Genomic DNA, 72,089 nt, shown 5'->3' with positions numbered 1-72,089 from the left:
AATGCAATTACAATACAATACCACACAACTGAAAGATGCTGCAGTAACTGTAGTAAAACCCACCTATGTAACCCACATGTAACGATCCTAGAGGAGGTGGCATTACCATTCGGCAAATCTACAGATTGGAGAAAGGAAAAATAATTGATTTAACATGTATTGAATATTTGAAAACAATAGGGCTGAGCATTGGAAGAGGTAGAGTCAAATACACACAGCCTATATGAACTTAAACCTCTACATACTTATGGCTGATTCAGAAATTTAACTTACATTTTTGAGTAATTTACATTTTGGTTTAAGTGTTCTACTTTTCGGTATTTACAAACTTCGAGTGTAAATTTACTACAAAAGTATATCCATCCCCTGAGTTTAGCAATTGGCTCTTGAGTGGGTGGGTGATGTCCCTCTCTAAATCCGTCCCTGACTGTCCCTAAACCTCTCTTATTGCTCCATAATCCCATCCCTTTTTGGAATAAGTCTGTCCCTTTTCAAAGGCACTTCTCACTGTCCCACCCACATTTACTACTAAAAGTCAGGGCGAAGAACTCCACACACAAACATAAGTAGAATTGTGGAGACGCAAACTCTGCACATAGTTTGTGAATAGTACTTTGTTGTCCATTTTGTACTATAAATTGCAGGTTTGAATCTGGCCCATGTTATCAGGGTGACTGAATCGGAAGATGCCTACACATAGGACAAAAGAATTAGGGTTAATCAATCAATCATATCATTTGTAAAGCGCTCTACTCACCCGTGAGGGTCTCAAGGCGCTGGGGTGGGGAATGCTGCTACTGCTCGAAAAGCCAGGTCTTGAGGAGTTTTCTGAAGGTCAGCAGGTCTTGGGTCTGCCGTAGGTGGATGGGGAGGGTGTTCCAGGTCTTGGCGGCGAGGTGGGAGACAATCTGCCGCCTGAGGTCGCTCTTTGGAAGCGGGGGACTGTAGCGAGGGTGAGGTCGGCGGAGCGGAGCTGATGGGTGGGGGTGTAGAAGCTGAGTCGTCTGTTGAGGTATGTTGGTCCGGTGTTGTGGAGTGCTTTGTGTGCGTGGGTGAGGAGCTTGAAGGTTATCCTCTTGTTGACCCGGAGCCAGTGCAGGTCTCTTAGGTGGGGTGTGATGTGGCTGCGTCGAGGGATGTCGAGGATCAGGCGTGCAGATGCGTTCTGGAGGAGTTTGGCCGAGGCTCCGGCGTAGAGGGCGTTTCCATAGTCCAACCTGCTGCTGACAAGGGCCTGGGTGACTCTTCTTCTCATTTCAGTGGGGATCCACTTGTAGATTCTACGGAGCATGCGGAGGGTGTTGAAGCAGGAGGAGGAGACGGTGTTGACCTGTTTAGTCATGGAGATGGTGGAGTCGAGGATGACCCCTAGGTTGCGTGCGTGGTCGGTGGCTGTTGGAGCGGTTCCCAGTGCGGGCGGCCACCAGGAGTCGTCCCAGGCCGAAGGGTTGGATCCGAGGATGAGGACCTCCGTCTTGTCCGAGTTCAGCTTTAGTCGGCTGTTCCTCAACCATTCAGCAACGGCTTTCATTCCTTCGTGAAGGTTGGTTTTGGCAGTGTGGGGGTCTTTGGTGAGGGAGAGTATCAGCTGGGTGTCATTGGCGTAGGAGAGGATGTTGCGGTCGGGCTGACTGGCGACTTGGGCGAGCGGGGCCATGTAGATGTTAAACAGAGTTGGGCTGAGGGATGAGCCCTGGGGTACGCCGCAGATGATCTCAGTGGCTTCGGAGCGGAAGGGGGAAGGCGGACACTCTGTGTTCTGCCGGAGAGGAAGGAGGTGGTCCAGTCCAGGGCCTTCTCTTGAATCCCAGCATTGTGGAGGCGTGTTCGTAGTGTGTGGTAACAGACCGTGTCGAAGGTGGCTGACAGGTCCAGGAGGATGATGGCCGCCGTTTCTCCGTTGTGCAGCAGGGATTGATGTCATTGGCGGCGGTGATGAGGGCAGTCTCGGTGCTGTGATTGCTGCGGAACCCGGACTGGGAAGGGTACAGGATGTTGTTCTCCTCGAGGTAGCGGGTCAGTTGTTCGTTGACGGTCTTCTCGATGACCTTTGCCGGGAACGGGAGCAGGGAGATGGGCCGGAAGTTCTTGAGGTCCGCCTTGGGTGATAATAAAGAAATAAGTTTCTTAGTTCTTAATAATTTTCTAACATCAGCATTTTACAGATTGGTGTGCTTGTCTGAGTGTCTCCAGGAAGACTGAGACCAGTCTATAAAAGAGTTTTTCACACAGAAAAAAACACTTCATTTTTTTTTTACAATGGCAGGGGCTTTCCCATTCACCATTTCAGTCCAGCTCAAAAAGTTTGGTTAAATACTTGAATAGGCAGTTATACCACAGAAATTATCTTTGGAGAAGTTGTAAAGGTCGCTGGTGAATTTATAAATGACACCTGTACTGCTGAAATACATCCACAGGCAAGTACTCTATTTTCTCCCCTGCTGGTTGGTTTATAGTTTCACACTCACTGGAAAAGAATAAGCAAAATACACAGGTGGTGGGCAGGTCAAGCAGCTATTCCTCCAGGTAACAAGATTTGCCACAACCACTTGTCCAATTGTGTCTCTGCTTTGGCATTTCCATCCAAACAATAATGTGAGCAGAATTTACAGGGCTTGCAAGGAGTTGCTTTTCAGATTTTTGCTAATAGTGTTTGGGCTAGAAAGGCAGCAATGGTTGCCTTGCTTACTGTGGAATGGGCTGTCAAGTGCTAAGGTGGCTTTTTGTATCAAAGCTGATGCAGTAGAAAATCTAGCTGTGCTCTATTTTGCGAGGGGCTCTCTTGGATGTCCTGAAAACCATAAACAATTGAGGAATGGAGTGGAGCGGAGGGTAATGGAAGAGCATATTGCCTGTGTCTTAATAGTGCTCTATCATGGGCATCTTCATCTCCCAAAATTACACACCATAGAAACTCCTGTACTCCTTGCCCTTCAGCCCTTTAGTCATAGGTTTGCGATGCACACTTCTAAGACCAGCACATCAGCAGGCACCTAGAACTTCAGCAGCTGATAATTTTAAGCACAAAAGACTGAAGGTCTCTCGCTTCACCCACTTCCAGGCTTAATGCAATCATATTCCCAACTAGCTTCTCTTGTTCTCCATCCTTCATTCCCTATCTGCGAGCAGTAGAATATAGAAGGAATTATAGTTAGCAACATGGTTTTAATCTTGCATCCCAGCTCATTTACTCCTACTTTTGAGACAGTTCCAAAGCATTCACATTATAGAAGGTGTTAGAAGGTGCTTCTGACACTATGGGCCGCCTGGATTTTTCGCTTTTTGAGCACTTAATTGTTGAGCTTTTACTGTGGGGGAGCCTCATAATCTGGGACTCAGTCACAGTGAACTCATAATGAAGGAGACTGCATGGAGATTTTACTGGTGTCTGCCTGGCTTGACTAGGCCACTGCGCAGCAGCTGGAGTATGGGACACCGTGCTGGTTACATGCAGACACGAGTGTACATGCGTGTGCACAGGTGTAGGAGCTGCGCAGGGGAGATTCCTAGCGTGCGCAGTCCAGGAGCAGCTACAGAGTGAATGGTGTGGCAGGACTGATGCAGAATTGGGTGGTGACATGGAATAGGCTTTATACCCTGGGAAGGAACATGCCAGGGAAAGTCAGTGCATTTTACTGTGTTTTCACTTCATTATTCCCCTATGGGGATGTGGGGCCCATGGCTAAAATAACTTCCACAAAGCCTACAGATTCCAGACATGCACTAAAGTCCATTGTAGAGTATGTGAAAATAAGTATTCAGCAGAGTCCAAAGTCATATTTGTACTGCTTTTGGGTCATACAGAACTGTCATATTTCTCTGAGCCAGCCATAACCAGACCCAGGCTGAGGATTGACCTCAGCTGGATGGATTGATAACCTTTCTTCCACAAGCTAGGGCCTCCTCTCCACAAAGAAAAAGATGGGTGGGGCTACAGGCTCATCCATTAGCAGCTGTCACTGGGTGCCAGGCACCAGGCTGCACCAAGAAGGAAAGAGTTGCGTTTCAGAGGCCATGTGTGCAGAGACACTGGACGACTCCATTTTTAACAAACCAAGAGGCTGGACAAGAAGGAGGGAGCAGGGGCAGGGAAGTGATGTGTTGCTGTTTGATAGGACCCACAGAGACTTTCTGCCAGCCCCCTACTCCACTTTTAAAAAGTACTTGCACAGGAAGAGAAGCTCTCTCTGGGGTGTGGTCTGCTGAGGTGGAAGGTGCTGGAGCCTGGCAATGGACAGTTTGAAGGAGAGATCCCCTGACTGTCACCCAGGCCCCTAACATCACTGAAGAAGCGCTCAGGACAGTAGGAGATGCTTGGTCAGGGTGATGTATCACCAAGGCAGGTGTATCCCTGGTTAATGCGTGTTGAGGTAATGGGAGGGGGACGCCACTGGGATGGTGCCAGTGACGGGGAGTCTTCGCTCCAGGATAGGTTCAACTAATTGCATTGGGGGCAAGATGATGTGCATACATCGGAGTGGTGGTACTAGACCCCCCCCCCCCCCTGCGGGAGGGGTGGAGATGTTATGCAATGTCACAGAGTAATTCCAACAGCTTTTGTATATTTGTAAATTGTTGCATAGTATTGAGTAGTGTGTGTGTTTAATAAATGTACTGTAACTTTTATAAAGCAAAGTACAGACTGGACAATCAATTATTGAGTGTTATTTTTACGCACCTGCAATTGGCGATTACCAGCCCACACCACCTCCCTTGAGTAAGCCTCAGACTGCTCTGCAACGCTACCCTCTGAGAGTCAGGCGCTACAATTGGGTGTTTGGTTCCCAGTGAAGGATAAATGTAGTCATGTTATTTGTGCAGGCCTCACAGATGCTGCCTCGTTTTCCAACAGAAGGGAGCTGGTTCCTTGATGTCTAGAGGCATATGAGCCTAGAATGAGACCTGCGGTGGCTCTGGATGCAGCCTCGTGACTTCTGACCACCACCGTGGGACCTGCAAAGTCGGCACGGGCGCCCACAAAGGTATTTTGTACATTGTGTGGGTTGGTGTGATGGCCATCTACCAAATGAACAGTTATGCTCTGAAATGTAAGTGTTAACTCTGAATTCTCCCCAGTGTTCTAGCAGTGCATTTATTGTTCAAGGACTCATTGCTCACACTAGTTTTAGTTTTGAAACATGTTTGTGAACCAGTTTGACAATGACTAGTTTTTGGCACTCTGCAGGCAGCTGCTGAGTGGGCAACTGTTTCCCCTCCCCAATCTGGCCTGCCCCTTCCCATACATCCTACCTAACCTCTTCTTGCAGGACATCCAGGCAAAGGACCGAGAGCGTAAAGGCATCTTCCCTGGTTGGTTGCAGAGGGTTGATGGGCAGAACCTCTGACAGGCCCGACCTTGCTAATGCCCCTAGCAATTCCCCTAGTGTCCTATTTCCTTCAGCAACCAAATTCAATCTCACTCACCCCTCAACATCACCCCTGGGTGAACCTATTGACCCTTTCTAAACACTTGACCACCTCCTGAGTGGGAGAATCTTCACATAAATCGCACCTCTGCTCTTCTGTGGAGCCCATGGAAACCATGTACTAATGCTCATTTTACCTGGGTTATAGCATTTCTGCTCCTAAATGGACCCAATGTATTTAGGCATGAATGGTGTCTTCTTTTCCTGTTAATAGCATCCCCGCTCCCTTCCCAAGAGCCCATGATTGTTTGGTGTCTTCTAACTTTCATGATTTATGGCATATCAGCTCCTGAGTGGAACCCAGCGACTTACGTATGAATAGCGACTACTGATTTTTTCCTGGACCTTCAATCCTGGGTGGACCCTCATAGTCCCACGTGTTAATGTCGCCTTGGTACATGCTGATGATAAAGAATTGTGCAGGAGACTTGTGATCTTGCAGAGGCTGTGTATTCAGATCACTTTCATTGTCCAGTGCTCTGCAACAACAGCAAGGATATCGCCCTACTCTTCACGCGGCTCCATTCTCGCTAGCGTCCTTTCCTTTTCTTCAGTACTTCCTGTCTCCAGCTTGAAAAGGTGGTGACCACTGTAGAGTCGCATTCGGATGTCCCCAGGGTCCCTGCGTCCTACTCTTAAGTTATGTGGACATGAAACTCCCCCTCCCTCAGTTTAAGATAGTTTAAGTGGTTCTGCAGCTGGCTGGCTGCACCTCTTTTATCTCAGACTTGTTCTATAAGATGCACTAACTTCCTCCATATCTGTGTTGAACATATGAGGCTGGAGGTCTCGGTCTGCCCTCTACCCACCTCGGAGTGTTCTTCAGGCACTTCAACATCCTCACCACCTGATGATTTGAAGTCGTTCATTTTTTTGATAGTCGTCTGCGAGATCTGCTCGACTGAAAGTACTTTTTGAAATGGGAGCTGTTTCAAGTCACCTTCATCTCTAGGGAACCTGCTGTTATCATGGTTCAGCATTGACTGATCACTTGCAGTGGTTGATTCAGGTACCTGGAGTCCGACTTTCTTTACTGTTTCCACCTGATAAGCACCCAGTTTCCCACAACAAGGGTTAGATCCTTGACTTTCCTTTTTTGGTCAGCATTCCTCTTCATCTTGGGTTTCTGCTGTTGATCGTGATATCATACAGCGCTATTGCTTTGGATCCTCCTGGCTTCTTTTGCTACACCTTCTGCGGGGTCCACTGTGGCCGTGCTCATGCGGCCCCAGCATGAGTGCACATGGGCACTTCACAGTGGTGCTATGTGAGGTATTCCAGTATACTCAGAGGGCAGTGTCAAGAGCTTGCTGAAGTGACACCATGCCAATCTCCGCTTCTTGCGCCGGCTTTTTCTAAGTGGCCGTGAATCTTTCCACAATACCATTTACCTGGGGCCATGGCAGTGTGATCTTCCGGTGATTTAAGTCTCGGCGCGCTGTGAATTCAGCAAAGTTGTTTCCATTAAAAGATGGTCTATTGACTGCCTTGACAGTTTCCGGGATGCCCCACATAGCTAAGATTTGATTAAGAACTGGCACCATCACATGCGTGGTGATTGAAAATATAGGTCTAATTAGTGGAAAACTTGAGTATTCCTCAATGACGACTATGAGTTATTTGTCTGACTTACGAGGTCTGACGAAGTCCTCTGCAGCCTGACTCCAGACACAGTTGTAATTCAGACATTTGTTGTGGAGGTGGAACTCCTTGTTGGCTATTCACTTGACAGGTGTGGCACTCTGTTAGGGTTTCTACCACAACATAGTTAAACATTGGGAACCATATTTATTCTCTTTGAGCTCTCTTGATGAACATGAGACCTCAGTGGCCTTCATGTACAAGATCCACTACTTGCTGATGTACACTCTTTGGATGATGATCTTTCCTCTTCCCAGAAGAACCCCGCAACTGAGTACTGCTAGTTATTCCCTCACATGCTTGCTTGCCGCTAGTTCTCTGGGGTCACTCTTGCCATTACATTCTGGACTTTCTCGCTGCCACCACTTGTGCTGTTTTGCTCTTCATATCACTTTACATAATGTGGGTCTGTTTATGGAGCCTTGATTATGGTGTCAACAGCTACTGTTGGGGGTGAGGCTTACTCCATCACAAAATTGAGATACTGTTCGGCAAGGGAGGGTCGCTTCTTTGTCAGTGTTAAGGGATGCAGAGAAATGTAGTCTTTTGGAATCTGATCATTTTCTGGCTTTTGCTTTATGACGTGTACTTCTACAGTCAGATTCCTTCTTGTTTGATCCACCATGGCATTTATTCTTTGATACTTTTCAAATGTTGTCAACAGCGTTCGGTGAATTTGCACAGGTATGTCCTGCTTGCCCTAGATGAATAGACGGTAGTGTGCTTTTTCATGTCGGCTACACTCTGACTAGCACAGGAAACTATTAACTGCTGATCATCACATTACTCATTTCGAGTAAGAAGGGCGCCCAGCCAATAGGACTGACATCAACTGTGATTTCTGTGCACAGATAAGTATTGAAATATGCCACATTGTCAGCACCACTGCCTCTCTTCTTGATGGTTTGAAATGGTCATTCACATTCTGCCATTCACTTATAGGTTTTGCCTTGTTTTGTGTTGTCCGTGAGAGGAACTCTGAAAGTGGTGTAGTCTTGACAAACCTTGTGCTGTACATGTCCTTTCCTAGCAAACATCTCGCACGCCCAACTGGCCCTGGCCACCAACTCACGGATCCGCAAGACCACTGCTGGAGGAAGATACTTCTCCTACCTTGCTGCTAAGACCTCAAAGTCCTTGCCTCTGCGCCTCAGGCTATCACCATATCTGCTGCAATTCAGGAAGGACCTCAAGACCTGACTCTTGGACTGTCCCTCAGATTAACCCCCCCACCCCCTCCCCCTCACTCAGCACCTTGAGACCCTTACGGGTGAGCAGTCGCGCTTTATAAGAACCCTGATTGATTGATTGATTGAAAGATTGAAGCTCGCTGATGTCCTGGGGTGGTGGGTGCTGATCAGTGCTTTAATCTTCTCCGGATCAGTCCTTATGCCTTTATCCAGATTATGCAGCAGATGATGGATTATGTAGCAAATGCGGAAAATGTATAATTATGCAAAAATTGGTGCAGCCAAACAGTTGCATAATTCCAGTGGCCCTGCTCATACCTCTGACTATATTCAGAAGTGCTCCTCAGTGGTTACTTCTTTTGTTTGTTTTGTTGAGTTTATAGTTTAGCTTCTATGGAAATGAGGAAGACTAAACCTAAGGTTACCACTCCACAACACAGACTACCATACCACATAATTGATCTCCATAACACGTAATCCCACTCTATATAATTCCTATACACTAAATACCACATACTTTCTATCCACATAATTTCACTGCACAACATACCACATAATTGCACTACACACAACGTACAACCACTCCACTCCAAAAAACATTAGTGAAAACTTTTACATTTACAACGCCAATAGCTGTAACTCTTGCAAATGTGAGACCTATTACAATGCAAATTCTTCTTTAACTAGTAGTTGCATTTGCAGGGTGGAGAAAGGGGGCTGGGCCTCCAACCACCGATCAGGAATTCAGCTGCGTTGGACTTACAGGAAGTACCAGGAAGGCTTCTTGGCCCCCAAAGTCCCTCAGGAATAAAGTGAACTTCATCCCCCAACCAGTAGTGTGCCAGGAGGTGCGCTTGCAGAGTGGTGGAGAAAGGGGGGCGTAGCCTCCGAAGACTTCTTAGCAATCCCACTGTGTGGAACTTACTGGAGGTAACAGGAGGGGTAGTTGGCCCCCAAGAACATCCTTGGGGGCCAACTACCCCTCCTATTTTCTCCAGTAAGTCCCACACAGCAGGATTGCTAAGTTCTCATAGCAATCCACACCCCCTTTACACACAACTCTGCAAACACGCTCCCTGGTGCGCTCTTGGATGGGGATTGAAGTCCCCTTCGCTTCTGGGGGCTCTTAGGGGCCAACTAGCCTACCTGTTATTTATTTATTTTATTTATTTCAATTTATATAGCGCATTATCACCCCAGGGTCTCTAAGCGCTTGTACAAAAAGAAACCAACTCTACAGAAGACAAGTAGCAAACTTACAACACTCCCCATGCTTCCCAAAAAAGTATGGTTTTTAACATTCGGCGGAATAGCAGTAGATTTGACTCCTTACGGAGATTGGTTGGTAGTTTATTCCATGCTGCAGGAAGCAAAGTGGAGAAAGCACGCCCGCCCAAGGTGGACAGGCGGAAACGAGGATTAACCAAAAGAGTGGCTTCAGAGGACCCCAGTACCCTACCTCCAGTAAGCCCTACACAGTGGGTTTGCTGAGAGGTGAACACAGGCCATGCCCCCTTTCTCCACCACTCTGCAAACACGTCTCATGGTGCGCTCTTGGTTTGGGGATGAAGCCCCCTTGCCTCCTGAGGGTCCCTGGGGGCCAAGTAGCCCTCTTGTTACCTCCAGTAAGCCCACACAGCTGGAATGCTGAGAGTGGTCAGAGGCCACACTCCCTTTTTACACTACTCTGCAAACGCGCCTCCTGGCGCACTGCTGCTTGGGGGATGAAGTCCACATTAGTCCTGAAGTCCTCAGGACCCAAGGGGACCTCATCGCCCCATCAGCAGTGCACTAAGAGGTGCGTTTGCAGAGTGCTGTCAAAAGGGGCGTGATCTCAGACCACCTCTCAGCAATCCCACCATGTGGGCCTTACTGGAGGTACCCGGTGGGCTAGTTGGCCTCTAAGGACCCTCAGAGTCGAAGGAGACTTAATCCCCCAATGCAGAGCATGCCAGGAGGTGCGTTTGCAGAGTTGTGCAGGGAGGGGGCGGAGTTGCTGGTTTCTTTTTCTTTTTTTTTTTAGGAAGGGGGGCTGTATAGCTCCCCTTTCCTTGTCCCTTTTGGGCTCCGTGGACCCCATCTCCCGGGGCCTGACCTATTTTTCACATTGATCACAAATAAAAAGGAAAAGGGGCAAACGGCCATCTTCCCTGGGCCTCGATTGGCCCCAGAGACCCCATCCCCAGGGGCCTGTCCAAGCCTTTTATTATTTTATTTTTATGGGGGGGTCATGTGGCCTTCCTCCTCAGGCCAATTTTGGCCCAAGGGACCCCAGGGCATAGCCTCTGTGTTGGGGACCATGGGGAAGCTCCAATGCCCCCGCAGTCCCTGCCAGCTCCCTGCCTCCTGCAGGAGACAGCATTGCTTTTGGGCAAAGGGAGCTGCAACATGCAGCTCCCTTTGCCCCAAAGCAATACTGCTTCGCTTCATGGAAGCGAGAGCTGTTTTTCTGTTTTCGCGTCCATGAAGCAAAGCAGATGTTTGCAATGTCCCAGGGTGAGCACCCTGGGACTTTGCTATAGCCGGCCATAGTGGGTGGCAGTCCCCAGGGCCATGAAGGGTTCCACGAGGGGGACCATGCGGCCCCTCTCCATCAGATTTAAAGCACCGGGGAGGTGGAGGTCCCCGGGGGCCACAACGGAGCCCAGCATTTACATAATTAATGCCCTGGGAAGGTGGTGATTCTCGGGGAAGTGTGGGGGGGGGACTCGAGCCCCCCTCACACTATAATTTTAAATTGAGCCCCGGGGAGGTCGTGGTTCTCGGGGCAGTGTGGGGTGGGCTCGAGCCCCCCTCACACTATAATTTTAAATTGAGCCCCGGGGAGGTGGTGGTCCCCGGGGATATGGGGGGCCACATGCCCCCCACATTTAATTATTATCGCCCCAGGGAGGTGGCTGTCCCCGGGGCTGCGATGGTGGGGGGCAGGAGCCCTCCACACATTTTTTAAATACAATAAAGCCCTGGGAGGTGGCAGTCCCCTTGGTTGTGGGGGGCCGCCGGCATTTAAATGTGTATCGCCCCGGGAAGTTGGCAGTCCCTGGGGCCCCGCAAGATAATTAAATATTGCCCCCAGGACCTGGCCCACCCAGTGGCTTAAAACAAACAAAGCGCGGGAGTCTGCGCTTTGTTTAAATAAAAATATTCTGCCGGATTTGCGGACCCTACGCGAATCCCACTGATTTTCTTTTTTTTTAATGCTGTTTTTGGAACCCCTTTTTTCTCAGCCCCTGCTTGACGAATCACCCCAAAACTTTTAAGACTGGAGCTGACCTGAGTGGGCCATTAGTTTTGAAAATTTTGTGAAGATTTGTCAAATGGCGTCAAAGATATTGGCAAATGAAGAAACACTTTTTCTATGGAAACTAGGTCCTAACTATAACACTAAGGGGCGCATTGCGATTTGCAGACACTATGCGAATCCCACTGATTTTCTTTTTTTTTTTTAATGGTGTTTGTGGACCTCGAGGTCCCTGTGGGACACTCTGAGCAGCCCTAGGGGGCAGGGTGTTTCTACACTGCCCCCTTTTCTTGTTTTTTTACTGTTTATCTTGTGACTCGGTTGAACCGAGACACAAGATGGCTGCCAACACTTTATGGTTTGAAGTGTTGGCAGCCAATCAAGAGTCACTCTAGTGATCGGGAGAGTTCGCGGATCCACCGCAGTCATCAGATACTAATATTTTTGTATATATAAATTTCCCAGGAACTGCCAAATGAATTTACACCATTTAAAGCAAAGAGTGCAGTCTGGACCAAGAGTTAACTTTCTGCCAAATTTGGTGTAATTCCATTTAGCAGTTCGGGCTGTATCTGAGACCAAAGTTTCCTACGGAAATTAACATGGAGAAAATGAGTATTTTTAACCCCTTTTTTCTCGGCCCCCGCTTGACGAATCACCCTGAAACTTTTAAGACTGGAGCTGACCTGAGTGGGCCATTAGTTTTGAAAATGTTGTGAAGATTCGTCAAATTGCGCCACAGATATTGGCAAATCAAAAAACACTTTTCCTATGGAAACCAGATCCTAACTATAACAAAAGGAGCTCATTACGATGTCCGTCGGAGTTGCCTCCGACCGACATTGCTGCGGTCTCTGGACCAACCGACCTCTGGTTGGCTGTCCCAAAACTGCAATTACGATGTGACCACACATGGTGCTGTCATATACTTCCATTTCTCTATGGGAGCTTGTTCTGTGGCCGTAATCCGGCTGTAGCACAAGCTCTCATTGAGAAATGGGAGCTTGTGTAAATTCCTGCACCGTGTGTCAGGCACATCAGGGTGCCTGCCACACGGTGCAGGGATTTATAGGGGGCAACAACCGGAGAGCCGAGGGGGAGGGGGCTCTACTGGGGCCCCCAAAGGCAGTTTCTGAACGCAAATCCATGTCAGCAAGGTCGACATGGATTTGCTCTCGGAAAGTGTCAGAAGGTGGAAACGCCTTTGGACCGCCTATGGACCGCCTATGGACTGCAACATTCTCTGCAAGTCTTGAATCCTGAGTGTTGTGTGGGAGTAATGACTGCACTGTACTAGAACATTTTGTTTGAAGGAAAAAAATTCCAGATAGGAATGGGATGAAAATCAAGCTACGGATCTGCATCGAAGGCATGTAAAAAAGGGAACTAATGTGAGCACTGGAATAGGCACTTTAAACCTTTGGTGGCCTCACAATGGCATCACAATGGCATCACTTCTGTTACCCTTTACTGGCATGGAAGAGCTATTGAAAAGTTCCTAGATCCAGTCTAGTGCCTGGGTTATTCAAAAGGTTGTGAATCTGCATGTAGAAAGAAGTATCCATAAGAAGCCTGGTCACCTTTTCTTCTTTGAGGGGATCAACCCTATCTCCCTTGCTTTCTATAGTCATAACTGTAGGACCCATAGCCTTGCCCAGTAAATCTATATGTCAGGGTTGTGGATGTGGTTCAGTCTGACATAACTCTGCCCATCTTTGTCTGTCATAGGTGTTGCCAAGTATACAGCAGATCACTGCGACAGGTAGGGAAAATTGGGAAGCAGGGAAAAACACTGTCGACCCAATGCGGTGTTCTGTCCACAACTGGCCCCCAATAGATTTCAGGATAGAGGGGCTTATAACAGCAAACAATCAGCAACGCAAGGGAACCAAAAGAAAGGAAAAATACAATAAGCATAAGGCATGGAAATGCTGGGTGATGAACCTAGGTGGGAGCGAAGAACCAAAGCTGTATAAAACACAGTTGCCGAATACTGAGGAGATGACTGTTTTCTTCGCTTGTGCTTCTGTTCTACCTCTGACCTAGAAGTCAGGCATCTTCGACACAGGAGTAGTCCCACGGCATTACCTATTGTAAATGCTACAACGCTAACCTCTATGCCCCAACTTCCACCTTCTTGTGTGCCATAATCGCCAACCCTGTATTCAATATCTTCCTGCCCGAAGACAGTCTGCATGTATGTTATATCCTGCTTTTATGTTATTCATGCAATCTCTTGCTCTGCCAGTGGAATGTTCATCCAATGATATCTTACAGAATGTTGGGAGCCAGAGATGTCAGTTGAGAAGAGCTGAGCAGCATGTTGGCTGCTCCTGGTGGGGTCTTGTATTGGATTTAACTGGATGACTTTTAACTATCTACAAATAAACATCTAAAGATCCTCTACACGTCTGGACTTAGTTACTACAATGTGCAAGTCGTATACTACTAGCTTTTGAACACTCCGTGACCCTACAGACCTGACAATATATGGATGCAAATTGCCTCCTTGAAGACGCTGCTGTGATGACTTCAGAGACCCGGCCGTATCAAACTCTGCCCTATTGGTCATCATTGTGTCATCCACAGCCTTTCCACAGACATGTTGACCATTAAATGGGAAATCTATTATTTTATGTTGTATATCCGGTCAGAATGTAATATTATTGACCATCTGTTCCACCTCATTCCTGTGGCATTACTAAATGCCTGAAACCTGCTGTTGCTGAATCCACTGGCAAGTTGATCTGAGAGGCAGTTGCTAATTCGTCTTCCTTGTTTTCATCAGGTAGTTTATGCAGGAATTGTGCAACGTCACATCATAATCGCTGTATCTAGCTACGATGGGCGAAGCAACGTCAATCTTATTGGAGGAAGATTTTAACGCATTTACTCTTTAGCCCATCATGCCCAGCTTCTAACCTCTCCGTCTGTGGCAACAGTGCAGGGCTTTGATGAATTTCCTGACTTTTCTCTGCCGCAGCTGACACAACTGATTCAGTCTTAGCTTGAATTAGCAAGCATGCGTGTGTTAAATCTGGGGCTGTGCACTTCTTTTCAAACTTTGCAACGTGGACAGAAAATGATGTTGGATTTTTCTTGCTGGTCAGACCTTCTTCCCACAGGTGGTCTCAGGTAGGCATAGCTCTGATGGGTTTTCTAGTCTTTTTTTTAAATTTAGAAGCATATGAGAATATTATTTTTCCACTGGTGGCACTCCAAACTACTTTCTGCAAAATAGCGTGATGACAACTTAGGTTATCTGCTGGGGAATCTTTAGGCCCAGGCTCAGAAGTCAGAACATCCGGGACAATATAAGCATCCCACTCTTGTGCATCAGCTGGGCTCTGGCAGTCTGGCTAGAACTTCATCATTCAAGCCAGCCTTATGAGGACCTTCATTCTCTTCTCTATCATCATGTGCCTCCTTACAGACATTATCCTGGCCGACACAGTCCTCCTTTTGATGAGCTGGAAGATTAACAGTCCTAGTCCTTGTAATGTTAGCTTGTTCTCTAACAGGACCACTGGATCTGTTAAAGGCATCTGCAGTAGTGGAGTAGTTGTTAGGCAGTAGTTTGTTGTATCTTATGTTTTCCTGCTGTTCAGCTAGAATGCATGTGATGTGGAATATTGGATGAATGGAATGTTAGAGGTTTGTGAATGTCAGTTGGGTGAGGGCTGAGCAGCAGGACAGCTGCTCCTGATGGGGTTATCATTATATCTTATTATCTAACATCTTAACTTAAATAAAGTAACTTGCTTAATCTACATGAAAGTTCCAGCTTCTTATTGATTACATCATTTGGCGATTGTTGAGAAGAAGAATCTACGCGTGCAACTTTAAAGAAAACTGAGTGAAATGGTGAAGAGAGGTCCAAGTTGAAAGAAGTGAAACTGGACTGTAACTGAAAAATGAAGAAAAGATAACTTGGAGGTAAATGACTTTTAGAATTTATCATATGAATGGCTTAAATGTTGTCTGACACTTAAGGAAAAAACCCCATCAGTGACCCTGCCATCGGTCGCCCTAATACCCAGAGATGCCAGAACAGCGTTGATCAAGGGCTTAAAATCAGCTGATTTATAGTTTAAATGATGTATGGGGGCAAGGATGAGTCGAGCCTCGGTGGAGAGTGAAGGATTAATAACTGTCGCTCTGTTGTTTATTTGTGGTCGGGGGCAAAAATTGGGCCTCACAGAGATGTACGAGCATATGGAGAGTGTAGGATTAATGACTCATGTTCTGCTGTTTATTTGTGTTCGGGGGCCATAAATCGAGCCTCGGTGTGAAATTCTAACAACGTAATGGCAGTTATCTGGTGTACTTTTACAGAGATGTTATTTTTATTGGATTGAACACATCGGTTTGTACAAAGTCGGGGATCGTGCTTTTGTGCTGCCTATTCTTTGTTAAGCAAAAACGGATCTTTTTTGATGTATTGACATTGAACATCGAGAAGGAGTTTGCATGAGTTTTGAGCGTAGGGAAGAAACACCGCTGTGGTTCGTGGCAACATATCGTGAAAGTTAAACGATGGAAATGGAAATAAAAGTACAATTCTTTTGGAAGTCATCGATATATTACAAAAATGTTGTCTTTGTTTGCTTTTTACCGTTACATTAAGCATGGAAAAGTGAACGGTTAGTGTTTGCTTTTAAAATGACCACGAGACTGTCTAAACACTCAGAGTTAACCTCATCACTGGCCTTCAACGTCTTGCTCTGTGACGAATCAACACTCCATGTTCGGCTGACGCTGGCACAGCATTATTTGGTGCATGTGCGTGCTGTGAACCAGCTGAACCTACGTCTATGTGCGTTCCTCCATTTTGGACATTGGAAAATCTAGGCATACATTGTCAAGACAGGTTATTGTCGTTGATGTTGATGCAGTGAGGTTTGCTGTAAATGTCGCTGCTCTATGAAGCGTACCAGGTATTGACTTTGATCTAATATACAGTGAATGTTGCCACGGAGGTCAATTGAAATGTATCTAAAGTTCATGAGCCCAGATGAACATTAAAAAATACTAAGTTTTTGGTATTGTCAAGTTTGTATGTGAGCACTGTGGATGCTGCAATAAGACAAAAGTCCCACTTATGAGAGCACTTTAGATGCTGATATAAGACAAAAAGTCCAACGTATGAGAGCACTTTCGATGCTAAAATAGGACATAAGTTCCATTTACGGAAGTTGGTTTTGAATCCAGAAGAAGCTATAACTGGCAAAAGGAAAGACAGGAAATGCGAAGGAAGCATGAAGACGTGATGGAAGAGCCAACGTCGGCAACAATTGTCCCAGAACTAGAGCACAACAGAGTGTAGCATCCATAAGTGTTGTTTTTGGAGTTGAGTCAAGTTGTTAGTTCATTCTTGTTTGTGTTACGTACGAGATGACTGCAGTATAGTCTCTCAGTTTTAGTGTAGTTTGGTAGCAGGTGAATAAGTCACCAAGAGAAGTCCCACAACAGGTGTTGTGTATGAGTTGGTTCACGTAAGGCCAACCATTGGTTTGTGTGTGTATGAGATGACTGCAGTATAGTCTCTCAGTATTGGTGTGCAGGTGAATAAATCACCAGGAGTTGTTCCACAATAGGTGTTGTGTATGTGTTGGTTCAAGTTAGGCCAACCATTGCTTTGTGTGTGTATGAGATGACTGCAGTATAGTCTCTCAGTATTGGTGAAGCAGGTGAATAAATCACCAGGAGCTGTCGGAGTATGAATGAGTTATGTAAGGTCTTGTTCTGGAGTATGAATGAGTTATGTAAGGGCTTGTTCAGGAGTATGAATGAGTTATGTAAGTGCTTGTTCTGGAGTATGAATGAGTTATGTAAGTGCTTGTTCACTTGTCTGAGTGGTACACGTTGTTTCCAGATATATTTGGTGTTAAGGTTTGCTCCTGTGGGTGCTGCTTGTTGTACTGGTCTGGCATACTGGTATGATTTGTGGCATTTGGGTTTGATGGTGTATGATGAAGGATAGAGCTTTATTTCAGGACGCTTTGTGACGTTCTGCTCAGACTGTAGTGTGCGAGATGAGATGTCATATAGCGTCTCGGGATGTATCCTTTTTTGTTAGTTGGTGAGTTGTGGTATAGCGATTCAGGATGTATCTTCTTTGTTGTTTGATGGGTTGTAGTATGGTGTGACAAGAAGTATCTGTTATGTTGGTTTGGTGTCCAGTTTTGTACCTATTTATTGAATGCATTGTTTAAATTGATTGACATATGTACTAGTCTTTTTGTCTGAATTTATGGATCTTATGTACTAGCCATATTGTCATTGTTTTATTTCCTTCATCTAATTCCCTAACGAAGGGAGATATGTTGTATCTTATGTTTTCCTGCTGCTCAGCTAGAATGCATGTGATGTGGAATGTTGGATGAATGGAATGTTAGAGGTTTGTGAATGTCAGTTGGGTGAGGGCTGAGCAGCAGGACAGCTGCTCCTGATGGGGTTATCACTATATCTTATTATCTAACATCTTAACTTAAATAAAGTAACTTGCTTAATCTACATGGAAGTTCCAGCTTCTTATTGATTACATCATAGTTGTTAGGCGGTAGTCTGGGGAGATGGAGGATAATGTTCTACAAATGCTTTCCTCATGCCTTGCACAGATGTTACAAAGAAGAGGGGGTCCCAGTATAGACGGACAATAATTATCACATTTTGCACAATTTGACGAATTAATCAATAAAAACACGTAAGTTAGATCAGCCAAGTTTTATTCACTGGGGGATCGAATGCAAAAAATACACAAACAACTTAATAGCTGTATTAAAGGTTATAAAGTGCCCCGGGAGGGAGGAGGGAAGTGATATAAGTGAGGATAAGGTAGTGGCGGGATTGTGTGACAGTAAAATCAAACATTCAAGATTGCGTAACTGCAACTCGAACAACATCATTTATGCTATCGTTTGCCCTTGTCAAAAGATCTACATTGGCCAAACGCAACAAAAAGTTAAATCCCGAATCTTACAGCACATGAGCAGAATCCGCTGCGAAACTCTGGGGGCACCACTAGTAGACCATTTCAAATTGAACTGTCATCTCCCCGAAAGTCTACGATGGGTTGTCATCGAAAAAGCAACTTTAGGACCACGTGGTGGGAATATTTCTGATATTCTCAACACCCGCGAACTGAAATGGATCTATTTCTTTGACTCAATCAGCACTGGCCTAAATGAACATGATAGTTCCTTTTCCCAATTGGCCACTTTGCCATGATGCAGCCCCGTCTCCCCGTGTGGCTTGTTCAATCAATGAGATAACGTTGGGCCCATTGATATTGCCTTAACCACACCCCAGATATATGATCAAGGAGCTTACACCATATAGATCAAACTTGACTTTGAAATGTGCTTTACCCTCATGTCTGAGAAATATGCCATACCAACTTAATTGTGTTTTGTCCTAGCCGTGCAGTACAGATTACCGAATGCAATTCAATGTCAATGGTTTTGAACTGTTTTTTCAACCTTCTGTCCCAAATGTAATTACCTAATTGACGTAATGTGCTTTACCCTCATGTTAGAGAGGTACGCCTTGTCAATTTGGCCTTTTTAATTCAGTGTACCTTGAATCGTGAAATGCCTATTGGTAATAAGTATAATAATCGAGCCTTTTAATTTATTGTACCTTGAAACCTTGAATGCCCGATTTATTTGTCTGATGGTCTTTACCCTCATGTCAGAGAGGTACGCCATGCTGTTTGGACTTGTGTAATTTACTGTATTTACAATCATCATATGTATCCTCGCTTGCTATGCGTTCTAACATTTCCAAACAATCATTTAAACTACAATCCACGAACAAACCCTTGACAGAGTCTGTCTACCAGCCTCATTGCTTTCCTCGGGATCATGTGACCTGATCCCCATGGTTACATTAGTATCCAGGAAATCGTGCTCGCGTTACACGTCCGAACCGAGCGGCGTGATCAGCTCCAAATCAGTGAGTATCACTCCGCCCGAGACATCCAGGCTGCGCCGGCTAATCTTGAACTGTAGGTCAATCCCCTGTCTCAATTTGTCATTCACAGATCGACTCTGGATTTATTCCCTATTACGCCTCTCATCTAAATAACTACGAGCGAGGGTGTTGCCTAATGATCGGTAAGCCTCATGTCTTTTCTTCAAAATCCACCATTACCGCTTGGTTATGTCCTAGTTCCTCATGAACCTATATGTTTACCATTCAGGTTCCGCCATATCCTGACGGCGCCACAATCTATTCCTGACCTATTGAAGTACGACTAATACGCGTGGTACGTTTCCTTGCATAACAATGTCGTGACGTACTGATTTCATTAGCAAGCAACCATGCTACGCTAGCTTTGTGCCAATTAGCACCTGATGTACTGTGCCTCTGTGTGTATCTCAAGACCCGTGGTCTCACGACATTCAGTCACCAGCTTGATTATAATGTCCTGCTCACTAATTGCGGTCTATACCTGCTATAAAACAGAATGTGTGTTAGATTTAAGTTCTCGAAATATTATACTTTCAGTGACCATTTTGTCTAGATGACAGACATGATGTTTACCCCTACCAATTGGCTTAACTATACCTTGCTTTAACATTCCCCATTTTCGCTTAATTATGTCCGAGTTCGTCACGAACCAATATGTTTATCATTCAGGTTCCGCCTTATCCTGACGGCGCCACAATCCATTCCTGACCTATTGAAGTACTACCAAGACGTGTGGTATGTTTACCTGTAATACAATGTCGTGTTTTGCTGATTTCATTAAATAGCAACCATGCCACGCTAGCTTTGTGCCAATTATCACCTGTTGTACTGTGCCTCTTTTTGTATCTTGATACTCGAGTTCTCACGACATCTAGTCACTAGTTTGATTATAATGTCCAGCTTAGTAATTGCGGTCTATACCTGCAGTAACAGAATGGATGTTTAGTTTTAAGTTTTCAAAATATTATAATTTCATTAACCATTCTGTCTAGATGACAGACATGGTGTGGTACCTTTATTCCCATTAATTAGGTCAACCATACAGTTCTCTCACACCAACTACCATTGTGACAAATTATGGGGTAGGATTTATACCCTTCAAATTATAATCTAAGTTCATTCTCCTTTATTCATTAGGTTACCTGCCCCTACCCCTTGGTCCTGATGAAGACCCCACAGCAAGGATTTTAATCTCCCCTGCACCAATAAGAGGGTCGAAACGTCGACTGTTGTTCTTCTTGCGGCAATTCCACCCCTGCACGATGTATATTCAATATACCATTTGGAATATGCCTACCTATGATTTTGGTCATTGTTAGCCGTTTTGGCATTTGCTGTTAGATTAATCACAGCTTTACGCAATCTTGAATGTTTGATTTTACTGTCACACAATCCCGCCACTACCTTATCCTCACTTATATCACTTCCCTCCTTCCTCCCGGGGCACTTTATAACCTTTAATACAGCTATTAAGTTGTTTGTGTATTTTTTGCATTCGATCCCCCAGTGAATAAAACTTGGCGGATCTAACTTACGTGTTTTTATTGATTAATTTGTCAAATTGTGCAAAATGTGATAATTATTGTCCGTCTATACTGGGACCCCCTCTTCTTTGTAACTATACAACCCAGGTCCCAGTGACTGTTATTGGGTAACCCCCCTACTTATACACTTGCACAGATGTTAGCCCATCCACTGGCCCTTGAACCAGAGGCATTGGTGGATGTGAAGCATATTTTGCCACACTCTTTTATAAGACATGGAGAGGTAGCAAGGTGTGTTTTGAGTTTATATCAATGTTGACAGAAATATGGGTCTTCATCCTCAGATTTGTGCACCACATTTTCTAAAATGTGCCCCCTTTCTTCATCATGACTGAAAAATGCCCCAACCTGTTCCTTATCCCGATCCTGGTCGTTCTCAGTGACCTGCAGCAGCAAAGCAAGGAAAGCGCGCAGTGGTATTTAGGGAGGGCATCATGAGAGATTGAAGGTTATCGGTTCCTTCCGTGTCATCGAGGATGAAGCAACAGACTGCAAAGTATTTCTGTGCCCTGTCCACGGACCGGATTTCTCTGAAGCTGACGATGACGACACTGCTGATGGAGTTGTCAGAACAGACTGCCATTCTCAGCCAACGAGGTGACTGTTTTAGGGTTTTTACCAACTTTCTGAACCACCGTGTGAAATAGGCCTTTCATTGGTCCTGGCAATGTTTTTTTCAGTGGGGCTGGGGCACACGTAGACTTGGATAGTGCGTCATCAGTGGTCCTGGCAGAGGTGGGAGAGCCCAGGGTCCCCTGGAAACCTCAAGCCCATCACGAGCCCAGTGTTCACGTGGCTTCTGCCTGGCACCCTCACTCTATTCTAGTGCACAAAGAGGTAAACACAAAGCGTTAACATTTTAAGCATGAAAGGGACAGACAGAAACGCTTTTAGTGGCTGATTTGTACAATGTGAGACCAGAAAGCCTGGATTAACTATGGCTTCCCCGCGAACCTAAATTGTGTGATTTTAGGCAAATATTTAATTTTACCGATCCTCCTTCTTTGCTATTTCATATGAAAGCACCTTCAAATACGTGAGTTCCGAAGAGCAGCTGTAGAAAAGCCTACTGTGTTCGATTCAATAGGGTATAATGGTGCTCTGTGTATAAGAATCCGGGGCCCATACAGGGTTCACGTGATAACTGTTTGCCTTTTAGTTCACTAATGGCGGGGGCGGGACAGGAAAGGTCCTAACGTCCTGTGTAAAAACGATCACTTTTAATAAGTAGTTCTGAGTGCAGTGCTATTTATTATGAGACGTATTAATGTCAAAGCTTCCACGTGTTAAGAAATACACTATTTTGAATTTTGAAGATACTTTGTCTTATTTAAAGTGATGTTTATTGTATGATTTACATGGAAAGCATTTTCTGGTCTCGGCTCGTGCCCAGGCTCTATGAGCCAAGCCCGACCATTGGCTTGGCTCGCCCTCTTAAAGTGTTGCATCTCCCACCTCGCGATCCTAGTATTTATTGCACACCTGATGTCTGCACATTGGAGGCTGGCTCTGTAGCTTGTTTAGTTACATGAAAACATTTTAGTAACCTCCACAACCGGCTGCGGTTTTATCCAGACACAGGCCTAGGCGGAGTGGACTTTGTTTTAAAAAGTGCTAGCATCTTCTGAGAGTTTGTAACTGAAATGTTACACGCCTTTTGGTCATAGCTGGACAAGCCATACATGCAAGGAGTATGCTAATCGGCAATGTAAATCATTCTTCTCCTACGCACGTTTTGCAATTTAAAAAGTGAGTGTTTGACGTTTTCTCAGCTATTTTGTAACAGTCAAAATCGAAGAAGGTACAGTTGAGCTACTTTGGTCGAAGAAGGGTTCAACAATCCTCACTCAGTAGCAATTTCATTTAAGAATTGGAGCAGTGCATCATGGGCTTCTCTCACTCTGATGTGCAGTAGCAGGCCTGGCAGTTGGAGCCAATATAGGAGCAGTAGGGCTCATTGCCTACCAGGCGCGCAACGCCCATTGGACTCAAAGGGCTTCAGCCCCCCCCAGCCCCCCCTTCCCCCGTCGAATGTGGCAGGCCGGGATGAGACTGCTTCCCAGGCACACACACAGCCGCACCAGAGTACTTCACAGGTCTTTTAAAGGCCTGTTGCTTGTTAATGAGGCATTCTGCCTATTGCTTAGAGATTCAGCCCCCCCCCGAAATTTTATCTTAACCCCCCCGAAATGTGGCTCTGGTTGCGCCTCTGTTGCCTACCCACCTGATTAGCTAGAGTTTGGGTCATACAAAGAGGTGAATGGCTCTTTGTAATGTTATTGATGTGTTTTACTGAACAATGCTTCCTAAGGTGATCTACTGAAGTATTTCAGCATGACCTCTTGGGATACTCATGCATGTGAACCTATGAAAGATCCAGAACTGGAGAAGCATTGTTTAAATGTGGCTTATGCTGTAGAGCCTCAGACATCACCAACCTTTTTGACTATGGCAGCCATGGTGATATTTAATTTTGCTGCTCCTCTGATCAAGGCAAAGTAAACAATCTTGATGTCAGCCACTAATAAAACCATTGCTAGATGGGAACCAGCCATGGTGGAAGAATATCCACTGACATTAGCGTCTATATCTGAGTAGGGATACTAGTAGTAGTGTCACCGAGGCCCTATACATACTAAAAGGCATACAAGACCTATGTGCGTGATGTCTCACCTTTAATAATATATAGACAAAGGATTTCTCTTTGTAGACGCTTGTTTAGGTGAACGCGATCTGGTATCGATAGTAGCTTTCCAGTGCGGAGTATTCGTACATGGCTCTGAAGAAATTGTAGGGACAGGGTTTTGTTTATGTTGACAGCAGTAGTAGAGTTTTAGACTGCAGAAATGGAATCTCTGCCACAGGTAGTCGCATATTGTGATTGGGGTACAGGTTGTGGAGATCGCAAGCTAGAGGATGTGGCCTAACAGGTAGAGCGCTCATCCTCGAAGCTGGGGAACCGGGTATGCGTGTCAGCAGGGTCGCTTAACATCCTGTGATTCTGGGCAAATCACTTACTCTCACCATGCCTAACAAAATGAAAATGTCCATCTGTAATACAACTGGTGCCCATATAAAGTGCTCTGATACCTTTGGGTCGAGTTCTGACTATATAAAATATCCCCCCCCCAAAAAAGCCAGAGACAGTGGCCTTCAGAATCATCGTGTGTCTCAGCCCGGGCTGCTGTAGCTCGAGCTGCTGTGGGCTCTGCTGGGCAGTGTCTGGAGTCTTATCTTCTGCACGCCCAAGTTTTTCACAGGTCTTTAAAGACCATTTGCCTATTTACATACCTTTATAAACTAGTTACAGAGGCTTAGTTTTTTTCTTCCGGTTCCAGTAACCCCTGGGCCCCCACTCTGCCTATTCCTCACATTTGTATTTTACATTTACTGCCTTAGTGTGAAACTGCATTTTATGAAAAGGAATTTAAAGTATAGCTGCTAAAAGAAAAATGCCAGCCATTTGTTGTTTAAAGAGCCTGCAAAGTCCTGGTCTTGACACTAAATAGGGTTATAAATAAAAAGTATGTATTTATTTGTAATGTGACTTTTCTGTCTTTGTTCTCTTTAATTATCAGACATGGATCATTCAGGCATCCCTAGAACACAATTAAAAGTGCTTTCTATTTATATTTGATGTTCGAAGCATGCACAGATAAGTGCTGAAAATATGGCTTAAGGGGACTATTTTATTTTTATACCGCCTGGGACATCAAAATAGTGAGCTGGCAACCCTAATCATAAGACTGGAAGTTTGTTGCAGGATCAGCACATTATTTATTTCCCCCACCCTCGATCCCTGATTAATGCCATAATAGCAATAGTTTAACTTATATCTGAAACCCTATGCCTCCGTTAATAACATGCTGAGTCATTTCAAATGTCTGGGAATGCATCCTGCCTTCAGACAACTCACTTGTCATTCTTGCCCTTCACTTTCACGCTCACCCTGCACTCACAGCGATCACAATGCACTCACACTGATCACCATGCACTCACATCACTCAGCCGCTCACTCTGCACTCACAGTGATCACTCTGCACTCACAATGCACCTGTGCTGTTCACCCTGAACCTTACTGTGCAGTCACATGAGCACACTACTCACCCTGCACTCATGTGACACTTCACTCACCTGTCCCCCTCACTGCTCAACTACAATCTCACGCAAACAAGCCCATCACTAACCATGCATTTATTCGTCCCACTCTGCACCTACATTCACGCCCAAATTCATACGGTCACCACACTCACCCTGCAATATCTCCTCTTACCCTAATCTCACACTGTTGCATTGCTCACATGCACTCACCTGGGCACTTCTGCCACCCACACAGCGCAGAGGGTTAATGTGCCTGCTACAAAGAATGTGTACCATGCAGATAACAGAACTGAGTGTGAGTCAACTATGAGTAGTGCTATAAAAAAATGAAATGTTTGTCAAAAAGGTGCTATATAGAGATGAGATGCATTGTTGGTGAGTGGTAGTGATGGAATTCATGGAGAAGGTGGAAATGGGGGAGGGGCACCAAAAAAGACTGTTGCACCGTGTGCGACCGGTGCTGGGGCCAGCCCTGGCTGGGAGTGTTAGATAAGTTTGGATCTAGTTGTGCCCTGGGGTGGGACACATCTTGATGTTCTTGGGGGCTTTGATGTTGGGGATTGTTCTGACATCAAATGCCTTGAAGTCAAATATCTTCTCTTCAAAGTTAAATGAGTCCTCAAGAGCAAGCAAGTAGCAGGAATGCCAGGGACCCACAGGTGATTGTAACTGTTTAGCACTTGGAAATACTGATAAAGGTCCCACAAAGATGAGTAATTTGTCAATTTCCTTCTGTCTAACATCCATGAGGTGCAAGCTATGGACCATTGACCAACAAGCGTCCAATTAACTTGTGCTTTCCCATCCACTCAAATCATGTTCCATTATACTGGCACACTATGTTTGGAAATCCCGTAGTTGGGACAGTTAAGGAAAACGTCACTTACTTTTATCAATTGGTTTGTAGCTGCTGTTGTGATAGGATCCCATGCTGTGTACTTTACCACCATCTACTGTTAGCTTTGTAATATTACAAGTTTTTTCTTCCCAGTCTAGGTACAGTTTCAAGCAGGTATGTGTGGGTGTGACTCATGATCATATTTCTAAGCTTAAGATGCACCAGGACACAAAATCCACCTTTGATTGTTATTTTGTATCCCTTCTGGATAGGGGTCTGTTTATATGTGTGGGTATGGGTGCAATAACAATACTCTTCAATGCTGGAAAGTATCTGCGGCTTTCTATTCTTGGCCTAACAAACAAGGTGGAAAGGTTGAATGTGAATCTAGAGCACTACAAGCTGCAGATTCATTATCCACAAGATATGCAATTTCCAGCATGTTGTGATGTACATCAAATATTGTGCAGACTGTAAAGTAATACGCTCTCCCTCTAAATTTGTGGCTGCAGAAAATGAAGTAAATAAGACTGCTACATTTGTGCCTATTTTTTTGTGCACACACACACACACACACCCACATACATTTGTACCTTTTTTGTGCACACACACACACATACACACACACACGCACACACACACACACACATTACAGAATGGCAGTAGCCACTATGTAGTTATAGTTAGGATTCCCAAGTAAAGGAATTCCTTGAATTTTTACTTGCTAATAACTTTGCCCCTGTTTAACAAATCTCCATAAAACCTATAGCTTTTTCTACCTTGGCAGAGGATGGAGAGTTTCGTGTTGATTGGTTAAGGGGGTGCAAAGATAAAAGGGGAGTCCCAAAAAGCGTTTTTCCACTTATGCATTTTTCCTTAGACTTTTATATTGGACGTAGCGCCAAAATGGCTGAATGGGTTTCCAAGAAATTTGGCAAGATTACACATTATGATGTGTATATGATCATTTTTGGTACTACAGGTAAGCAGGGTACGTATTGTTTAAGTTATAAGGCATTTTAATTTAGTGACATCTGTTGTTGCAGTACTTTCATGAAATTTTGTGGTATTTCACAGAAGTACTGTGGTACATAGCCGTGATAAGGCATTATGTTATTTTGGATAATGACTGACTTTATGAAAGTTAACGCCTTAACCGCGGCGGTTTTTCCGCCACGGTGCGGGCGTTCTATTAGGTGGGCGGGAGCACTCAAGGGGTTAAAGGCAACCATGTTGTTTTAAACACTTTGGTTGTGTTCTGCTCTACACCCTTAGATATAGATAAGTATTAGGTTTTATAATTTTTCCCCACCTATTACCACTTTCTTAAAGTGGTAATAGTTAGAGAACATTATCTATAAGTATCTATATATAAAAGAAATAAAAAAAATAAAAATACACTGTTTTACACTATATCTTACAAATATAGTGTACTACAGTGTACTTTCAATTTTTTAAATTTTTAAATCTTGACAAAACGTCTACAGAGTACCACGGTCATACCTACAAATTACTGCGCTACTTAAATCTTTTGTACAAAAAATGTGCAGTTCTCCCTAAACGTCTGTAAAATGTATAGAAAATCATATATAACGTTCTCTATTACCACTTTAATAAAGTGGTAATAGGTAGGGAACAACAGTAAAACCTAATACTTACCCATATATAAGGCCATAACCCAGGACACAGTGAAAGTGTGCTGAAAACTGCATGGCTGACTTTTATGTTTTGTAAAGACAGGCCTTAGCCGATGAGATACTGCCTTTTCATCGGCATATACCACTGTATAACACAAAGTTACCGTGGTATACCGCAAAGTTACTGCGCTATACCACGGCACAATATATCATTAAGTATTTTAACACTCATAACTTTAAAACTACTTACAGCTACTACCAAAAATTTGCATTTACACCTCATAATATATATTCATGCCGCATTACATCAACATCTGTTCTTCCACTTTCATGCTACATCTGTTTCAATACACACCACACACCACTCCACTCTACGCTAATCCATTGTACATCAATCCACTCTATGCTAATCCATGTACATCACTTCACTCTACCCCACTCTACGGCACTTTACTCTACACCACACTGCACCACTCCACTATATGCTATTACACTCTACGCCACTCCATTCGACTCTAAAACACAGTACAGCCTTCCATTGTACACTACTCCACTCTATGCAGCTCTACTTTACAACACTACACTGTACTGTATTCCACTCTATGCCATTCACATGCACCACTCATCTCTATGCCACACCACTCTATGCCTCACCACTATATGCCATTCCATGACATTCCACTGTACGGTATTACGCTGTACACCACTCAACTTCACATCACTCCAGTGTAAGCTACTACACTACGTGATTCCACTGTATGACACTCCAGTCTATGCTATACCACTATATGGCACTCCACTCTGTAAATTTACTGTACGCCATTACACTCAAAACTATTCCACTCTACACTACATTGTACACCAACACTGTATGCCACTCCTCTCTATGCCACTACACTCTATGCTATTCCTCTCTCACCACTACACTCAACACCACTCGTTTCTATGACAATCCAGTCTACGCCACTCCCCTGTACACTACTTCCCTTTATGTCATTCCACTGTACGCAACTCCACAGTATGACACGACAATCTACGCTAGTCAACTGTATGTTACTCCATTCTACGACACTCCACTCTATGCTATTCCACTGTACACCACTACACTGTACTCTATGCCACTCTACTCTACCTCACTCCAGTGTACGCTAATCCACCGTACACCACTTCACTCTAAGCCTCCTTCAGTACACGGCACTTCACTATAGGCCACTACACTCGACCACATTCCACTCTACACCACTCCACTGCATGCTATTCCACTCTATGCCACTCTACTCTCCACTATCCCACTGTATGTAACTCCGTTATTTGCCACTCCACTCTATGCTGATCCACTGTATGGTACTTCACTGTATGCCACTGCACTGTACATCACTCTACTGTATGCTATGCCACTCTGCTATTCCACTGTACTCTACTCCACTCTACACCTCTCCACTCTTTGCTATTCTACTCTTTGCCACTACACTGTATGCCACCCCACTCTATGCTACTCCAGTGAATGCCTCTCCACTGTACGCAAATCCACTGCATGCTATTTCACTGTGTGGCACTCTACTGCACACTACCACACTCCACTCTACATTAGTTCAATGTATACCCCTCCACTTTACGCCACTCCACTCTATGCTATTCTACTGTATGGCACTCCACTCTAGGCCAAACCACTATTCTTTTATTTTACTGCATGGCACTCTACGCCACTCCTGGTTACACCAATTTGCTCCACTCTACTCTATTATATTGTACGCTCCACTCTATACCACTAAACTCTAGGCTATTTCACTCTACGCCACTCCACTCCACAGTTTTACAATTTACACAACTACACTCTACCCCACTCCACTCTACAATGCATGACTCTACTTTATTCCACTCTGCGCCACTGCACTCTACGCCACTCCAGTCTTCACCAATCCAATCCATGCCACTCCAGTGTGCAACACTCCACTCTACTCCACTGTATGCACCTGTACTGTACACCACTCCTGTACGCTATTCTACTTTATGCCACTCCAGTCTATGCCACTCCACTATACCCAACTCAGTGGGCGAAGTTCGCAGGGTTGCATTACCTGGAATTCTGCAAAGTTGCATAAAAACTCAGTGGAATTCCACCAAGTTCAACTCCGCCCTAAAATAAAGCTGTAACCACTGTTGGGCCTACCGCACATGCGGTATGTTTGCCATGTAGCCAAGTCCCACTTCCAAAACAAAAAGCTGCTTGCGCGCACACACACCACACACCACACACACCTACATTGTTAGACAACCAAGAGGCTGCTGCATGCTGTTGTCAGCACAGATTCTTCACTAATTACTCTCAGAATATCATGACCCATACTGAGCGCCCATTATGAGAAGTTCCTGCAGTACTTCGAAATATCTAAAAAATATTAAACCGGCCTTGGTTATACATCTGAATACCAAATACATTCTGGGTGTGGGTGGGCATATTCCACGCTTCCGGCTTAATATATATATATTTTTTTGAGTTTTATATATCGCAATCTAGATTCGAAGACATCAGGTATCAGATCGCTTTACATGAGCACCAGTTTCGTTACAGGTGAACACATTAATTTTTTTGTTAGGCACGGAGAGATTAAGTGATTTTCCCAGAATCACAGGATGTTGAGCGTCGTTGCTGAGACTCGAACTCAGTGCTCTATGCTAATCAATGTACATCACTTCACTCTACCCCACTCTACGGCACTTTACTCTACACCACACTGCACCACTCCACTATATGCTATTACACTCTACGCCACTCCATTCGACTCTAAAACACAGTACAGCCCTCTATTGTACACTACTCCACTCTATGCAACTCTACTTTACAACACTACACTGGTCTGTATTCCACTCTATGCCATTCACATACTCCACTCATCTCTATGCCACACCACTCTATGCCTCACCACTATACGCCATTCCATGGCATTCCACTGTACGGTATTACGCTGTACACCACTCAACTTCACATCACTCCAGTGTAAGCTACTACACTCTACGTTATTCCACTGTATGACACTCCAGTCTATGCTATACCACTATATGGCACTCCACTCTGTAACTTTACTGTACGCCCTGTGATTTCCCCAGAATCACAGGATGTTGAGCGTCGTTGCTGAGACTCGAACTCAGTTTCCCAGCGTCGAGGTTGACCACTCTAGCTGTAAGGCTACATCCTCTCCCCAATTATCATTACCAGCACTTGGCAGGAAGCTGATTAGTAGTGGCATTAGGATAGCTGCTAATTAGCCCTAGGTGGCACGAGGTGTCAGAAGCGTGCTTTCCAGTACGGAGTGACCTCAACAGAAGGCCCACACCAGCTGAGAGCACGGCGGGGTCTGAGCCTCATGTGCTTTGGATCGAGTTTGCGCTATATAAAATTGCAAAGAAATGGCACTTCAAGTAGAACATTTTAAACACAGTGGATAAAATTAAATAAAAAAAGAGCCCCACTTTGTAGAACAAAAATGCAGGAAAAACAAAACAATTTACAAATTAAAAAGGTAAAGGAATTTTGGGTCAATGGGGCTCATGTCCCCTGTACATGGCATTCAGTTGGTGGCTAGTCTGGCTCTGGATTAGGTACGGTGACTCATACAAGAGTAGACTTTGACCTAAGAAACTCTTTAGATTCAGTGTCTAGCCAATTTAGTGTTTCTTCCGCGAACCATTCTCTAGGCCAATCTCTTAGCAAATAATGTTATGTTCGAAGCTATGGAAGCTGAGAAATATATGTCCCATCGATAGAGGTTCGCCGTCCCTCCAGACACCAGCGTACGATTTAGTGGATGGATAGGTTATGCGAGGCAGAAAGAAACACAAATTACCTTCCATCGAAGTGTTCCTGCTTCTGTACTTGCAGCGTTTTCTCTGAGCCGCAACTTTCGTATCAGTCTGCAACCACCTACATCACACACTATGCCGCTGCCCGCGTCCCCCACAGGGGGACATCAGCGGGCAGCCTTTTAGTGCCCATTAGGCAGAGCTTCTACCCCCCCCCCTTTCGGAAGAGCGAGTCCCAGTGGGCTCGCTAGCCCCTCCCCTGGGCGGGTACACCTGTACTCCCAGGGGAGGGCACTCACTTGGGGGCGGCCAAGGTATTTAGGTCACGGCCGCCCCCGGATCATCCTCTTTCACTGCCTGCTGTCCTGATCGACGCGCTGTAGTGGCGCAGCGGCTTCTTTCGGCTGTTCCTCCTGACAACATCGCTCTCGTCCTGTACCACTACCCTCACACATCACCAACAACGTACCACATTCTGAACCCAACAGAGGTTCTTCTTACATAGTGTTTCTAGCGCTCGGAGCAGGAAGCGGGACCAGTAGAGCTCTGCACACCAGTTTAGAAGAGGCGACTAGAAAAGGGCCTTTTTACAGGGCCTGGTGGTGGCATTGCAGCGCCAAACAATTCTCCCGCTCCATTACGTAGACGTTCGCTGCTCTTTTTACAACATACAGACAGGGCTTTAAGTGGGAAATAAAAACTGGGGGTGCTCTAAAAGGGGCGGGGCAAACCTCAAAGAGGTGTGGCCATCTAAGTAGGGGCTGGTCTCAATCCGTACCCCGACCACCCCCCCTTCCCCCCGCGTCGTGTGTCGCAGCCCGGGCTGAGACAGTTTCCCTGGCACACACACAGCCGCCCCCGAGTACTTCTCAGTTCTTTAAAAGACCCTGTGCATGTTAATGATTCTTTGTCGTTGTTTCACCCCTTCTTACATCAATTGCACAGGTCAGCAACAGGATATACATTTAGAGGTCGGAAGGGGCAAAGGCTTCTAATGGGAAAAAAGAGCAGTGTAAAACCAAATGAGCTTCTGTGCCAGAAATCAAAGACTACAAATTCAATCCCTAAAAAATAATTATGCACCACTGAGCGCCAATACATATTTGTTGCAAAGTACCTACACCCATGAAAGGGACTGCCAGTAAATGGGTGGAGAGCCTCACACAATCAAGGAGTCAGCCTGTGGTTCAAGAATCAATCCAAAGCCATCTCTCTCCCGCTTTGAAGCACCATCAGAAGATGGTGGTTGCGGGAGGGACAGAGAGACTACGTCAGGTAGGAGGGTCGAGAGGGAATTCCAAGTTTAGTAATTTTCAGGGGCCATGAAACCTGCAAGTGAAAGAGTGAGAACGGAGAAAATGAAATAATCACTCTCCCGAGTCATAATTAGCCCCCAAAAATGTAATCGCTTAAAATAAAAATACACAAACGATCACTAACAGTTGTTGAAAAGTCCCTGATTAGATACACGTTGCTGCTGCAATGAGGTTACAGCCTCGCCCACTATGGTATTTAGGCTAGGGTTCAGGATTCATACACAGGTCACAGATCATTTTTCTCCCACTCGGCAGCAACTTTAAAAGATGTTGCTGTGCCAAAAAAAGAATGCGAGTCTTTGCTAGCTTTAGGTGCAAAATAATGAAGTATAATTCCTCCTATTAGTTGTCAAACAATGTAAGGAGTAACTCAAAGCATATTTGTTCCTAAGTGGTTAACCTTGAAGTGCTCAGGCCTGCCGATCTGCAAGCACCTTGATACTTATGTATGTGTGTAACAATAGTCGTGGAAAAAAGAAAAAGAAAACGGACTACCTCTGCCTGGCCCAAAAATAGAGCCCGATAGAGACCCGTTTCAAGGGCCCCTAAAAATAACTGCCGGTGCTCAGACCCGGACAGACCCTGCCCACTTAAAACCCTGCATACAGAGGCAACAATACAGCGCTACATATAACATACAGAGGCAACAATACAGGGCTACATAACCCTCGACAACACCGAGTCCACTCATTCAGCTTTCTTTCTCACAGCGCAGAGTGATGGCTTCACAGGACTGCCCAAACCCACCCTGTCCACTAATTGTGATTCTCTGTCATACAGTGCCTACAAGAAGCGTTGCAGCACTAAAGCAACCCCCACTCCTTTATGTCATTTCATTCTTTTGATCTCTGTTGCAGCGCCTAGCATCGGCATACCAGCGCTATATAACCAGCCGCAGCATCCCCTCGAACCATCGATAAGACACACATGCGCCCCCATGAATGCTGCAGGCAGACCTACTTAAGTAAGTTCAGTGCCCATCAGGATGAGGAGGAAGAGAGAGGCTCACGATCCTGCTTGCAGATTGCATTGCCCACTGCCAGACTCAGCCCTGGTCCCCTCTAAGGCTTCTCTCTTCTCTTCTTCTTCGTCCTCTTCCCTCCTCCAGCCGGCGTCCTCTTTTTCCTGCCTCCCCTGACGCCCTCAGTAGCCCGAGGAGGCAAGGTGAGTAACTGGCTTCGCAATGCCTCCCCTTAGCATACTTATTGTGTCCCAGTTTCGTGTTACAGAAGAGCGCCAAACACAGGTAGAAGGATAATGCTGCAATGAATGGCGGACACTAACCACAAGAGGGACAAGTGAGGAATAATATTGCGATACATAGCGCACAATCTAACATAAAGACAAGCGTTATGTAAGACAATGAAGCCACTCGCGCAAGGCACGAAACAAACACAATGTAAGAGGCAACAAACAGCGTATTAACAGGGAAAAGGGACGGATGCACGTCACAATTGAGTATCAACCTCAGGGTGAGGGATATCACTGCAAAATGGGAAGCTCCCAAACCACAGTAACACGCTGGAAGGGCACTTCCAGAGTCAAGGAGAATATAATGTCTGTTTGAAAGGTCTTTCTCTAGAGAATAGATAGGACTTGTGTGAAATTTGGGAAGTGTGAAGGTGATGGGGACACACGAGTTATTATAACTCCAAACATGCTTGGCCTGGGTAGCGTGTGGGGCATTGTTGGCCCCTGTCGCATTGCATGAATTCCGGATTGGTATATGATGGGTGGGCAGGGCTTCTAATGAATGTCTTCTGTCTCTAATGCAGGAACCGCGCTGGAGAACGGCCGTACTTACATGGGGGGGCCAACAGAACTATCAACAGGTATAAGTGTCATAGCACACTAGGGGCTGGGTGCTAGGGCTGGGGAGACCCAAATACCCCCCCCCCCCAGTTGTCAACACTATCCCTGGGGTGGGGCGCGCAGGTTACACTCAGTGAAGTGATGCATTGGTAGTTTACTAGTGAGTTGGGACATATTAGGTAGCCCCGGGGCAATATGGCGAGATTCTCTCTTCAAAGAGCATCTGTTGAGCCTGGACAATGGGTTGTTTTACTGGGCAATAATTAGGGTGTTGCCTCTGGAAGCAGTGGCAGAGCGAGGGTGAATCATGCATAATAATTGAAAAAGGCGTTGTCTTTTGAACAACTGGGGGATCTCGGGATATTATGCATCCCAGTTGCATTATGGAATGTGTTAGGTGGGCCCGAATGCTGTTCCTGGTTAGGGGCTCTAAGGGGGCAAGGCCACTACCAGGTTATGACTGCTGGCATGGGAGTTGCAGCAGTGTTAAGCGTAGCAGTTGCACAAATTACCAGGACATTTGCCCCAAGTGTGCCCAAGTACTTAGGCAGCTGCTGGCATCCGCTCACAGGTGACATCGCAGTTGACAGGAGGTGTAACCATAAGGGTAGACTGTCTCCCAAACTGCGTATATATGTCTGTCCCATGCATGCACACTCCAAGATCGGGTTTATCTCACATAGGATGCGTCAAACCATTGCCTTTTTAGACTGCCTGGCTGGTCAAAGGTGAGTATCACGATAATGGGTCTCCCTAGCCTCATTGTTTAGTGCCAGCAATACAGTGCCATTCTTAGTCTTAGTGTCACTCGCAGTGCATCGGAAGGAGGGGAATGTCACACGGGGCAGTTGAGATCTGGGCAGACATGGACGTGGGCGGTTAGCCCCCAGTTGGCTAGGCAAGGAAGCCATATGATAGCTTATTGTGGTTATGCAAAGAGGAAGCAGGGATTAAGCCAACAGCTGGCCGGGTTGAAGATGTAGAGCTCCTTTTGTAAATATGGGCAGGTAATATAACAGTCTTAATTCGGACCGCAGGGTCCACACGCAGTGGGGGCCCTGGGCTAGGTGCACTAGTAAGCGTCCGACCTGAGTCAGATTTATTTAGTGGTTATTCAAGTTTAAGGGGGGAGATCCTAGGCAGTATTCCAGTGCCGAAAGTGCATAGGGAGATAGTAACAGGGTTCCAAGTTGACCATCCTGATTGTCATATGGACAAAGGTGTTTGTTAAGTAGCCACCAGGGGTCCGTCGAATGCCCAACAGGGATGACTGGTCATGAGACAGAGGTAACAGTTACTTTGCATGGGCTACTAGAAGGGGATTGTCTAAGTAGGTCTCAAAATAGGGTAAGCGCATGAATGAGACAATCGGTGACAGGCCTATAGGAGTAAGCCTGCGTTGGGGTCAGGACGCCTAGTTAGATAACTTGGTCAGCATACACAGGCAGGTGATTTCAGCAAGGTCTTAGCTACGTGTGCGACAGGCAGGGGCTGGCACAACTAGGGTGATTCACTAAGGTTGCAAGCATGCACCAAGAGATGGGGGCTCGAACTCACCTAAGACAGACAATAACATCTGCGCTGAGCCAGGAGCCAGGCAGTGGTGGTAGCTGCCAACAATTGTGGGTTGTGGCACAATGATTAAGGAAGGTTGTTTTGGTGCCGACCGCCCAAAAGGGACGAGTGTTTGCTTCAGGTGCTTCCCCCCCCCCTTTTTTCATATTACAAGGACACAAGGACACCCGTGTCTAAGTCACTCATCCCGGGCAGGATAGACCCCCGATAGCCCCCCCAGGTGGGGGAATGGCCACTGTTGTGCCCCGCCAGGGTAGGGATAGCCGCCCACACCAGCTGGAGTTGGTAAGGGTGATAGAGGTTGGAAACATAGACTGGAGGTGCTGGGCCCGTAACCCCCTGCCCCACAAAGCAGGGTAAGGGGTCTTAAAAGGACGGGCTAGGGCATTGTAGGGCTGAAGCGGGTGAAACAGCTTTGGCAGGGACACAGATGGGTCCCCAGCGAATACGCCAACAAGGACTATACTCAACAGGTGACCCACTAGCGTGTAGTTCGGCACCATCACTGGTATAAATATCAAGGGTTACAGGTGGATAACAGGGCCGGCCACGGTAGGTTGGCACCTCGCGATAGGTGCAGTGGCAGGGGGGACACCTCACACTTATTCCCTCATACCGGACGTGACACCATTTCTAAGGGCACAGACCTATGAAGTTGTTTGGTCAATGTGGCGAAGCCGGGATGGATAAAGTTCCTCCTTGAGGTGCGGGTGGCACTGGAAGCTGCGGAATGGAAGCAGGGAACTCTGAGGTGGGGGGGCTCTGTCATCGAAGGCAGCCTCCTCCAGAGCTGTGGCGGAGTTACAGGGCGATCTGGAGGCAGACGGGTACAGTAAGGGTACCTCTGCGGCAGACTGGTACAGTAAGGGTACCTCTGCCCGGCACAGTAAGGGTGCCTGAGCCAAAGACCTGGAGCCGCAGGGAGGTTCCGGGAAAACCGCGACGGCGCCCCGTTAGTCCTTCAGGCGGTTGGGGGGCCTGACCAACCGGGGGTGTGCCATACCACGCTCCGCCCTGAAAGGGGCGGGAGTGTAAGACATGATCACGTGATCCGGAAGGGGATCAGCAAAGGTTGCACTGTACGGGCGTCGACCCACCGTGCTGGCTGGCTCATAAGGCGGGCGGGGCAGCGAGGGGCTGCCTGCCCTGGATCGTCCGTAAGATAACCCACTATACGTCATACTTTTGTTGTATGCAAATAAACCAGCAGCAGTTCTTTACCCATAATACAATGTGTCTGGTGTTATCATTATATGGGCAAATGTATTATGGTAGGGGGGAAGCGAATGACGGTGTGGGCACTAAGATGGCGGCGCAGAATGATATGATGGTGGGGGAGGGGCGAGGTCATAGGTCATGAATGATGCAGCACAGACGCACCAGCAAGAGCAGAGTGAGTGGCCACGCAGAGTGCATGTGGAAAGAAGAGAGGCAACTACACCAGTCGACCAGTTATGCAACCTGCACGCTTCTGGCCCTAAATTAACGTCATGAACAGCAAGGAAGGTAACATTTATTAAGCATAAAAAGGAAACATGCATAAACATTTGCAGTGGAATGTTACTGAGTGGGATGCTCTGCATAGCGTTACATATGATTTAACATTAATCTACAGTTTTGGCACAATATGAGCTCAAGAATCTTGGAACATGGGCCTACTTGAACCATAGGTTCCAAAAGTTTTTTTATCCGGCAGTTAAAACATTACCAGAGGAAAAGCTGATAGAATGCACTAGCGTCTTAATATAAACCAATTTGCTAATGGAAAGCCACATAACTCGAGCAGGCATTTCCAGGATTTTGTAACAAGTGAATGTTTACATACACCCGTAGGTAAAAAAAAAATAGTTTCATGGCAAATACAATCCGCAGGCCTTTGGCTGTGATGTGCCCAGGAAATGAATTTAAAAAAGGCAAATAAGTAAGCAAACTCACTGGCTCTCTTTACTAGAGGACAAAAGGGGCCTAGCAAGGCAAGCTGATTCCTGGCAATTATAAACAATGCTCTGTCTGTGGGCCCATAGTCCTAAGAAAGTTACTTCTGTATTGTATCGATGCCATGCCGACACTGGTCAGCGTACCATAATCGCTCCACTAATGCACGGAGGATGTGTGCAAGGCAAAAGAATTTCTAATACATGTAACATGCATTTGTCGGAAGCGCCCATCCGATTGAAGATTTGGGGTGGGCGGCGGGGGCAAACTTCGCCGCGCTGCGGAATCATAGTTTTTTGTTGAACTCCGTGTTCCCAGTGGAGCTGCAAAAACTCTGCAAACTCCGCTGCTGGAGCAGAGTTGACAGTCCACCCCTACTCTGTATGCTGTTCCACTGCATGCCATTCCAGTGTATGGTACTTCACTCTACGCCACTGCCCCGTTTGCCACTCCACTCTACACCACTCCACTGTATGCCATTGCACTGTACGCCACTCCACTCTAGGCTACTTCACTGTACACCACTACACTTTACCTAATTCCTCTCTATGCCACTCCATTCCATTCTACTCCACTCTATGCCATTCTACTCTACGCTATTTCACTGTACGGTATAGCACTTTATGCCACTCTACCGTACACCACTCCACTGTATGCTTTTTTTTTGCTGAAAAAACTTTATTCACAGCTGCAGAATCTTACATTGCACATTACAATACATTGCATCAATTATCAGCTGGTGTTTTGTATTTTCACCCCATGCAGGTCCCCAACTTTTCGGTACAACATCACAACCAAGAGACATCAGCATCAGTACTATACATTACTGTCGTATGTCAGCCTCACGAGATTATACAGGGATAATATCTAAACATCCATCTCCCACCCACCTCCCCCCACCCTCTGTTGTACACACTCCACTGTATGCTATTTGACTGTACGCCACTTAACTGTACCACACGCCACTCCACTCTACACCTCTCCACTATATGCTATTCCACTTTACGCTACTCTACTGTACCATGCTCTACTCCACTCTACAACACTACAGTCTATGACACTACAATGTACAACACTGTCATCCACTCTACTGCACGACATTCCAATTAACAACACTCCACTTGACTACACAAAACTGTATGAGTTGAAATACATTTTCATTAAAATAAGAAAACGTTAAAATTCACTTAAAAAACAGAGGTTAATTCTTTAATATAGTTAGGAACACTTTATTTATTCTTTCTTTATAAACAGAACCTAAACTATACACACATTAGCACCAGGATACCAGTCTGGTCACAGCTCACTTTATAAATACGTCATACAATACAATACAATAGACATTACAAATTCTAAAGTTATATTTATATCTTATGAACCACCTTTCATTATTAGAACTTTATTTATTCTTTATGTACAAACCAAATGTAAACTACACCAAAATTCTAAATTCTAAATGTATACCTTTCATTTATATATTACGAAACACCTTAACATTTCTTTAACACACGCCCCTCCATACAGTGAAATTGAACTTGGTAGCCACACTACATTAACTACAACTCGCCACTCTACAATGCACTGTGTTCTCATAAATAATGTTGTTTACGATGTCATAAGTGTTATTGTAAATGCTATTATTTTAGATGTCATAAGTAATATAATATAAAATGGTACAAGCAGTGCATAGAGAAGGCAGAGTTGATCCGATGTTCGCTCATCCTGAGCAGGTACCTGTGACCCATCGTTTTCCGATTTTGTGGATTGAACTCTTTGCTGTTTCACTTATCTGGTTTCTCCATGCCTCTGTTTATGCAACCAATTGCACTATCTCTCACTCTGCTTCCAGACATACCTGGTATAAATTAGCTTCCTGTAATTAATAGAACTCCTTTTTTCTTCCTTTCCCTCAATGGCTGCTCACCTCCACAGTGGAGTGCTTGACTATCAATTCATGGATTTCCTTTTGCCTTGATGAAACTGTTCCTTTTTAACAGTCTCTAAAAGCAATCACCACCTTCTCACCATTCCTGTAACAGACTCTAAAGGTAATCACCGTCTCCCCATGGCACCCTTGTTCAACCAGGATCTGAAAGCTGAAACATTTCTATGCGAAAAGGCAGAAAGAGCTCGTAATTCCTCTTATGCTTCTTCCACTCACATCCTCTATCAAACAGTATTATGCACCTATAAAGATTCCATACTTCTTTCTATGTAGATAAGACTGTCAATTCTTCTAACTCCTGCAAAGAAATCTTTAAGATTGTTAACTCCTTCGCAAACCATGTCTGATGCAACATTTCAGAACAGCATATGCAAACATTGTGCCTCATTTTTCCATCAGAAAGTTAAAAAATATCATGACTCACTTCCATCAGACTGGAGGTGCTACATGTATGCTTTTCACCAGTTAATGGGTAGGGAGTCACTTCTGGACCCCTGTTAACTAATGCGATAAAACTTTCCTGGCTCTGAACTATCTACTTTAGCAGTAGTTCCTGTTTTCCTTACTGCACTTTGGTCCAAAATACAATGTGTCTGGTCATTTTCAAGCTTGTGAAAGTCTTTCCCCGCACTAAACTTCGGCTCTGAGGGCTGGGTGTGTTTGTGGGGAGTGTACTTTGGTAATCCTATTGCCCTCCCACATCTAACACTAAAATCCAGTTTGAAGCAGGCATGTACCCACAGTAAACCTAGAGACAGGTGTCTTGTAGGACAAAAGTAGGGTCCTTCAACAACCAAACAGGGGATCAACAAGAATTGTCTTGACATCTTGTTCTTCCTCTTTTAAGTGCACACCAAGTGTTACATATGACTCAACAAACCCGTGAAGCAGGATTTTGATACTGCAAATGCAGTAGTGTGCAGTGTGTGCGTGTTAAATGCATGTGCTGGATACATGTGTCCCTGTGAGTGGTACAATACATGAAGGATGTAGTGCTCTGCAGTGCCTGCATGTTAAATGCATGTGCTGGATGTTTGTGTGCCTGTGAGTGGTACACTACATGGAGGGTGTAATGATGTGCAGTACGTATATGGTAAATACATGTGCTGGGTCTATGTGTGCATGTGATTGGTACCATACACGAAGGGTGTAGTGCTGTGAGGTACATGTATGTTTAATAAATGTGCTGGGTGTATGTGTGCCTGTGAGTGTTGCAGTACATGAAGTATACAGTGCTGTGCATTGCATGTTTGTTGAACACATATGTTCGATGTAGGTGTGCCTGTAAACGGTACAGCACATGGAGTACTCGGGTTACATTTTGGGAGACCCAGGAGACCGGTCCCTGGATAACCTTTTTGATACTCATATCACTTAGGCTGACATTCAGGTGTGAACTCTAGTCACTCTCATGGCCTGTGTTGTGGAGCTATCAGCTTTGGAGTCGGTAAAGCTGTGACAGACTGCTTTCAAGAGGAAGAGAAGGCAGAGGAGTGGGCATTTCAAAAGGTAGTAGACTCCCAACATAAACTTCAAAGGCACAGACTCTAAATCACATTTGGCGTCTGGAAATGGACTGTAAGAAGGGGAGCTTGAGACCCTACAAATTATCAACTGTCAAGCAGCCAGTCAGGCTGCACAAGGATTAGAAGGTCTGCAAGACTTCTGCCTGTGACCAGGATTGGGGGCTAAGGCCTGCTAATCTCCCATCTGAGTAAACGATGTTACCCAAGGAATCCATGACCACCTGCCCAGGAGCCTAGAGCACCATCCCCTGCCTCCTCGCCAAGACCAATATCCCTGTGACATAGAGGAGGACATTAGAGGGGGATGTACAGTGGGGAAATCCTGTTGAGTGGACTCCCTTTGCGAGGTGTGAGGAGATGGCTGCTGTACCGATTGGGCCTTTACACGTGCAGGTAGCCCTCATATGCCAGATGAGGGCCGCCGTGAAGTGAGCAATGGAAAATGCTGTGCTGAACGGGTCATCGCCTGTGTGCAGTGAGGAGTCGGAGAACCCATATGCCAGGAGTGTCAGCCATGAAGTTACCTGTGATCATCACTGTACCAAACGGACCAGAGCCATGTACAGTGAGGGACCGGCAGCACCGTAAACTAGGAGAGACTGCCATTGAGAGATTGCCATTCATAGTGGGCTGTAGTTCTTGTGCGGTGGTGAGCTGGCAACTCTGTGTTTCAATAGGGACACCCTAAAGGAATTAGCTATACCAATCGTGTCAGAGCAGGTGCAGTAGAGATAGGGTGACCCCGTATGGGACCAGCAGAGAGTTGAGAACTGGTCAGGATCATCACTGGAAGAGTGAGGCTGCCAGGGGGACCCCTACACACCTACACCAGGATGCAGCCTAAGCATCAGGACCTTCGCACTACTGCCCCCTGTAATGTAATGTAATGGACATTTCTACCGCGCTACTATCACTCCAAGGAGTATCTTGGCGCTTACACAACCCAGATGGAGGAGTTGGATAGGGAAAAGATGTCCTAATTTCTACACATCCACTACACTAGGGTCCTACACAAAGCGTCAGGCAGAGAGAAGATCCAGGTTTTCAATGCCTTCCTGAAGGAAGCTTCTTGGGAGAAGGACCGCAAGGGGAGGGGAAGTTTGTTCCAGGCCTTAGTGCCCAGCACAAAGATGGATTTGCCACCCTTTGTGGCCAGTTTGAAACGAGGAGTAGTAAGTAAATTATGGCTTGCGGATCTCAGACAGCGCGCTGGGTAGTATCTTTTAAACCCCTTTCGTAGGTAGGTTGGGCCACGTTGGTGGAATGCCCTGAAGGTGATTAGGAGAAGTTTAAATAAAATTCTCTTCCCTATTGGCAGCCAATGTAGAGTGTTTAGGGCTGTTGAAGCTGACGATCTACGGGGCAAACGCAGTACGAGGCGGGCTGCCGCATTTTGGACCATCTGCAATTTGTGGAGAACGATTTTGTTTGCTCCAACATAGAGTCCATTGCAGTAGTCCAGCCTAGAATTTATTAAGGCTACTGCGACTGTTTTCCTCGCCGAAAGAGGGAGAAAATCAAAGAACTTCCTAAGTGCTTTAATGATTTGGAAGCACATGCCTGCCACTGCTACAGCCTGGGGTTTGAAGGATAAATGGTTGTCTAAATTCCGGGCGGATGCAATTGTGTTGGGTGGGACTTCAGCATCTAATGGCCAGCATGCTATAGGGGAGAAAGGATTATTGGTCCCTATAGGTAAAATTTCCGTTTTACCGGTGTTGCACTTTAAATGGTTGTTGTGAGACTGACCAAAGACATACTCTCAAAAATCAGTGAAGAGGGAAAAATAAATTATAGTCCATTCTGCTTCCTTGGCTTAGGCTAGAGCGAAAAATCAATGAGGGAGAATGAACCCTGTGTTTCCAGGGTCTATGATAACGTGGGGCGGGCCATGGTTGTAAAAAACCCTCATATGCGAACACGGGCGTAAGGCGGTATATCTTGGTTCTCCGCCATTCAGTGTTGCAACAGCATTATCATTGGGTCTTTTCCTTAGTATGTTATGCTGACCTCCACAGGGAGGAAGACCAACTGGTGTGACAGTCGTTGCCAGAAATAAACAAGCATTTACAATGCAATGGTTTCGCCTTTGGAAAAGTTAGAGCTATTGGCATTGTAAATGACAAAATTTGTATTTATGTGTTGGTTTTGAAAACAGATACATAAATGGCATTGTCATTTACATTGCCATTAGCTTAATCTCTCGCAAATGTGAGACCTATTGTACCCTACGGACGAGCTCAGCAGACAGCAATTACTACCACACACACACACCCAGAGCCACACACACACACCCAGAGCCAGCCACACACACCCAGAGCCAGCCACACACACACACCCAGAGCCACACACACACACCCAGAGCCACACACACACACACACCCAGAGCCACACACACACCCAGAGCCACACACACCCAGAGCCACACACACACACACACAAACACCCAGAGCCACACACACACACACCCAGAGACACACACACACCCAGAGCCAGCCACACACACACACCCAGAGCCACACACACACACCCAGAGCCACACACACACACACACCCAGAGCCACACACACACCCAGAGCCACACACACACACACCCAGAGCCACACACACACACACACCCAGAGCCACACACACACCCAGAGACACACACACACCCAGAGCTACACACACACCCAGAGACACACACACACACACACACCCAGAGCCACACACACCCAGAGCCACACACACACACACACACACACACCCAGAGCCACACAAACACCCAGAGCCACACACACACACACCCACCCAGAGCCACACACACACTCAGGAGAGCAAGCACAGCGAGGGGGCAAGGGAAGCAAGCACAGCGAGGGGGCAAGGGAAGCAAGCACAGCGAGGGGGCAGGGAAGCAAGCACAGCGAGGGGGCAGGGAAGGAAGCACAGCGAGGGGGCAGGGAAGGAAGCACAGCGAGGAGGCAGGGAAGCAAGCACAGCGAGGGGGCAGGGAAGCAAGCACAGCGAGGGGGCAGGGAAGCAAGCACAGCCAGGTTGCAGGGGAGCAAGCACAGCCAGGGGAAGGGGAACCAGGGGGCGGGGGAGCAAGCACAGCCAGGGGGCGGGGAAGCAAGCACAGCCAGGGAAGCAAGCACGGGCAGGGAAGCAAGCACAGCCAGGGGGCAGGGAAGCAAGCACGGCCAGGGGGCAGGGAAGCAAGCACAGCCAGGGGGCAGGGAAGCAAGCACAGCCAGGGGGAAGGGAAGCAAGCACAGCCATGTTTCCAGTGTTTGGCTATTCTGAACAAACCATTGGTATCCGGCCTGCCACTCAAACGAAAATAACTCCCAGAATACCTTAAATAGCTAAATGAAACCTCAGAAGTAGAAACATTATGTCCTGACTACTCGAGAGAGGCTGCAATTGTAACTGCGAGGGACAAATACCACAGAACTGGGAAGAAGACGGCGTACAACTATAGTGGAGGAATAACAACCTCGTACACTACTGCATACCACTGTGCTTTGGATCCAGGAACACCACAGGCCCAGGTTTGGACGCTACTTCAGAAATGCCACAGCACAGAAAGAATAACATTACCTAATGTACTTGTGTAATGTAGTTGGTGCTCATGTAAAGCACTCCAATACCTACTTTCGCGTTATTTAAAACTGCCCAAAAATAGAAGCGGGTTGAAGTGCTGGCAACGTGTTACAAATGCAGTTCATTAAAAAACGTTTTTTCTTGTTATTGAGGCCGCAGAAACAGCCAGCCTCGAGGAGCAGCTTTAAGCATGGGGAGTAACTGTGACGGTGAGTAAGCTGTTTTCTGGGCTAATTCTTTAGATGCTTACCATGCCGCGAGAGCGGGGACGGGGCTTCGTGATAGGAGAATAAAGACTCTGCAATGGACAGAGGCTGGTAATCTATAAGAGCGGTATACGTGGCATTGTGTGAGCCTCGGCCATGCTGAATCACGGTAAAATATCTAATCCACGTCTCTGTACAGGGACAATCAAATAATGTAATGTGTTTCAATTCCATCACTTTCAGGGACTTATATCAACAAACCACTAAACCATGTCATTTTCAACAACTCTATACGACAATGCTTAATCTTATACATTGTAGCACTGCCAAAGCTGTTTCTACCAAAGTTAATATAAAGCATCTGAAAAATGACCTGGCATGCATGGCCGTGGGGCCAGGGAATAAAACCCTCATATGCGAACACGGGCGTAAGGCGGTATATCTTGGTTCTCCGCCATTCAGTGTTGCAACAGCATTATCATTGGGTCTTTTCCTTAGTATGCTATGCTGACCTCCACAGGGAGGAAGACCAACTGGTGTGACAGTCGTTGCCAGAAATAAACAAGCATTTACAATGCAATGGTTTCGCCTTTGGAAAAGTTGGAGCTATTGGCATTGTAAATGACAACATTTGTATTTATGTGTTGGTTTTGAAAACAGATAAATAAATGGCATTGTCATTTACATTGCCATTAGCTTAATCTCTCACAAATGTGAGACCTATTGTACCCTACGGACGAGCTCAGCAGACAGCAATTACAACCACACACACACACCCAGAGCCACACACACACACCCAGAGCCAGCCACACACACCCAGAGCCAGCCACACACACACACCCAGAGCCACACACACACACCCAGAGCCACACACACACACACACCCAGAGCCACACACACACACCCAGTGCCACACACACATACACACACACACACACCCAGAGCCACACACACCCAGAGCCACACACACACACACACAAACACCCAGAGCCACACACACACACACCCAGAGACACACACACACCCAGAGCCAGCCACACACACACACCCAGAGCCACACACACACACCCAGAGCCACACACACACACACACCCAGAGCCACACACACACCCAGAGCCACACACACACACACCCAGAGCCACACACACACACACACCCAGAGCCACACACACACCCAGAGACACACACACACCCAGAGCTACACACACACCCAGAGACACACACACACACACACACACACCCAGAGCCACACACACCCAGAGCCACACACACACACACACACACACCCAGAGCCACACAAACACCCAGAGCCACACACACACACACCCACCCAGAGCCACACACACACTCAGGAGAGCAAGCACAGCGAGGGGGCAAGGGAAGCAAGCACAGCGAGGGGGCAAGGGAAGCAAGCACAGCGAGGGGGCAGGGAAGCAAGCACAGCGAGGGGGCAGGGAAGGAAGCACAGCGAGGGGGCAGGGAAGGAAGCACAGCGAGGAGGCAGGGAAGCAAGCACAGCGAGGGGGCAGGGAAGCAAGCACAGCGAGGGGGCAGGGAAGCAAGCACAGCCAGGTTGCAGGGGAGCAAGCACAGCCAGGGGAAGGGGAACCAGGGGGCGGGGGAGCAAGCACAGCCAGGGGGCGGGGAAGCAAGCACAGCCAGGGAAGCAAGCACGGGCAGGGAAGCAAGCACAGCCAGGGGGCAGGGAAGCAAGCACGGCCAGGGGGCAGGGAAGCAAGCACAGCCAGGGGGCAGGGAAGCAAGCACAGCCAGGGGGCAGGGAAGCAAGCACAGCCATGTTTCCAGTGTTTGGCTATTCTGAACAAACCATTGGTATCCGGCCTGCCACTCAAACGAAAATAACTCCCAGAATACCTTAAATAGCTAAATGAAACCTCAGAAGTAGAAACATTATGTCCTGACTACTCGAGAGAGGCTGCAATTGTAACTGCGAGGGACAAATACCACAGAACTGGGAAGAAGACGGCGTACAACTATAGTGGAGGAATAACAACCTCGTACACTACTGCATACCACTGTGCTTTGGATCCAGGAACACCACAGGCCCAGGTTTGGACGCTACTTCAGAAATGCCACAGCACAGAAAGAATAACATTACCTAATGTACTTGTGTAATGTAGTTGGTGCTCATGTAAAGCACTCCAATACCTACTTTCGCGTTATTTAAAACTGCCCAAAAATAGAAGCGGGTTGAAGTGCTGGCAACGTGTTACAAATGCAGTTCATTAAAAAACGTTTTTTCTTGTTATTGAGGCCGCAGAAACAGCCAGCCTCGAGGAGCAGCTTTAAGCATGGGGAGTAACTGTGACGGTGAGTAAGCTGTTTTCTGGGCTAATTCTTTAGATGCTTACCATGCCGCGAGAGCGGGGACGGGGCTTCGTGATAGGAGAATAAAGACTCTGCAATGGACAGAGGCTGGTAATCTATAAGAGCGGTATACGTGGCATTGTGTGAGCCTCGGCCATGCTGAATCACGGTAAAATATCTAATCCACGTCTCTGTACAGGGACAATCAAATAATGTAATGTGTTTCAATTCCATCACTTTCAGGGACTTATATCAACAAACCACTAAACCATGTCATTTTCAACAACTCTATACGACAATGCTTAATCTTATACATTGTAGCACTGCCAAAGCTGTTTCTACCAAAGTTAATATAAAGCATCTGAAAAATGACCTGGCATGCATGGCCGTGGGGCCAGGGAATAAAACCCTCATATGCGAACACGGGCGTAAGGCGGTATATCTTGGTTCTCCGCCATTCAGTGTTGCAACAGCATTATCATTGGGTCTTTTCCTTAGTATGCTATGCTGACCTCCACAGGGAGGAAGACCAACTGGTGTGACAGTCGTTGCCAGAAATAAACAAGCATTTACAATGCAATGGTTTCGCCTTTGGAAAAGTTGGAGCTATTGGCATTGTAAATGACAACATTTGTATTTATGTGTTGGTTTTGAAAACAGATAAATAAATGGCATTGTCATTTACATTGCCATTAGCTTAATCTCTCACAAATGTGAGACCTATTGTACCCTACGGACGAGCTCAGCAGACAGCAATTACAACCACACACACACACCCAGAGCCACACACACACACCCAGAGCCAGCCACACACACCCAGAGCCAGCCACACACACACACCCAGAGCCACACACACACACCCAGAGCCACACACACACACACACCCAGAGCCACACACACACACCCAGTGCCACACACACATACACACACACACACACCCAGAGCCACACACACACACACCCAGAGCCACACACACACACCCAGAGCCACACACACACACCCAGAGACACACACACACACACCCAGAGCCACACACACACCCAGAGCCACACACACACACACACCCAGAGCCATCCACACCCAGAGCCACACACACACACACCCAGAGCCACACACACACCCAGAGCCACACACACACACACCCACCAAGAGCCACACACACACTCAGGAGAGCAAGCACAGCGAGGGGGCAAGGGAAGCAAGCATGGCCAGGGGGCAGGGAAGCAAGCACAACCAGGGGGCAGGGAAGCAAGCACAGCCAGGGGGCAGGGAAGCAAGCACAGCCATGTTTCCAGTGTTTGGCTATTCTGAACAAACCATTGGTATCCGGCCTGCTACTCAAACGAAAATAACACGCTACTTCAGAAATGCCACAGCACAGAAAGAATAACATTACCTAATGTACTTGTGTAATGTAGTTGGTGCTCATGTAAAGCACTCCAATACCTACTTTCGCGGTATTTAAAACTGCCCAAAAATAGAAGCGGGGTTGAAGTCCTGGCAACGTGATACAAATGCAGTTCATTAAAAAACGTTTTTTCTTGTTATTGAGGCCGCAGAAACAGCCAGCCTCGAGGAGCAGCTTTCAGCATGGGGAGTAACTGTGACGGTGAGTAAGCTGTTTTCTGGGCTAATTCTTTAGATGCTTACCGTGCCGCGAGAGCGGGGACGGGGCTTCCTGATATGAGAATAAAGACTCTGCAATGGACAGAGGCTGGTAATCTATAAGAGCGGCATACGTGGCATTGTGTGAGCCTCTGCCATGCTGAATCACGGTAAAATATCTAATCCATGTCTCTGTACAGGGACAATCAAATAATGTAATGTGTTTCAGTTCCATCACTTTCAGGGACTTATATCAACAAACCGCTAAACCATGTCATTTTCAACAACTCTATACGACAATGCTTAATCTTATACATTGTAGCACTGCCAAAGCTGTTTCTACCAAAGTTAATAAAAAGCATCTGAAAAATGGCCTGGCATGCATGGCCGTGGGGCCAGGGAATATGACTCGCTGGGTAATTTACACAAAACGAGGCAGAGTAGTCGGGCCGTCTGTATGGACTAAATGAATGTTTAGAAGTTTGCGGTGAATAATCCTCGGCAAACGGTCTGCAAAGAAAGACGCCCGCATAAATATCTCATTAAAAGACGGAGATTCGGTCTAAAGTATCAGATACGCACTTTCTACGTGCATCAGGGCTTACCTCTAAATTGGCTTAATACTGCGCTGAAACGCTATCACTGCGAGTTCAGAACGCCGTGCCAATACTTCCGGGCATCGCTACGTATGAAGTTCCCTCCCATGGTGGACACTGAGAACAGACTATGGCGACTTTCTCTGTAGTTCCCATTACGCCTCATCTATCGATATTTACGAGTGACTCAGGGTAACGAAATGAGTACTTAATAAATAAAATCATACTGTCGCGACAAACGTTTACTCTAAATACCGGGGCAAAACCCAAGTGACCTCAGCCCAGCGTGCATGGCTCCAACAAGAAAACTGCCTTCACCGGTAAAAGATGCCCGCAGCTCCACCGCAGCCCCTGCTCGGTCACCGCTTGGAGCTCCCTGCAATCTCTGATCACTTGTAAACAGGGACACGGACAGCGCGTGGGGTGGGGGGGGCGGAACAAAGACACGGACAGCGGGAGGGGGGACGGACAGCGGGATACAACCATGCGGGACCAGGACGATCTTAGCAATGAGGAAAAACATCCATGTTAAAAAAAAAAAAGTACACGCCCACAGTGGCCCACGTCTTCATGACGTTCTAAAAAATAAATCACCGGAACGCCCACGAATCTGCTCCCAGAAAGAGTGACGCATCTCTCTTCCAATGGCTAGCCTCCATTTATGGAGCTAGCCAATGGAAGAGAGAGGCGGGACAAAGCCCCGTACTGCTAAACAAAAGATTTCGCCTGCGTGAACACTGCTGCGCAATTGTCGCCAGGCGAAACCTAAAAAGAGGGCGTGCTGGTGCTCAGGTGAGTGTGAAATAAAATTCCTTATACCATGTCTCTCGTGTTTTATTCTGCAGATCGCTGGTATATGAAGCTAAAAAACAGAAACGTGCGTCTTCAGGCCTAGTTACTAGCCTTACGCACTGGTGAAAACGGTCAACATGTTTCAGCCTCCTGGTATCTCTAGAGGCTTTCGTCAGGACCAATCTTTTAAGAACCTATTGTGGCTCCTAATTGTATAAAAATGGTCTACTCTCCACCTTTACAGTTTGTGCGAAGATACATTTTATCTGTACCTAAAAGGAAAAGAGAGGTGTGCAGTAATATCAACAATTGTTAACATAGCTGTTGCGGTTTCATTTATACTGACATCAAGTCACATTGTTCATTCTGCGAACATGGTGCGTGTGTTAACGCTGCTTAGCTGCAAGGGAGAAGAAATAGGGTTTTTTTGTTGTCTAAAGGCAGATTAGAAAGTATAAAAGACCTGATGAAGTCGGGTGGTTTGCTCAACAGGGAATGTATACTGATTCCGAGGATAAGGAAATTTTAAAATCCATAAATTTATTCAGAGCCGTGTGTATGCGGTGTTTGCAAAGAGATAACTGCGCGCCTCAATTCTGATGGTCGTTAAGTCTATCCATGAGCTCATGCTTCAAAAAAAGGTTGTTTGTAAAGATAGACAGCCGTGTGAGAGATGGCGGCATATGTTATAGTTGTTGTGCCGTCTGTGCAGGATAATTAAAAAATGACGCGCTTGTGCTGGCCTCATGGTATTAAACAATTGGACTGTGTCTTAAGTCAGTAGTTTGGAAGAAGTGATTATAACAACAGGTCAACAGACTTCAGAGAGCTCAGAACGCCGCAGCTCAAACCCTTTTTGCCCTCCCCAAACACTGTCATGTTTCCCATCTTCTTTACCGGCTTCACTGGCTTCCGGTGAAACAGAGAATTGAATTTAAAACCCTCTGCCTCAGCCACAACATTCTGCATGGCCAGGGACCTCATATACTCCAGGATCTCTGCACACCCTATGTTCCCACCCGAACCCTACGCTCTGCTGATCTCCATCTTGCTCGCACCATTAGAGTGCGCAAAAGCAGAGCGGGTGGCCGCTCCTTCAGGTCCCTCGCCCCGGCCCTCTGGAATTCTATCCCTATTGAGGCATGCGCCACTCAAAACCACTGGCATTTCCGTAAATGCATTAAAACCTGGCTGTTTGCTTCTACCCTCGGGTCAATTTCTTAGGCTGCTTTGCCTTACTTTATCGCTCTTTCTGGCCGGTTGTCTGCAAGCGCTGGGACGCCCCGTTGTTGGGGCAGCCATGCGCTATACAAGCTTACCTAACATAACATAACATAACATAACATAACATAACATATGTTAGGGAAAAGCATCGTTAAGTTTATGCGATAGGTGGCGGCTATCTTACAATGACTAACTTGCACGTTCTATGTAAATCATAGCACATTGTGTTTCTGAGTTGTAGAGGCTCATAAGCCTAAGACCGCATTTACTAGGTCGAGATAACAGTATATAAACAGTATATTTTTTTTTTGTACGTTTTCAAATTCTAAAACATGTTTTCTTCGACCTAGGTCATACAACAAAGTTTCTTTTTCCAACTAAAACATCGTTTCTTCGACCTAGTCAACTAACAAGATTTCTTCGACCTAGTCAATTAATCTTTCAATTACAGGTGGACATATTATAAAGGACTGCCTTGATGACTTATTTTTCTGATTTGTTTTGACCATTCTCATTTGTTTTCTTCTTTTTAACACTTCAATTTTTCCTGCTCTTTAACTTATACATTGAACCGCTTGCAAACAATTTAAGGAAAGCTAAAGAAATCACTCTATTTAAATATCAAACATGGGAGAAGAAGATTGCATTATATGCGGATGATCTAATGATTTTCACGAACAATTACCCTAAAGCTAAGGTCACGATTGAAGAAACCATCAGTGCATTTGGGAAGGTCTCAGGCTATATGGTAAATCACACAAAAACGGAAATCATGACCTGGAACACCCAATTTAAAAGTTCCAACATTCAGAAAGAAATAAGATATCTGGGAATCTTAGTAAATCATGATCTAAATAAAATCCTGCAACGCAACATAAACAAGGTAGCAGGAGAGGTGAGAAAACTGCTTAAGGTATGGTCCACCTTACCACTTAGCTTGATAGGAAGATCCAATATCATCAAGATGTCAATTGTACCAAAATATACATTTCTATTTAACTCAATCCCTTTGGAATTCGGGAAATCATTGTTGAAAAAACCACAAAGCGAAATTGCAAGTTTCATATGGGCCTCGAAAGGCACAAGGATTTCATTAAAAAAACTTCGAAGAGGAAAGCAAGACGGAGGACTGGCTAGCCCAGATTTGGTGGAATACCATAGGGCGTTCTACTACAAAAACATCCGAGTGCTACTAAAAAGCCACCAAAACTACCCGAGACATCTACAAGTAACGACAGAATCAGTTGACCACTTCTTATTTAAATTTGGACACCCCAAGTACTTCAAAAAGATAAAATTGAAGATCTTAAGGGAGGCAGCAAAAGTGTGGACACAAATAAGAGGAATTTTAAACATCCCGTATTATAGCGAAATGGCCCCTATTTGGTGTTCACCAGGTACTCCAGAATGCCTAAAAGACACACTGGCAACTCCTTTAAAACTTGCGAACATCAACTACTGGGGACAGTTATTGAACGGTTCAACTTTGAAAACATGGTCAGAACTCCAAAAGAATACTAATAGTTCAATTTCCAAATTTAAATACTACCAAATCCTAAGTTGGTCTAAAACAATACCTACATATAACAAAGAAAATGAAAAATTAGAAAAAGAAATGGTAAAGATCACACCGATATCAAAAGAAGTGGCAAAGTGGTACTGGGCGTTAATAACGGCTGGAGATAGGAACATAAATATCGAAGGTCAAATTTGGGGGAAAGACCTATTGCCAGCAGACTTGGATTTAATTTGGGAAAAATCAGTGGGGAAATGCTGGTCAACTCTTAAATCTGCGGCGCTGAAAAGGAATCATCTATATACCATACACCGAGCATATTGGACCCCAAAAAAGCTGTCCAAATTTAAAAATGCAGGAATAAAGAAATGCCCGAAATGCGGGGAAGAAAAGGCAGACGATATCCACATGTTTAGAAACTGCCCCATACTAAAGGATTTCTGGAATGAAGACCCTGAGCATAATCATGAACAAAGAAATAACTGTAAGTACTACTCTTACTCTTTTTGGGATCGAAAATACAGTTAATGGAGGGGGTTTAAACAAATGTCAAGAAAATTTACTCTTTGTACTAATTGTTCTTGCAAGAAGGGAGGTTTGCACTAAATGGGTTGGTGCCTCCCCACCAACACATGGAGAGTGGATGAACTCGGCTGTAAGAACAAACAAATTAGATAGAAAGGGAAACAACTGTAAGAGATTTAAGTACTGGGAAAGCTTTGAAAACCATCTAAATCCCAACACAGAGTAGAAACATCACTCCTATGATTAATGCGAAACAACTTCTGGTGAACAAGTATGGTACTTGTTGAGTAGCCATAATGGCTAGCTCCCCCTCGTTTCGAAACCGAAGTTTAAATTATGTGACGGTTTAAGGGTACTCCTCTAAAAAATCATCGGGAAGATGATAAACTCCCCAGACAAGAGAGACCAAGGGGCAGAAACGGAACAGAACAATAAAAACTAGAGGTAGACACCTGAAACTCCGAGCACATAGAGCTTCGCAATATGAGGACAAAAAAAAAAACTTCCATTTTTCCTTCTATTTGGAATTTTTCATTTAGCTCTTCTTTGCTTTGACTTGAAATTTCATTCACTTGTTCTTCATTTTTATTCACCAACTTGTATTCTAGACTTTTAACTCCTATTGTTTGACTATCTTGTTTATTTACCAGTTTGCATATCATATTCTCATCTCTTTTACTAATTATTTTTCTCTTGTGTTCTGTCAAATTACACTCAATTTTCCAAGTTCTCTTTTTCGGCTTATTTACATAATCATCATTGTCACTAGTTTTAGATTCTGTGTCTTCAGCTGATTTTCTTTTTCTGCTGAATAATTTCATTATTTCAGTTTTCTTCTTTGATTCAGGACCTTCTCTAATCAGCAGTTTTACTTCTCTGTTTGGAACATCATCCTTATAGCTGGTACTTGGTAATTGCTCTTCCTCTTCTGGAATTACTTTTAACTTCCCAGTTTCAGAATTTTTGTTCTTGTTTCCAGAGTCTTCAATCTGCTTTTCGATACTCTCCTGATCTTGTTCTTGAATTTCTTGAATCTCTTGATCAGATTCTTCATTTTGTTCTTGAATTTCTTGAATCTCTTGATCAGATTCTTCTTTTTCTTCTGCTACTTGATCTAGCAAATTTTCAGTTTTCTCATCTTCAGAATCTTCTATTACTATTTTCTCATTTGATGTTTCATTCACATCAGCATTTTCCCGATGTCGACTTTCTTGTCGATCTTCAAGTTTTGGATTTTTTCATAATCTTCTTCAGAGTCTGAATCATCTGTGGTATCCTCTTCGTCTTGATTTTCTAGTTGTGGTACACGCAAAGTATGACTGACATGTATCCATCTTTTCATACCTTTGCACTTTACAGTATTTGTTGTTACCATAATTATTTGTTTTGGCTTCCGCCATTTAGGTATTAGACAATTTCTTCTTCTGTACACTTTTGTTTTGACCTAATCACCTGGGATCAGATCATGTCCTTGTTCTCTCTCCTTTGTGATCACTTCAGTTCCCACTTGATTGAATACAGTAGTTACCACATCAGATAAGTTTTTGCAATAGTCTAAGATAATACTGTCATTTATACTTAATAACTTGTTTGCTGGAACAAAAGCTTGCCTCATGATCCTTCCCATCAATTTTTCTTGAGGGCTCAAACCTGTCTTGTCAGGTATGTTTCTTAGAGTACTCAACACAAGTGGCAAGGCTTCTGTCCACTTCATACCTGTTGTTTCACAAATTTTTGTAAGTCTATTCTTAATAGAGCTACTTACTTGCTCAACATCTCCTAATGCTTCCGATCTGTATGCACAATGTAGTTTTTGTTCAATACCAAATGCTTCACAAACCATCTGCATTAATTCATTTTCAATTCGTGTTCCATTGTTTGTTTCTACAGTCACTGGAAAGCCATAACGTGGAATGAATTCGCACAAAAGCAACTTTGCCACAGTAATTGTGTCATTCTTTCTTGTTGGAAAAGCTTCTACCCAATTTGAAAATAAACAAATAATGACTAGGACATATTTCAGTTTGTTATGTTGGGGCATTTCAATGAAATCTATTTGAATACTTGTAAATGGACCACCCTCCCGGCCTATGGTTTCCAAACTCTCAATTGTCTTTTGACCTGGATTGTATTTCTGGCATGTCAGACATCTTTGACAAAGTGACTCCGCAACTAATCTGAACTTTGGATTGTACCATGTATTTCTGAACATTTTCATTATGTCATCACGATCTACATGATCCTCCCCATGATACATTCGAGCCATATCTGAAATGATGCTGTTTGGCATGACCAATTGGTCATCTTTGTAAACCAAAATCGTATCACCTTCTCTTTGTTTACCGCCCTGTCTCAGCCATCCAATTTTCTCCTCATCATCTGCCTTATCTTGTAATTGTTTTAATTCTTGCCATGTCTGAATTACAAAGATTAATATGAGAATGCTTGAAACATGTTCATTAAATTTTTCCCGATTGATTGCAACCCTCTCCCGAGCACAGAACTTAGCAATGATACCTGCGTACGCATTGCCTTTTGAGACATAATCATTTTTCTCTCCATTTACAGCACATTTCACCACTGCTATTTGGTCAAGAAGCTCAATTCCATCTATCAACCTCTTAATCAAAATAGCATTTCTTATAGGCGATTCTATAGGGTTTAAACAATCTCTTTGTAACCATAGTTGATCATAGGCATGCATTATATTATATCCATATTCACTATCAGTTATTATGGTAATTTTCAGTCCTTCACCCATCTCACATGCACAAATCAAAGCAATTAATTCCGCTACTTGAGCTGAACGAACTCCTTTGAGACAAGAGGCTTCAATTACTTCTGCAATCGTACATATTGAATAACCTGCACTCAGTATACCATCATCTGTTCTCAAACATGAACCATTCACAAATAGCACATAGTCAGATTCTGGTAAAGGAACATCCTTAATGTCTTGTCTGGGCTTTGTGTAAAATTCTAATACATCCTGACACTCATGGTCATTTGTCAAGTTTGTTTTAATCTGTCGATCAGTTATATCTATTACTTGGATATTTTCACTTGAAAGATTATCAGATTCATTCCAAGATACTGGGAGTACATTTATTCTTTGTGGTCTGTTTTCCTGGTCTCCATTGAATCCTGTATCTGTATTGTATTTCTGCTCATTAACATAATTTGGAAATGGCGGCAGAGGTATCTCATTCTGTTGAATCACCACCTGTCGCTGTATTTGTAGCTATTGATTCAAAAGTTAAATTTGCTTTTTCCTTCTCCTTTTTCTTCGTCCATTTTGTTTTCCATTTATTCAGATTACCCCATTTTCTCAAAATCCAAATTAAATCTTTTATATGGGCAATTCTACCTGTATTGTTTAAGCTTTCAATGTCCCTTTCAGTGAAATTCATTCTGTAATTTTTCTGAAACAGTTTTTGATTACTCAAATCAATTTCTAAATCAAAAGTCATTTCTTCAACAGCATCATACTTATTTTTTGTTTTCCAAGTAATGCTTTTGCAAAGAAACAACAATTCATCATCCTGATATGTTTTTAATCTATCTGTACTGATTGTACCATTTATTAATTCTTCTAAAACAACCTTTAATTTTGCAACATCCAGTAATTTGTACTCATCAGGCTGTGTCAGGTCAATCAGGTCAACATCAGAGTCCTCACTAGCTGGAGCTGGAGTCATCACTCTCTCTTGCTGAGTTGGAATCATTACTGGCTGACTTTCAGATACATTAGAATAAAGTTTTTCAGCAAAATTTTGAATTCTAGAATTTAATGGGACCGTTAAAGCTGTGAAACTAGTTTCATCTTTTCTAAGCACTGGGAGAACAGGTCCGATTGTCACAGGAACTGTCACTGCTTCCATATTTCTGGTTAACTGTTCAATTAAATCATTTGTAGAATTTACATGACCAGGAATATTAATTCCAGAAGTACTAGGCATCTCATCATACCTTTCTGTTATAGATATCTGGGCTGGGGCTCTATTAATTTGAACTGAAACTCTTGGGGTTACATTAATCTGTTCTAGGGTTTTGCTCGAACTTGAACTTCTGCGTTGGTCTGTAGACACATTACCATTTCTACACTGATCAATAATTTCTACTCTCTCATGTTTATAATTTACATTTGTTAATTTGGGAATCGAATTTTCATTAAAAATTATTTCTTTTGGGGGAGATGGTGTTCTTTCAAAATATATGTCCTTTAAAACTGTATCTTTATTATCAGTATCTTCATTATGCTTACTAGTTACTTCATTATTCGCCTGTTTATTCATTAATTTGCTCTCACATGTAGTAACAACCTTTTCATCATGTTTAAATACATCTTTCATTTTCTTGTACCAGGAAAACATTTTCTCTTTCTTTAGATAATAATTATCCATGTTTTTAAATATTCACCTTTATTAAATTAATCACAATAAAAAATAAGTTCTCTTTATTGGCCTTACAGTATCTGCTAACCACTACACGTTATTATTTATTCAACAAAGTCAGGTGATGTTGGATTTTGCACTATTTAACAGATGTTCCTGCCCTAATCAACAGAACTTCTCTCTTGCTTAAATGCTCGATTTTTATTTTAAAAGGCAGAAAAAGTGAGCTGGCTAAAAGCACCAAATGAAAACAATTTAATAAACAGAGGCAGAAACACCTAAAAGTAACGGGGCGCCTATAAGGTTATTTTGCGCACTTTCAATGGAAGGTCAACTAAGGCAAAGGCTTGAATTCCTCTATTCAATTATACCGCAGCATCTGAACTCGATGCAAAAATCAACAAATCGCAGAATCCTCCGTCTTCTTGCAAGAGTCAATCAGCCATGAGTTTCATCTCATCACACAAATCAACCTTTTTAATGCTGCAACGCTCGTCTTGTTAAACACAGAGCAGAGCAGCTACCAGGACACACACAATGATGGAAATTTATTCACTTCATTGACTCGTGGCAACAGCTAACCAGCGCATATTTTTTTCCAACAATTCCACTAGATTTATGATAGCAAAACCCGTCCGATCAAAGACCCTCTGTCCTCCCGCGCGTTGCTGTAACACTATCAACCATTCACAGCGCGGCTGCAGTGACGTACACTGCCGCTGCAGTCTCTCTTTCTCCCCATGCGCTCCAAAACAGCCCCTCCTTTGCAAAATGAGCTCTCTACACTTGTTTATACAATTTTAATAGCGCGTACTTTACCCGAAGGCTTCAGAACGCCTTATAATTACTTTTTAACAATTAGTAACTACATAAAACAAACCATTTGCCTGCTTCCCTAATAAAAGGACAGTAATTTTCATACATTCAGAATTACATTCATTTGAAATAGAAGACGCTACTTCCCCAGGATATTTTCTATCGCATTTACACATATATATACTGTAGAAATCCCTATTCATGCATACTTATTTTCTTCCTTAGGACTCTAACCTTAGAAGAAACCCTCTTTTGCCAGTAAGAAAACGACGTTTCTTACCCTTCACACAAGCTCAGATAAATTCTATTACTCTTTTCACAGAGAGTTTTAGAACGGGCTCTTAGTCCCTATACTCAAAGTTCAAATTTCTTAGACAATCCTCACTATACATTTTACTCAACACACCTAGAATCCTAAACTTGTGTTGTAAGTCCACAACACTAGTGATATGCGACGATATCACCTTTTGAAGCAAAACAAATGAACTGTGTAACCTGAAACCAGCGTCACACTACTCTTGCCATGGCAAACCAGGAATTTTTCACACTGCTGGAAAAACCCTTACAACTACATATAACAATTTGACAGAATCAAAAACTCAACATATGTTAAACATTGATCCTATGAATATACCAACATATATGTATCATGTATGTAGCATGTATGTCAAAAACAACATATAAATCGTACGCTGCTACCAAGGAATCTGATCCAGCGCTCCTACTAAAATTCTGCATAAATGATTCTACCTACTACCACCAAACTTACCATATAATACCAGGCCCATATCAACAACAGAGCGACTGAATCATGAGGCAATTAGATCTATATATGTTGTTTAAACAATCCACAATAAACAAGACCAGCTTGTCATTTTGTAAGTTTATTCAAAAATATTTATGAAAACTTAGGTTTTGGAACTTTATTAAACAATTATTAGAAAATATCATAAAGAAAGGTTTATTCAGCATTTATAAAGAGAGTTTGATTCAAGAAATATTATTCATTAACAGAAATAAGTGAAAATTAGCATTTCCAAACCCTAACTAATTCCCTGTTTCTACCCTCATCGCCGTAAAACAAAGTCTTTATTAAAGTCTCCTGTCCTTACGTGCGTTCGTCGATCAGCAGAACACAAACCTCTTGAATCAAGAAGCGTAGGCAAATATCTGCTCTTTGAGCCGATTCTTATACCCTAAAACTAAGGCTAAACTAACTATTTTCACATTCCAACAGCTGAATTCTGGCTCCCCATTGGCTGAACCACCTCATGCCACAGTAAATTGTGACATCTTCCACCTCAGGTCCGGGCTTTTTCACTAACCCATTGTTCATGCACAGAGTCTTGGCGACACTTCCTTAGGCTGCTACATTTTGTAGCAAAGATGTTCATGTAATGCACAAAAATGCCGCGGCTCTTCCTCCCAACCTTGAGCCTGTCCGTTCTGAGCTTCCCGCACAGACGGCACAACAACTATAACATATGCCGCCATCTCTCACACGGCTGTCTATCTTTACAAACAACCTTTTTTTGAAGCATGAGCTCATGGTTAGACTTAACGACCATCAGAATTGAGGCACGCAGTTATCTCTTTGCAAACACCGCATACACACGGCTCTGAATAGATTTATGGATTTTTACATTTATTTCCTTATCCTCGGAATCAGTATACATTCCCTGTTGAGCAAACCACCCAACTTCATCAGGCCTTTTATACTTTCTAATCTGCCTTTAGACAATAAAAAAAACCTATTACTTCTCCCTCGCAGCTAAGCAGCGTTAAAACACGCACCATGTTCGCAGAATGAACAATGTGACTTGATGTCAGTATAAATGAAACCGCAACAGCTATGTTAACAATTATTGATATTACTGCACACCTCTCTTTTCCTTTTAGGTACAGATAAAATGTATCTTCGTACAAACTATAAAGGTGGTGAGTAGACAATTTTTATACAATTAGGAGCCACAACAGGCTCTTAAAAGATTGGTCCTGACGAAAGCCTCTAGAGATACCAGGAGGCTGAAACATGTTGACCGTTTTCACCCGTGCGTAAGGCTAGTAACTAGGCCTGAAGACGCACGTTTCTGTTTTTAGCTTCCTCTACCAGCGATCTGCAGAACAAAACACGAGAGACATGGTATAAGGAATTTTATTTCACACTCACCTGAGCACCAGCACGCCCTCTTTTTTATTTCTGGCCACGACTGTCACACCAGTTGGTCTTCCTCCCGGTGGAGGTCAGTATAACATACTAAGGAAAAGACCCAATGATAATGCTGTTGCGACACTGAATGGCGGAGAACCAAGATATACCACCTTACGCCCATGTTCGCATAGGAGGGTTTTTTACAACCATGGCTCACCCCACGTTATCATAAACCCTGGAAACACAGGACAAGTGGTTCATTCTCCCTCATTGATTTTTTGCCAAAGACATACTCTGCCAGGAGGATCTGCAAAGTACCTCTGATCGCTACTATTGCACGACTGCGTATTAGGAACTTGAGGACCACCAAGAGGAGCCCGCCTGGTCCGTGTGTAGCGAGCTCAACTGAACCAGCTGGTCATGTGCCTCCAGAGGGGGCGCACTCAGGATGTCCAGTTGCTCTGATCCTACAGGTGCAGTTAAGACTGATTCGGGTGAATTGGCCACGGAGGGACTTAGTTGGTAGATAGCTCTTTGTCATTAGCAACATTTTTAATTTTAATACAGAGTCAGAGTGGACTCTTGAGACTTGGACTACTAGCGGTGCTTACCTTGGATGTGGCCTACAGTTAATGGGGAATAACCACTATCACTAGAGTGAGGAGGGACTGGGACATGGGTAACTTCCTACGAAACACCACAGCCCGACTGAAGAAGAACTGTGCAGTTGTTTGCGAATGGTGTATTTGCATTTGTATTTTTAACGATAAAAACAAATACTTCTGTTGGGATAGAAAAGTCATCTGCATGGTAATGGACATGCACCCCTGCATTGAGTGCTCAATTGTACTGATGTCTGGATTCCTAATGCTGACTTTTGTTGTCATTGGCAAACAGGAATCATACGTATGCGCCATGACATAGATTTGTCTCACAGATTGCGGTCTTGTTGGACCACGAGGGGTATTCAAAAAGCTACCCTCATGGTGGTGGAAGGCTAATGCCTTCACAAGGTGTTAAGCAGCTTGAGCGAGGTGGTGGCAGCATTCTGAGTAGTTATCAGTAGGAGTGAACAGGTCCTTTTTTAACCTGTGTCAATCGAGTGAGGCCTACAGGCTCACTCACCTTTTAAAGTTCCGCTGCTATGTAGCCTTGGCCTGCATCACATTGTTGTGAAGTGCTGCACGGCACAGAAGTGGGTCTACATTGGGTGTATGTGTGCCTGAGGAGGTTCCATACAGGGACAAGGTAGTACTTAGTATTGCGTGCATGGTGTATGCATGTGCTGGAGGTGCATGTGCCTGAGGGTGGTACAGTACCTGAAAGATGCAATGCTGAACAGTGCATGCACGAGAAGTGCATGTGCTGGGTGTATGGGTACCTGTGAGTGATACAATACAAAAAGAGTACAGTGCATACAGAATAAATGCATGTCCTGGGTGTATGTGTACCTTTGTGTGGTACAGTATATAAAGGAGGCAGTGCTGGCAGTGCACTACATTGAATGCAAATGCTTGATGCATGTGTGTCTCTGAATTGTAGAGTACATGGAGGAAACAGTACTGTGCAGTGAGTGTATGCTGCACACATGCAATGGGCGCATGTGTGCCTGTTGGTGGTACAATACATGGAGGGTCCTGTGTTCTATTTTGGGAGATCGAGGACTACATGGGGACAAATGGAGAGGAGGTAGAGAGATTCCCCTAGACAGATTTGTGAATTGCTGCATTCCTGTAAACTGAGTTGGACACACATTGGAGAGGGGAAGACCAGGCCTCCCCTGTACTGCGCTCTATGATTCAGAGAGAGGTCACAAAAAACGTGGCCCGGGCACATCTCAGGAAGGAGATGGGCAGACAAGAGAATCATAAAGATTAGGACTAGAAGCCCTCGGCTAACTTTTTGAAACACATATCACTGTGGCTGACACCCAGGTCTGAAATCTAGTCACTCCCATGGCCTGTGGTCTGGGACTATCAGCTTCGGAGACATCCCTGCTGTGACATACTGCTTTCTTAGAGGAAAAGGGAGCTGAGGAGCATGCTCTGCAAAAGAAGCAGAACCACTGCATTAAACTTCAAAGACCATAAATCACATTTGGTGCCTGGAAATGGACTATATGAAGGAGAAGTTGAGACCCCAAATATTGTCATCTTCCAAGCAGCTAGACAGGCTGTGTGAGAAGGGAAAGCTTTGCAAGGCTTTTGCCTGTGACTAGGACAAGGGGTCAAGGCCTTCTAGCATCTGTGCTGGGTGAGGGGACATCACCCAGAAAATCCAAGACCACCTGCCCTGGAACCAGGAGCACCAGCGCCTGCCTGCTTGCCAAGACCAGTGTGCCTATGAGGAAGAGGAGAGTGTTCAAGAGAGCAAGGTCCTACAGGGAACCCTGTCGAATGGACTCCCTGTGCGAGGTGTGAGGAAATGGCTGCTGCACCAACTGGGCTGTTGCCCATGTGCAGGACTGAGCCAGCGGTCACCGTGTAACAGGAGAGGGCTAATGTGAAGATAGCCATGGCAAAGACTGCCATGTGGTAAGGGCCAAAGCCTTGCGCTGGAATGGTGCAGCGACCCCATATGCCAGGAGGGGCCATCCTAGTAAAGACTGCTGTGTGATAATGGCCAAAGCCTTGTGTGGCAGTGGAGTAGTGACCCTGTATGCCAGGAGGGGCCTTTGTGGTGAAAGACTGCCATGCGGTAAGGGCCAAAACCTTGTACAGAAGTGGCGCTGCAACCCTGTTTGCCAGGAGGGTTGCCATGGATAATTTTGCTGTATTTAACTAGCCAGAACATGTGGGCAGAGAGCAGTGGTGAACCTGTGTAACGGAGGAGCTCTCCAGAAGCACAAAGGATTGCGACTGGTTTCACAACGTTGGATAAGTGAGGACGCAGTGGGAGCACCATCACCCAAGTGTGGGCCCAAAAAAAGGATTGTCATAGCCAACCTCCCCTAATGAGAGTGTGTGAACACTTAATCTGAAGTGGAAGCCACAGGAAATATCTGATTTCAGGAACAGGGCGACTACGGGGGAGAAAGCCTGCACTTGCTGAGTCCACCTGCTGAGTCCGTGTGCGGCTGACTTGTCTGACTTTTATTGGAGCCCCGGTGAGCACCTGCCGACGGGGTGCACTCCAAGACTCTGAGTGTTTCCCTCCTACTGCTGCAGGTAAGACTTGAATGGGCCTGATGGCCCCAGGGGAATTTGTTAAATCAAGCACTTGTGCACTGGAACACTATTAACTTTAAATCAGAGTCTTACTGGACTCTTCAAACTCGGACTACTAGTGGGCCTGAGAGACACTAAAGCCATGACCTCATGGAGGACTGTGTAATTGTTTGTGAATGCCGTATTCTTCCTTTGTGTAGTTAGTGGCAGAAATAAAATACTTATCTTTCGTTAAAAAAATTAGAATTTGGCTGGATCATGATTTATTGCTGCTGCAGCGCACATTTTGAGCTGTGAACCCATGTTAACTAATCTGTATGCACAACTATCTCCCCAATGGGATGATTGGGCTGCTCAACCACGTTTACCATTGAAAGTCAAGTGCAGAGGGGTTAACTGGGCCAGTTGCTCAGCCGTGGTCCGTGCAGGTAACAGCGGTCGGACAGTGGGCCTGTGTAAGGGGGGATTTCGATGGACGATGCAGAGGGGAAATTAAATAAATACATAATTTCCCCTCTGCATCGTCACTTGAAATCCCCCCTTACACGGCCCCACCGCTGTTACCTGCACGGCCCTTGGCTGCAGTTGCTCAGAATCCCTAGTAGGCTGCGCCTTTCAGGAGTAAAAGGCCTCAACCACCATGGTTGGGCCCAGTAGCCCCTGTGTGCCCCGTGGCCATTTGAAAGGGATTCTGACAACTTCTTTTATCATAAAAGTAAGCAGGCCCGGGCAATAATTTATTTCTGCTACTGTGTGTATTTCGAGTTGTGAACCTATGCCCCCCCCCCCCCCTTTATTCACCTCCCCCGAGGAAACCTTAGGCTGTTCAGGCCACGCTAGTCCTGAGAGTCATGTGCTCAAGGGGGACTTGACGCAGTTGCTCTGATCCAAAGTGGGTCGGTCCGCAGGACATCAGGAGCAAAAGGCCTCAACTCTCACAGTTGGGTCCAGTAGCTAATGCTTGGTCATGGCCCTCTGAATGGGATTCTGAAAGGTGCACAAATAAATTATACCTTGGCCAGGCTCTGCACTATACAATTGTGAGATTACTGATCCAATGTGCTAGAGATACAGTGTTGAAGCTGGTAAGGGAACAGGGAATTCTGCAAAACAAAGTCAAAAATCCCCAACTCACTGTGGGTATTCAAGTTGCCAAATGCACCATACTGACAGTGAAGAAGCCTGGAAATTAAATACGAAAAGCTCTGCCCTGCTAGGCTCTCTGTTAACAAAATTATAGAATGTTCCTTTTTGATGCCAGACGTGGTGACTTTCTGGATACATAGTGCATAGGATCAAAAAGTAAATAGTGGAAGGGGGTAACAGATCAAACTGAGAATGGAGAACCAACAGGATGAGCTGTTCTGTGTGGTGATTACCAACTGTCCACACTTCTGTATAAAGTTGTAGATTATTGGGCACTGTCAGGTGGGTGAGGTGTAAGAGGGAACAGTTACCTGTAATCCTCGTTTGCCTTCAGGGTAATCTTCATTAGTTATTAACACTGAATTATCCCATTCATTCACAGTATCCTGATGCATTTTTTTTTGTTGCAAAATATACAACATTAATAAAAGAGAGTTGGTCTTGGTGCTTGTAAGAGGGGACTTGAGAGCTAGATGGACAGCTATTACCTACAGCAGGTTGAAGTGATTTACCTTCTCTTTCTCTGACCATGTACCTTTTTTTTTCAGATGACCCATAAGCGCTTCCCATCCCAGCAAGGAGGCACTCGTCACAATAGCTTAAGTCTGAATGTTTTAATGACTGAGGACTCTTTTCATAAGACTACTGGATCAGCAGCAACTGGGAAGCTATTCAATGCACCATGTGAGTGACAATGTCTTCCCAACTGTTAGAATATTGGCATCACTGATTTTACAGGCAAGGTTGCAATGGCACATCTGTAGTTATTTATTTATTAATAGGTTTTATATAGAGCTAGCTAGACCCAAAGGTATCAGAGCGCTTTCATTTTAATGCAGGATCGTTCTATAGAAGTACATACATATATATAGAGATAGTTCCATAGAGGTACATACATAAATACAGATCATTCCATAGAAGTACATACATATACACACCAAGAAAAACGTTGTGCAGTCAAGGTAGTTACAATATGAGGACATTAGAACAGCACAAGTTAATGGTGAGTATGACAAAGAAGAAGCTTACCAGTCAAATACCCACCTTAAAGGGTCTAAAAGGATTGGGTGTGATCATTGGGAACATAACTTAGTCTGTAAGAGTATTAAAGTATTTGTTGAGTAGTAGATATTTAATGTCCCGTTTGAAGCATGGGATGGATGGGTTACAGCGGAGATGTCTAGGGAGTGAGTTCCAGATCCTAGGAGCATTTCCAGAGAATGAGTGAATCTGTGAGAATTTATTTTTCAGTTTGGGAGGGATGAGAAGAATTGAGTTGGAGCTTCTCAGAGCCCTGGCTCTTCCTGCTTTGTAGTTTGGAACCTAGGTATTTTGGGCTATGAGTGTGAAGTGGACACATGTGAGTTAGATGCTTTTGCTCAGCGCTAGCTGCTAGACGCTTTTTGATGTTCCAGCTACTTTTTTAATGTTTTATTTTAATTTCACACTGAGCACTTTTTAATCGTGTTGCTGGAACTAAAACTTGCGCCTAACGCTTGTGATTTAATCAGGTGCTAGGTTATAATTAACAGGCAAATACCTCATTGTACTTCTGTGGCCATCACATTTGGTTGTTCTCCCCGGTCCACCACGGGGCTCTGTCCCGTTTGGTTGAGGGAGGCAACTTCTGGTGGATTGAGGGTTGGTGGTGTAGTCCCCACTCTCCTCCATAAAAACCGATGCAGAGCAGAGAGCACAGCAGACGCGCGTGAGTTAGATGCTTTTGCTTAGTGCTAGCTGCTAGACGCTGTTTGATGTTGCCGCTACTATTTTAATGTTTTATTTTAATTTCGCACTAAACACTTTTTAATCGTGTTGCTGGAACTAAAACTTTTGCCTAACGCTTGTGATTTAATCAGGTGGGAGGATATAATTAACGGGCAAATACCTCATTGAACTTCTGTGGCCATCACATTTGGTTGTTCTCCCCGGTCCACCGCGGGTCTCTGTCCCGTTTGCATGGAGGGAGGCAACTTTGGGTGGTTTGAGGGTTGGCGTTCTAGTCCCCACTCTCCTCCATAAAAACCGATGCAGAACGGAGCGCGCAGCGGGCACGCCAAAGGCAAGCCTGTCTGCGCCTATCCGCCACTGGACGTTGCCAGGAGCCAGGGACCCTGGTCAATTCATCTTTAAACAGGGCCCTACTCACCAAAGACATTGTTCTAGACAGGAGCTAATGGATTTAAGGATTGACCCATCTTCCCATTGTCGGACAGAGACATGGCCAGCCTGTCAAGGCCCTTTTTCTTGTCGAGTTTACCGGTTCCAAGCTTACTTCGCGGAGATGATATTGATTCATAAGGGACTTTCCAGGTTCCCCTCAGTGTTGTTTCCCATACCGTTGAACCTGCCACCTCTCCTGGCCATACTATAGGCACATCCTTAGATAAGTCTTGGAAAGGAGGGAAAAGTCTGCTTTGTAACATCTGATCCCTGCCTAAACATTCCACTGAGGTTTGGGATTTACTGTCCTCAGCACAGCCTGAGCTGGGATTTCTGACAGAAACCTGGCTTAAGCCCCATTCTGTTCCCTCCACAGTATTAGGTATACCCGAAGGATATAAGTTTATCAGATTGGACAGACCATTAAAGATGGGGGGTGGAATCGCCATTGTGCAAAAAGACAGCATTAAGGTTACCACAGTGGATCAGCGCTGTAATACTGCTATGGAAATTCTAATTTTTAGGATAGACATCTCCTCTCAAGTTAGCTAGAAGGGGGCCCTAGTCTATCGACCTCCAGGACCCCTAGCGGAATTTTCTTTACAACTTACCGAACTATTAGCTCCTCACGTGATTTCATGCAGCACCTGCCCACTATTAGGTGACTTCAACATTCATAACGAATGCCCCTCCAATGCTGATGCACAAATACTTCTGGCAGACCTAGCTCTCTTGGGCTTATCTAAGCTCAATGAAGGACCGACCCACATAGTTGGTCACACATTAGACATATTTTTTTCTAATTCTCCCAAGGTCCTGTGTGAAACCCCCAACAAATAACCTGGTCCGATCATTTGTCAATTGAATTTGTTATCCAGGGCCCAATAGAATTGAAGAAAACCTAATCGGTCACAATCCACACTCGTAGGCAGTGGCAGAAAGTCTCCCCGGAGAGGTTTCAGGCCTCCTTTTTAAGGCCTCGGAATACTGCATCTGACAATATAGAGGAAGCCTTGGCTAAATATAACTCCGCTGTTTCTACGGCTATTGACCACATTGCACCAATTAAATCACTCCCAAGCCATCCCAAACGCCCACAGGCAGCCTGGTTCTCTCCTCAGCTGCGAGTACAGAAACAACTTTGCAGGAAATATGAGATAAGTTGGTGCATTACTCATGACGAAAAGGACAAAGATCAGTTTCTTACCACCCTGTCCATCTATCATAAAAACATAAACACTGCACGGAAAACTCATACAGCATCGCAGTTAGCCCAGGCTGGTAATGCCCCATAACCTCTGCATCAGATCCTCCAGTCCTTTATTAACCCTAAGGCCTGAGAAAAATTCGAGGCACCCACTCAAACGCTATGTAACAACATTGCTCTATACTTTTCGGAGAAAATAGAGCTTATCTATGAAAAAATCGTCTCACCAGGAAACCAACCTCTGATCCCAATTGCATTTGACCAATTAGAACAGACAACTCCTCAGTTGCTAGAGTGTTTCCCCACGCTGACATCAGCAGAGGTTGAATTATTGATTTATAAGATAAACTCAGGGTCCCCTCTGAACCTTATCACGGCCAAAGTTGTCACTTCCTTGGCCAATCAATTGTCTCTCTCGATTGAATCTCTCATTAATCTCTCCCTGAGAGAAGGCCATGTACTGTCAGAATGGAAAGCAGCACAGGTCAGGCAGATCCGTAAGAACATTAAAGTCCCTTGGACGGATCTTCCCAATCTCCGCCCCATTTTGCTCCTCCCTTTTCTGAGCAAACTATTGGAGAAACATATCAACAATCATCTCTCCAACCATGTTGAACTTACTGGTTGTTTAGACTCTTCCTAGTCCGGCTTTAGGCCCAAATACAGCACCAGATCAGCTCTGCTAGCAGTCACGGATAACATCAGGCTGACCCTAGATAAGGGCCACTCTACGATTTTGGTGCTGTTGACTTATCTGCCGCGTTCTCATTGGATATTGCTCAGAAGAGTAAAGGAAATCGGTCTACGAAATTCGGCCTTGCGGTGGATGACGAGCTTTCTAACTGCCCGCTCCCAGACCATCAACTTAGGCCCATATCGTTCAGCACCTATGGAACTGTCCAAGGGAGTACCTCAGGGCTCATGACTGAACCCTACACTGTTTAACATCTATGTTGCTCCCTTGGCCAATCTCCTGAGGACGCATGGGTTTATTCCCATATCCTATGCCGACAATACTCAGCTGCTCTTTCCATTTGACAAATTTACTCCATCTGTACAGTCGGCCTTCTCCTCTGGTAAGAGAGCTATTTCACACTGGCTGAAGAGTAATTTCCTCCAGTGCAATGTGGGGAAATCAGAGATTCTGCTCTTTGGAGAAGCCCCTTCTCTATGGACGCCTGAATGGTGGCCGATCGATTTGGGTTCCCATCCTGCCCCCAAATCTATTGTTAAGAACTTAGGTATCCGTTTGGATCAAGCCCTTACTCTGAAGGAGCATGCTGCTCGGACAGCTGGCTCCTGTTTCCACACAATGGGCCTGCTCCGTCGAGTCTTCCCTCTGCTTCCTGACTCAACCCGGAAAACTCTGACTCAGGCACTTGTATTAAGCCGTCTGGACTACTGTAACGTTCTGCTGATCTCCGCCAATGAGGCCTCGCTCAGCAGACTGCAGGTAGTCCAGAACACGCCGGTGCGAATGGTCCTCAATGCTCCCCCTAGGACTGCTTCACACCCTCTTCTCGTGCAACTTCATTGGCTTCCTATCCGCCAACGGGTAAGATTCAAAGTTTGTTGCATTATCCATAAGGCATTGTTTAATCTAGGCCCCACCTACCTCTCGGAGAAATTTACACCGTACCTACCGTCCAGATCCCTTTGCTCGGGCTCCAAGCATCTTCTTGTGGTTCCTCGAGTGAGGAAGGCTAGATTAGGAGGAAGGGCCCTCTCTCATCTTGGCCCCCGTTATTGGAACGAGATCCCCATACTTTTGAGACAATGCACTGGTCATTTGCAATTCAGGAAGTTGCTCAAGACTACTCTTTTCTGTTCCTGATCCAGCTGTAGCTGCAACATATTCTCGCGATCCATCCCAAGCGCAGAGATACCCCTTTGGGGGTCGATTCAGGCTCTATACAAGTAAATAAATACATAAAGGGCTTTGTGGGTGAAGCAAGCAGTCTTGTAGATACATCTTCCTTAGATGGGAAGCCAATTGAGGTTCTTGAGGGCCAGTGAGATGTGCTCAAATCATTTAACTCCTGATAGTAGCTGGGCAACCATATTCAGAACTGTTGTAAGGGGGACAAGGTGGGTTTTTGGAGTTCCTGTGCGGATGGCGTTGCCATAATCCATTTTTGAGAGGACTAGAGACTGCACTACCTTCTTAAAATCATCAGGTGGAATAAAAGGTTTGATTTTCTTGATAGTTTTAAGAGTGTACAGCGCTCCTCTGGCTGAGTTGTTGTTGTGGCCTTTCATTGACAAGTTTTTGCCCAGACTGACGCCCACGGACTTTAAGGAGTTGGATAGTGTAAGAGAACAGTTTGAGGCGTCCAAGTTCATGAGCCAATCTTGGATTGGAGAGGGTTATTTTTCAGGGACAAAAGTAGTATTTCAGTTTTGTAGAGGTTCAACTTTAAGTGGTTGGTGTTAAGCCAAGTTTGTGTCTTGATTAGTGTTTCGTTTAGATGTATGATGTCATTCAGTAATTTAATATTGTAGTAAAGTTGAGTGTTATCGGCATAAAGGTGATATTTTACCCCTGATTGGATCAGGATAACAGTAAGGGGTTCCATGACGAGATTGAAAAGAGATGGGGAGAGAATTGTGCCTTGGGGTACGCCATGAGGAACTAGTGTTCGTTTTTAGAGACAGTTGTTGATTTTTATTTGGTGCGAGTGATGACGCAAGTACGATATGAACCAACTAAAGACTGTGCCATTGATACCACTGCGATTCTTGAGTGTCACAATTATTGCTAGGTGATTTACAGTATCAGAAGCTGCAGATAAGTCAAGTAGGATTAGGAGGCATGCATCACCTTCATCCAAGGATCTGTGAATGTCATCCGCGATATTGAGCATAGCAGTCTCTGTGCTACAGCCTTTCCTAAACCCTGGCTAGAAGGTGTCATAGAGATGGAATTGCTCTATATGTTTGTTGAGTTATAGAAGGATGCATTTCTCCATTGTTTTGGCTAGGAACGAGGGGTTGGTGATAGGTCTAAGGTTACTGAAGTCATTAGGATCAGCCCCAGGTTTTTTGAGTATGGGTGTGATTTGGTCTAGTTGGATGGAGTCAGGTACTTGTCCTGAGGAGAAAGATGTGGTGATGATTTTTGTCCAGAATGGGGCGATGATATGGTTGAGGTTTTATACCAATGTGGAT

The sequence above is a fragment of the Lissotriton helveticus genome, chromosome 4_1, assembly GCF_964261635.1.
Source record: "Lissotriton helveticus chromosome 4_1, aLisHel1.1, whole genome shotgun sequence".
NCBI lineage: Eukaryota > Metazoa > Chordata > Amphibia > Caudata > Salamandridae > Lissotriton > Lissotriton helveticus.
This window is presented reverse-complemented; position numbering follows the sequence as displayed.